Here is a 72,089-nt window from a genome sequence, read left to right as displayed (position 1 = left end):
AGCATCTATTGAAGACAAATTGATTAAAGCATAGACAAGAATACAGCTAGACTTCAATGCAAAGTAAACAGGAAAAACCCTTATTGAATGAGTGAAATGCATGGCAAATCAAACCACATATGAGCTTATATAGAATTGAAACAAGCTGCCGAGTTGTAAGCCGAGATGCTGTGTAGAATTAGCAAGTGTCATTACAGCGGGGAGTAATATTTTCTCCAAGTTCAAACATGTAGTGCCCATCTTTGTCATCTTCACGCCAAGGAGGGGATTGAGCACGGGCAGATCCATTCACATAGGCATTCAGAGGAGCAGGGCCAGACCCTGCTCGAGCAGCAGCACCCCCCCTGTCATGCCTTTCATGCTCCATGTTATGATGCCCATTGTAGGCAATAGGCTGGGCCTACACAAAGCCATCCGGCATCCATGTTCCACCATCATAAACATACTCTTTTTTACGTTGTAATGAAACCCTAGCCCCCATTTCCCCCCCACTCAAACAGCCTACGGCCATGGCGGTGACAGACCCAGTATGGCCAAAAAACCTTGCTTTGTGTGGTGCATTTTTTTAACTTGAAACGATACTTCTGTGCGCAAGGGTTTCCTTTGCCATACCTTAAAACTGACCCTGACTTAATTTTAACATAGACCCTACCACTAACCCTAACCCTGACCCTGACCCTGACCCTAGACTTAACGGAATTTAAAAAAAAAAGTAGTAAAAGATCTGTGTTTTGAATCTGTAATGAAGAGAAAAAGAAGTTTATCAGCAACCAACCTCATCTCTTCTCAAAACCGCTTCATCATAAGTGAGCCTGCCACGCTTCTCAGGCCGCCGATCGAAATCCAGGAGGGCAGCCATGGATCCGGAGCTCATTGCAGATGGCTATGGCATGCGCCAACGCCGTAGAGGACGAGCAAGAGAAGCCAAGCTTTCGCAGAGAAATTGGCAACGGCTAAGGCTATGGCAACGATGAGACAGATCAGGCAAGTTCTGCGTTTCTGTACCTACACGGTCCCTTAATTCCAAGGCAAGCGTATATTGAACCTGTGACTCGTGAGTGGTGTCAGCGTATATATCATGAAGGATCCATCCATACATGCATACCATACCATTTCATTCAGGTTGATAATCTTGACCCATTTTATGGAGTGAGGGGGAAGGGGAATCAAACCCACTTCGTGTGGACTCTGGAGAAATGTGTCATTTCATTAAGGTTGATAATCTTGACCCATTTTATGCAGTGAGCGGGAAGGGGAATCAAACGCACTTCATGTGGACTCTGGAGAAATGTCGCCACCTTAACCACTCCTACTGTAACCCCACCCCCTAAGGTTGATAAAACTTAATATAATCTTGAAGGCTAGCTCAATTTCTCCAAACAGATAACCATCTTTTAAACATAATTTGGTAAACTGAATCATTCCAAGGGTGAGGATGCGACATCAACATCCAAATGAGTCTTGATATACTTGTGTCAATTTTTAGGGTTGGTCGGTTGCCCTTGGAGTGGGGGCGATGTAATGAACGATAAGCACAAGAGGTCTTTTGGATCATCCAAATGTGCCCATCCAAGTAGTTAGGCTTACTAAAGGAATTATGAGATAGTAGACTGGCTTCAACATGTATGTATCAAGGACAAGAAAGAGGTTTGTGTCAGAATACGCAGCGGAGATGATGACTAGATCTGGGAACACAAGAGCAAAAACGCATGCAGAAAAAATAGCACGAGAGAGAGAGAGAGAAGTAGGCGTGTAACTCTGCTCTGATATACACAAGAAGATCTCGAATATGATACAAGTGTGGTATGGGGGCTGGGGGCCTATTTATATGCCCCCAGATAGGCAGTCGGCCTACTGAAAAGACCTCCACGACTGTAGCATCAAGTCGGCCAGCACTGAATGAAGCCCACGACTGTATATGCCCAGTCGGCCAGCAGCACAGGGGTCCACGACTGCTGTTGGGTCAATCGGCCAGCTACTCAGTGCTCCTGCCAACTCAAAACTGCCTCCCAAGCCACAGAAAAAATAGGAAAAAATAGGGGGGAAATGCGGGGAGTGAGGAAAAATGATAAAACACCTCATACGGGTGGGCACACCCACAACAAAGGCCCTGGTGTATAAATCTAGACAGGAGATGACTTTTAACACCCCCTCTCAGCTCCTGGCTGTGTAACCAACCACTGGGAGCTAGGGTGCCGCTTGAGCAAATCCTGAGATAGCGACTTCGTGAAGAGGTCCACCGTATTGTCCTCCGCCGTCGAACAGAACTCCAGCAAGATGTCATCAGCAACAACGATCTGTCCATGAACAAAGTGCCTCTGGATGACCATGGGTTCCTCAAGTGGAAGCCCAAACCTGCCATGCAACCTCTACATCTTCACCACCTCACAAACAACATCACAAACAGCCCGGTACTCTGCCTCTGTTCTCGACAAGGAAAAAGATGACTGTCTCCAACTGCTCCGTAAAACTGCTCCTGGGCCTGAAGTAGATCCCCTCGTGTCCGGATCTCCTCCCCAAACTGAGTCACTCCAACCGTGGAGTCAGACTCCATCCAACAATCCCCCTCCTGTGTACAAGAGTCCATGATCCTTCGCATGCCGCAGAAACCACAGAAAATGCAATCCTGCCTCCCAAAGAGACATCTACAACCATGAGCTCAACTGCCTCATCAGGAAGCTCCCGTCTAATCTGGTGTCCATCAACCAGATCAATGAACCATACAGCTTCTGAGTCACAGAGACATCACACTGCTCACAAGGATCAACACCTGTTTTACGGTGCACAAACAAGTCCTGGAAACCTGATGAAACCTGTCAACCACCCCCTCTGAATCCGCCGGAACCACAAAGCCTGGAGAAACCACCTCCTTCTGCAAGTAAGCACCTGCCACCTGCTTGGCTTTCGGAAAGGTCCCCGTGGAAAGAACTTCCTCAACTATTGGAGGTTCTTTGTCCTGAACACTACGAGACATCAGAGCATAAGTGACTTGTTCAGCTTCCTCTGACTGACGAACACAAGAACTACCAACATCAGTACTGGAAAGTTCCTGCCAACTACTGCCATCTACTGGCAAGCTATCCACCACTTGGTCTTGGAAAGCTCGCACCTACAGCGTATCCACACTTAAGTGGCCATTACCAGACTACCACTCATCACAAACCTGAGGACCTGGGAGAGAGTGCTGAAAGCCTGTAAACTCCATTCTCCACTCCGCTTTGCCAAACCACGTGGCTTGTTGCTTTGTCCCGGAGAGCAACAAAATGCTCATCAAACTCCACCCGTACGCCAGTCTTGCAAACCTGATGCACTGACAACAGATGAAAACCAAGTGCTGGAACATACAACACCTGGGAGGAATGCTTCCCCCCTCTGCCATCGGGAACTATCTCCATCCTGCCCTCACTATGAACTGGGATAGTGGACGTATCCCCAGTAAGAATATGACCAGAAAGCCTGTAGAGATCCTGTAAACCGGAACGGGAAGGAGTCATGTGCTTGGAAGCACCACTATCAAGAATCCACTCCCGAGTATTCGTTGTTGCGGAGAGTCCTCCAATCTCCTCCCTACCTGAAGAAAATGAAACATCGATGTCCACCACCTCTAGGTGCACAAAAGCCGGAGTCTTCATGATTGCTGCTGAGGAATCTTCACCCTTCTCGGTCTTCCGCTTGAGACACTGCCTCCAATAGTGGCCTTTCTCGCCACAATCATTACAGGTCCTCTCTGCCTTCAATTTCTCGCGGTCAGCGTCGGACTTCTTCTCAGAAGACTTCTCCGATGAAGCCTTCCCTTTGCCCAAGTTACGGCCTTTCGACCATTGGCCAGTAAAGGCCTCCGAACCTCCACCCTGAGGAGGGTTCGTGAATCATTCCTCTTGGTCCAGGACCATGGGCACAAGCTCCTCCCACGTGATGGTGCTGAGCCTGCCCACTAGTAAAATCAACGACGAGTAAAATGCTGAGTACGAAGAGGGCAAATGTGACAGCAGCGTGATGGCCATGTCCTCTAACGATATCTTCTTCCCAGCCTGAAGAACTTCCTGCTGAAGAGCCTGTAGCTTGTTAATATGCTCCCGCATCGTCGACGACTTTGCAAGGCTCATAACCCGCATCTGTACTTCCAAGGAAATCCTCTTCATGGGCGATACCCTGTTGTAAAGTGAGGCCAAATGCTGCCATATACCTCTGGCCAGTGTCATGTGCTTTACATGATTGATTACCTATGGTGTGCAGTTGAGAAAGATAAACAAACGGACCCTGGTGTTGACACGATCCCACATCTGTGTCTGGGCCTCCCGGTCCTTTCGGGTTGATGGTAACTCCCCTTCCTCTACTTCCGACTGTGGAACACCAACAACGACGAAATCAGCGAGGTCGTAAGACTCCAGAACAGATTCCATCATAACCTTCCATATGCCGTAGTTGCTCCCGTCCAACTGACGGTCCACCGGGAACGTGGGGAGTGTCGGGATCTTCACATGTCTCTCGGCCATCTCAAACAGATCTGCCATTACTGGGATGTACTCTGAATAGAGTGGGTGGGTGGGAACAAAGAAGAAATAAAACCTGCAAGTGGCTGTCCAGCAAATCAGCCCGCCTTCCTCTTGCTTCTCCTCTTCTCGAACAGTCCAAAACAGTCCACCAATCAGCCACAAAACAGTCCCCCTCTTGCTCACACAAATCCCAAGACCTATCTAGAGCCTAGGGCTCTGATACCATGTCAGAATACGCAGCGGAGATGATGAACAGATCTGGGAACACAAGAGCAAAAACGCATGCAGAAAAAATAGCACAAGAGAGAGAGAGAAGTAGGCGTGTAACTCTGCTCTGATATACACAAGAAGATCCCGAATATGATACAAGTGTGGTATGGGGGCTGGGGGCCTATTTATATGCCCCCAGATAGGTAGTCGGCCTGCTGAAAAGACCTCCACGACTGTAGCATCAGTCGGCCAGCACTGAATGAAGCCCACGACTGTATATGCCCAGTCAGCCCAGTAGCACAGGGGTCCACGACTGCTGTTGGGTCAATCAGCCAGCTACTCCGTGCTCCTGCCAACTCAGAACTGCCTCCCAAGCCACAGAAAAAATAGGAAAAAATAGGGGAAAAATGCGGGGAGTGAGGAAAAATGATAAAACACCTCATACGGGCGGGCACACCCACAACAAAGGCCCTGGTGTATAAATCTAGATAGGAGATGACTTCTAACAGTTTGTATGTGTAAGTGTGTGCTTGTGCATGCAAAAAAGTGTGTATTTTTGTTTTTGTGTGTGTGCACATGCGCGTGCGTGTGTGTCTTAGAACTTGACAACCTCTTAAGTTGAAAACATCACTTTTAGGATGGCTTTCAATAGCACTTAGGACATTTTAACATAGTGAAAGTAGGTATAGTAGCTTAATTTGAAAGAGACAATTAGCCTTAAGAAGAACCCATATAAATGGCATTGTGATTGATATTAGAATACATGCACAGATTACAAACTAGATAGACAATTAGTTAGCCTTGATTGAATAGGTTCCAAAATGTAGCTTGAAAGGTCGAGTTTAACCTTTATTGCATGATCTATTGAAGAGGTTAGTTACTAATTTTGATTATTACAAAGAGTTAATTGCATTTGATTACAAAGAGTTAATTGCATTTGATTAAAAGAACTAAGAGAAGGTTTAAGGGTTTTGTAAAGACACCACTTTAAATCTTATGCGTAATGAAAAGAGCCAACATGGAATCTAATGCAAGATGAGCTTATTATCCTCCATTAGCTCTTATATATACGAGCTTGGTGGCACTTACAAGGATTACGTGAAAACATTTTGTTGATGGTAAGTTTCATCTTGATGAAGATCTCACATATATTGCTAATAATGTAAATGCCCAACTCAATGAAAAACACGATGAATTTTTATTGTTGATTTTTTTGTCTTTGTAAAAGCCTTTATAGATGATGTTGGTGAAGCTGGCCATGTGAACAGCCTCTTAAGGTAGGATTCGTTTACACCACTCCTTAGTGAATTTAAATTTTTATTTTTTTCAAAAATCTTATCTGCCTATACTGATGTAGGTCGATGGTCATTTTGCCACCACATCTTCTTCCTCTTGCTACCGCCCTCGCCATCCAAAGGCTTGACCTTGCGCTTAAGCAACTTCTCCCATAGGCTATACATGTGGCTATGGCACCGGCTCCGTAGACAGGGTAGGAAGACCCCTTGCTTCCTTGTAGTGGATTGGAAAAATGATGCCGTTTAACACCCAAAAAATGGCTTGCTTTCTATCACACATAGTCATCGCTAGGTAGAAGGCTCCCTTCTCCCTTTTTAGCTTGCACTCGGCAAGTTGCCGATGACTTTCTTTCTTTGCACTAGGCAAATGACAGTGGCCAAAGCCTCTCCCTTTATTCAATGGTGGCCCTCTCTGCTCTCTACTATGCTGGCGCAGATTTCTCTTTATAGATTTTGATCTTTTGCGCTGCTAGCGCCACGCAGGGACAACTTCTCCTCTATACGCTGTGAGGTGAAAAAAAAGAAAAAAAGACCATTGCCTCTATAGCCCTTCACCTCCCAAACTTGGAAAATACAAACACGAACGGGGGCACCACCAGCCACCGGTTGGAACACTGCTCTCAGTTCACCACACCACCCACACCAGAAAGACAGCACAAAACAGGGGCACCATAGACAAAGCAAACACCCAGCAATATATTTCCAAATCAACACTTCATACAAGCTTCTCCCGACACAGAAGCCTTACTCACACAACCATAAAAAAACTCACTCAGGCCTGGATTTACTGCCAAGGGAATTCCACCATGGCCACACCACCTCAGGAATTGCAACCTTGCGTCTGACGACCAAGCCTTTGCAACCACGCGACCTCAACACTCTGACCTGTCACTGCCGAGGATACACCACATCCTCAATCACCGCGAACCTCTCGCCTGCATGCTCTGCCAACCACACCAGAAAGAACCCGGCCACTCACTCTTCAGAAGGCGCCCCACCAGCTAACCCTCAACTCTCTCTGCAGCCCATCACTTCTGCATGTGTCGCCACCACTCACTCTTCAGAAGGCGCCCCACCAGCTAACCCTCAACTCTCTCTGCAGCCCATCACTTCTGCATGTGTCACCACCAGCAGCTACCCAAACATCTCTCTCTGTCTCTGTGCTGATCCTCTGCCAGCCTCACAACAAACCCACTTCCTCTGCCACTTCTCTGCAGTGCTACCGGCCCCACCAGCCAAGCAGCAACACCTGTCTCTGTACAGCTTCCAAGTCAAGCTCCTCTCACATCCATCCCCTACTCTTTGCTTGTCCATAGCCCTGTCTCCTAGACCCAACTCTTCACGACAGCTTCCTAGCAGTCACTGTTCCTTTGTCTTGCATCCAGCTGCTGCGGCCTACACCAACTGTTCGTAGGCCACTCTCTCTAGCCCATCGCCCCACCAGCTGTGGCCTCACCTTGCACCAGTCAGCTGCGCACCCAACTTCTCCTTACCAGCCCGTCTCGCGCCAGCCTGTGTCACCTTTGTTGAAGCCGCCAGTAGCTGCTACCCCTTACTTGCGCACTCACCAGCTGACTTCAACACCTACAGCTCACAAGGGAAGCCCTCGGCTCTAGGCGACGGCCACACCACCTCGTCAGCTCTGTCTGCTCCTCGGCTACTCCTAGCCACACAAAACCAAAGGCCCTTCCAAGGGCTGCACCTCTCTGCTCTTCGCCTACAGCCGCTCGAGAGCTATCCCCCGCCGGCTCTCCCCCGGTCTCTGCACGATGGGCCCTCCTTGTTGCTATCAGCACCAACTTCACGTAGGCGGCTCCCCAGCAGCTCTGCACCAGCCTTTCCTGCGTGCCTTGAGGCCGTCACAAACCGCCTCCCTCTGGTCTCTCACTACGCCTCTGCAAGGCGGCCAAAACCCTTCATCAGGCGTCTCTCTCTTTCTACCTGACTCGCCCTTTGCCAACTTTCCAGAGCAACCTGCTGGCAGCAGCGCTAAGCTCCACGTGGTTATTCTCATTAGTGGCCACATTAATCATTATTTTTTATTTAAAAAGCCTAAGAGATGGCCACCCATATTCCTTTTCACACCAATGATTTTGTGCCATTACTATCCACATGTAGCCGCTCTCTCTCTTTTCCATTTCACCAATTTAAAGGCAACATTGGCCCCTTAATCTTTTAACTGCTCCCATGCTTCCCACACACTTGAATACAGCTTCGAGTGCCCATTGTACTTGGGACGCGCACACACTTCAAGAGCCATCGAATGGCTGATACCATCTCCAGCGAACCACGTTCCGGACAGGCCTGTAACAAACCCAAAACAAATCCGTCCACCCTGTACACCCGGCAACGCATTCAAAGCCAAACTCTTCACACCTGCCATGCACACGTATGTACACAAGCCCAGAACACATTTCAGAAAAACGCCTGACATACTTTGCCAACCCCCCATCTGCTAGAGCATTCATGCTCAGCAGCAAAAGATAAAGTCCAATAGCTATCCACCAAGATCAAAAGGAAACATCTGTAACTCACCATCCCATTTCCCAGCATCTTTGAAACACCATGGCTGCATCACTGCATACTAAACATCAATCATATCCACAAAATCATTTACGTCCACTTCACCCACAACAAACCTCCTCGTCTTCAAAATCTGTGGCATTGCAACATTTAGCATCCAATTCATCAATACCAGTGAAGGCCAGGTTCCAATATTTTGATCTTTATGCACACAAAAATCCAGATCCTTTCTAACAGCAGTGTCCACAAACACTTCCAGCTCTTGTAAAATAGGCATCTCTTCACAACCATACAACTCAGCTGGTTCAAAACCCTTGTCATCCATGGACTTTGCCTTTAGCATTTCAGCAACACGCAAAGAAGCCTTTGTTACACTCTCAACCATGTCTACATCCATGTCCATCTCTGGCTCCTGTTCATCAAGGCTAGCAACTTTCCACACATCATCCTCAAGCACAATACTCACATCACAACACTCTTCATCAGCCAAATCTACATGCATACCTTCCTGAGTGTTGCCAACCCCCCTGGTATCATCGTCCAAAGACTCCTCAGCACCTAATGCATCAAATGGAAAAACATCCATACCATTCATTGCAGGTACCATACCACCATCAAGCTGTCCAAGAAAATCCATGATAATAGGATCTTCCTCCATGCTCTCCACATTCGCATTACAAACCATCTTCACTTCATCACAAGTCTCTACCCCATCCTCCTCCCTTGTAGAATCTGGCAAAGAATCTTCCTCAAAGCATCCGGTATCTAGCTCCTCTTCCTTCTTATCATCAGCCAATCCCAAGACATCATCCTCTTTACTTCCCTGTGCATGCATATCATCCAGATTCAAATGCAAATGATCTTCAATAGAACCCTCCAAATCACTGTCATGTACAGTCATGATATCTAAATCCAAAGAAGAATCCACTGGCAACTCCTCATCCTGCTTTTCATCCACCTTCACATGCTTTAAAGACTTTGGAAAAAAATCAGAAGGCACATAAAACATCCCCCTTTGCACCTGTATAGGTCTTTGAGGTTCCTGTCTAATCAAACTTTGCATAGGACTCTTATCCACCTCAACCAAATTTACATGCATATCCCTTGCAAACACAATACCCTCATACGGATAAATACCCATCTCCATCTGCTTCAAAATCTTGCCTTCCTTTTCTCTAGCAACCCTAACTGCATCATCAAATGACTTGGGATTCTTCAACTCAACCCTGACCTTTAAATGGGGTAGCAAACCATCAATAAACAAACTCTTCTTCAGAAACAAAGGAGGAACTTCCTGCTTTAATGTCATACACCACTTACCCCACAAACATGTAAATACCTTCACAAAATCGTCCAGTGATTGCCCATGGACCTGCCTCAAGATGCTAAGCACACTAGAATCCTCCGCTTACTGAAAACGCTCCAAAAGACCTTTCAACCTGTCTAAGGTCAAAACACCATGTAGCTCACATGCCACATCCTATGCTTCAAAATCCTTAAGCCAGCTTCGGGCATCTCCCTTCAAGAAAATCTTTATCAGCCTAAAAACCTGCTCTTCATCTGTAACATGATTGCTAATGCATGCCAACTCCATTTGCTCCAAAAAGTCACACACATCCTCACCCTTCCTACCACCACGAAATTCTGGATAAGACCACATCATGAAAACCTGTAACAATCCGAGAGCTCTCCTCCATGGGACATACGCCCTTCTAGGCAAAGAACAACACCAGAGTTATCCTCAGTGGGGGCACCAGAAGAATGTGAGGTGAAAAAAAGACCACTGCCTCTATAGCCCTTCACCTCCCAAACTTGGAAAATACAAACACGAACGGGGGCACCACCAGCAAGCCGGCGGCTGGAACACTTCTCTCAGTTCACCACACCACCCACACTAGAAAGATAGCACAAAACAGGGGCACCATAGACAAAGCAAACACCCAGCAATATATTTCCAAATCAACACTTCATACAAGCTTCTCCCGACACAGAAGCCTTACTCACACAACCATAAAAAAACTCACTCAAGCCTGGATTTACTACCAAGGGAATTCCACCACGGCCACACCACCTCAGGAATTGCAACCTTGCGTCTGATGACCAAGCCTTTGCAACCACACGACCTCAACACTTTGACCTGTCACTGCCAAGGATACACCACATCCTCAATCACCGCGAACCTCTCGCCTGCATGCTGTGCCAACCACACCAGAAAGAACCCGGCCACTCACTCTTCAGAAGGCGCCCCACCAGCTAACCCTCAACTCTCTCTACAGCCCATCGCTTCTGCATGTGTCGCCACCAGTAGCTACCCAAACATCTCTCTCTGTCTCTGTGCTGATCCTCTGCCAGCCTCACAACAAACCCACTTCCTCTGCCACTTCTCTGCAGTGCTACCGACCCCACCAGCCAAGCAGCAACACCTGTCTCTGTACAGCTTCCAAGTCAAGCTCCTCTCACATCCAGCCCCTACTCTTTGCTTGTCCACAGCCCTGTCTCCTAGACCCAACTCTTCACGGCAGCCAGCAGTCACTGTTCCTTTGTCTTGCATCCAGGTGCGGCCTACACCAACTGTTCGTAGGCCACTCTCTCTAGCCCATCGCCCCACCAGCTGTGGCCTCACCTTGCGCCAGTCAGCTGCGCACCCAGCTTCTCCTTACCAGCCCGTCGCCCTTCGACGCCAGCCTGTCACCTTTGTTGAAGCCGCCAGCCAGCAGAGGTGCTACCCCTTACATGCGCACTCACTAGCTGACTTCAACACCTGCAGCTCACAAGGGAAGCCCCCGCCGCCGGCTCTAGGCGACGGCGGTAGGGCGACGGCCACACCACCTCGTCAGCTCTGTCCGCTCCAGGGCGCTTCTGGCTGCGTCTAGCCACACAAAACCAAAGGCCCTTCCAAGGGCTACGCCTCTCTGCTCTTCGCCTCTGCAGCCGCTCGAGAGCTATCCCCCGGTCTCTGCACGATGGGCCTTCCTTGCTATCAGCACCAGCTTCACGTAGGCGGCTCCCCAGCAGCTCTGCACCAGCCTTTTCTGCGTGCCCTGAGGCCGTCACAAACCGCCTCCCTCTGGTCTCTCACTACGCCTCTGCAAGGCGGCCAAAACCCTTCATCAGGCGTCTCTCTCTTTCTACTCGACTCGCCCTTCGCCAACTTTCCAGAGCAACCTGCTGGCAGCAGCGCTAAGCTCCACGTGGTTATTCTCATTAGTGACCACGTTAATCATTATTTTTTATTTAAAAAGCCTAAGAGATGGCCACCCATATTTCTTTTCACACCAATGATTTTGTGCCATTACTATCCACATGTAGCCGCTCTCTCTCTTTTCCATTTCACCAATTTAAAGGCAACATTGGCCCCTTAATCTTTTAACTGCTCCCATGCTTCCCACACACTTGAATACAGCTTCGAGTGCCCATTGTACTTGGGACGCGCACACACTTCAAGAGCCATCGAACGGCTGATACCATCTCCAGTAAACCACGTTCCGGACAGGCCTGTAACAAACCCAAAACAAATCCTCCACCCTGTACACCTGGCAACGTATTCAAAGCCAAACTCTTCACACCTGCCATGCACACGTATGTACACAAGCCCAGAACACCTTTCAGAAAAACGCCTGACAACGCTACTGAGATGTGCATCACTTCTTCTATTGGCCCTTTATTATGCTTCCCTTCGATGCCTTGCTGCATTGGTGTGTGTTGTAAAGAGAATGTGGGGGAGAGAGAGAGCTTTAGTTCCTTGTAAGCAAGCATGCACACACACAAGAGAGTGCAAGACACAAAGGAGAGATGGATGGCTGAATTTTATTCTATCTTCTTCTCTTCTCTACAACCATATATCTAAAAGATAGAGTACATACATAAAGGAAAAGTACTCTCCTACAACATACAAAGTGGTCGGTCTATAGTGTGAACCCAACTGTATGAGTTGGCTCTATAACTATGCCATAACTCTAGTACTCCAAAGTGGTTGTCACATAGCCTGTCATCCACTCTAGTGACATATCAGCCATAATCGTACCCCATGCCAGTGACATAACTGCGGAAGCTATCACCCTAGCGGGTCATCAATGCCTGCCCCGTAGCACTAGTTAAGCTCGATAACTCAACACTCCCCCTCGAGAGTAACTCCACACATTGCACTTCAAGTAAGCTTCTAAACTTGTGGAGCTTCTCTGTGCCCAATGCCTTTGTGAAGATGTCAGCCACCTGATCCTCTGTGCTGACATATACCAGATCTACATCACCTGCTAGAACCTTTGTTAAATTTGCAGCAATGTGATGAGCATGGTGGATCAAATGCTAGAATCAACATCATTAGAAAAGAGATTAGACGATAAGATATGATTAGTGATTAGTGAGCAATTAACTGATAGCTTAATGTAGGCATGGATAATAAAAAACCAGCAAATTCTCATTAACTGATAGCTTAATGTAGGCATGGATAATCAAAAACCAGCAAATTCTCATTAGGCCAATGCCTCAATTTATAGACTTTACATCCAAGCATCTAATCCCATTGATTTCTCCTTGATTCACTCCACCTCTTTTGCTTGATTCTCTCCACCTCTTCCCAGAATATCTCCACACCTCCTAAGTCTCCTCATGCTACCCTTTATTCTCTCCCAGTAGTAGATACTTTGACTCTTTGACTCTGGTCTCTTGCTCTAGTAGAGCTCCTTCCATCCCAAAAGGACAACATTAGCAATCAAGTATAAAGATCTACAAGAAAGAACGAAGACTTGATTGAAGATGAAAGAAGGCTTCATATCATCAAGGCTACTATGAATCACAAGGTGGCACTACACACTATAGCTAGTGTTCCCAAATTTGAAAAAATAACATTTTCCTCATAAAAAGCCATCATATTTGCAACTTACTCATTATACAAAATACTTGGAAATTCATCATCATATATGCAACTTACTCATTGTACTAAATAATTGGTAATTTATCAATAAAATACCATTTCTTATCTTGCAAGTGTGTACAATCACTCTCTTATGTAAATCATTATGAACAAGATTATAAAGGGAATGAAAAGGGCATTTTCTGAAAGATGTGACACAACATTTATTAAAAATAATAACCAAAAATTAAAGCTTTAGCTTATTTAAAGCTTTCTTATATATATATATATATATATATATATATATATATATATATATATATCTTTTCATCTCTCTCAAAATTCTCAAGCAACCGACCACTTGATGATAGAGGAAAGGAAATGTAAAATTTTCATGGGATGCCTACTAGGACATTACTCTTACATATATTTATAACTTTTTTGAAAAAATAACTAAACTTAATTAAATTTTCTTAAGGCTTTTATTAAGCTTTATAAGCCTTTGTATTAAGATTTTAACACTATTTTGGTAATAGGATAGAAAAGTATCTGTTGGACATATTTATGTCCTCATTATTAACTAACTTTATGGAATTATTTAGATGGATAATGAGAATCAAAGGTTTCCTTTTTTCATATCATCAAGTACATAGTGAAAAAAATTTGAGATTTTTGGGATCACGTTGGTTACTTCGAGGGTTTTCAATGTCTTAAGAATTCATATGCTAAATTACAGTCATAATGCAAAGCTGTTTGGACTATATTTGGATGAAAGGCTTTAATTAGCTAATTTTGCATTGCTTTCCAATGTTTTTAGATGTGCATTGCTTCATAAACATATACATGGTGTAATACAATCCATATTAGGCTCAAAAATATATTTTAACTCCAAAATTTAGGTCTTAATGAAATTGTAAGGTATTTCATTGTCTCTAAAAAAATTAACTTTGAGAAGTTTTATAGCTATTCAAACAACTATAGACTAGGATCAAATCTTACACACATGTTCTGTACAATGTTATGCTTTGCTAATGCATTTTGTGAGAGCCAATCACATATACACATATTCTTTTAGACACCTTGTTTTAGACACCTTGTTTTAGATGAAAGTTTACTAGTTTTGAACCATATTCATCACTATAGAATAAGAGACTAATTCACACATTTTTAAACATATGATAAGGCTTGAATTGGAATATATAGTCATTTAATATAATAATAAACAATATTTTCGTAAGTTTGTCACTAGATGATCCAAATATATGCACGGGTTCATATATGTTGTTTCATCATCAATGGTGTTTTAAAAGTTGAGACCATCACCTTGTTTTCTAACTAAATTTAAATGTTTAGATGTGTATTCTTGACATATTACTTTGACCCTGAGATAGCGATGGGTGATACCGGTGAAGGAATGGAGGATTGTTCAATGAATGGTAAGTCTGCCATAGAGAGGCAGGTGCTCCCTAGTGTGCTAGAAGGGTCACAAGTGTCTGAGTTGCAAGAAGAGTTGTTAGAAGATGCCTATGTTGAGTCTATAGATTTATTTAGAGGAGAGGTGGAGTATGAGGAAGAGAGCTTGTCAGAGTTGCCGTTCTATGTTGATGCATGAGATAATGGTACTAGCATGGTTCTCAGCAGGTGAGTATACTTCACAATATGGATGGTGGCGTGCATAATGCTGTGGATGCTATCTTAGATGACACCTTGGAAGACGTCTGTGCATTGTTTGAAGAATATCTAGGTCTAGATGGCGATGAGCAAGTGGATGCGGATGTGAGTGTATGTGATGATGAGGTTTTGGAAGTTGTGAGTAAGCTATGAGATGAGGGGATTATATGGATACTGACAAGAAAATACAACTGGTTTTTGTTAGAATTTCGTGCTGCTCATGCTAGATCAAATATGTGGAGGAGAGAGACTCACAAAATACAAGAAAAGATCTTGCTTATTAAGTTGCTCAAAATACAACTAATCTTCTTGCTCTTAAAATGCCTTCTAGCTCTACCTTTAAATAGGTGAGTTAGTGGACCATAAGTCCATTGACACACACACCCTTCTCCTCCCCTTTTACATAACCTTACTCTCTTAATACCCCCCCTCAATACCAACTATGAAAAAAATTTGAATAGGTGGTATTGGCCATAGGATGCCTTTATAACATTAGGTGTACAAGGTTAGGAATATAGGTGTGGTTACATTGAGATTTAAAACAATTTCTCAGTGGAGTTAGAGGCTGATATAAAGTTAGCCTCTCACTCTTTGTTAGGACATTTAGAAGTGATATGTCTCGTTTGTTTACACTTGTTACATTTAATTTTGTTAGGATATTTGATCCAACAATTATTTACCAAATGACCCACCTTTTTGCAATATGGACACATCTTACTTTGATCACTTGATGTGACAAAGCTTGTTCGATATTCGATGAAGTTGTTGCATTTGAAGATTCAGATCCTCCCTTTGTCCTATTTTCTTCATCAAGACAAGATTGAATGACTCCTTCAAGGGTGGGATTAGGTATGTTCTTCAAGGTGGGGTACACCTTGACTGCTTTTAGCAAAACAGCCATTGCATCATCTTCATCCATTCTCGCATTCACTGATGCAAGTTGAGCCATAAGGCCCTTCAAGTGAGAGATGAAGGCTCCAATGCCGTCTCCCTCTTTGAGCTCCAAGCTGAAAAATTCAATTTTAAGTGAGATCTTGGAATTCTTACCATGAGCTCCGTAGAGCTTGTCAAGCTCATCCCATTTCTCCTTTGCAGTCCGAAGCTGGTCCACATGGTGAATGAGAGCCTCATCAAGATGAAGCATGATGATGGCTTGTGCCCTCTCATCATCTTCAATATCTTCAGCCTTAGTTCGATCAACAACCTTAGTGCCGGAGATGAATGGCCAAAAACCTTTGGACATCATCTTGTACACTTGACAAGGACTTGCCAAGTGTGGAAGCCCTCTCCTGAGAACTTCTTAATTTGGGTGTTGTCCTTTGACATTGGGTATTGAAGGAGATTACTAGAGAGTAATGGGCTGATTTATGAAGAAGAAAAAACCAAAAATTTGTGATGTTTTGGCTTAAGTAAAAAAAGAAAGGATTATGAGAGTGCAACAACCCTTAATCAAGCCAAGGATGTTGCATAAAAAAGGAGATTAAGATGGTGAAGCTTATGGTTTAGCACTTAGGGTTTGTGCCCAACCACTAATTTTGATGGAGATTAGCTTTATTAGTGTCAAAGAACACTTTGTTTGATGATTAGATTCACCATTAGTGTTTAAGAACACTATTAGTGCTTAAGAACACTATTAGTGCTTAAGAGCACTTTTCTAGCGTCTAATGACACTTGCATTGGTGATTAGATTCACCATTAGTGTTTAAGAACACTCTTAGTGTTTAGAAACACTTTGGAATGGCTCCCCTTTGTTGGATTAGTAGCATCATTAGTGTTAATCAACACTATTAGTGTTTATGAATACTATTAACAAGCTTGAGCAAGCTTTCATGGAGAAAAGAAACAGTAGGCGCCTGGTTTTTTCACTCCCACGGTTGATTCAGCTCACCATTAGGGCTAAGATTTGAGCTATAGGACCTTGCGACCATGGGCTTCAAAATCCCTAAGCTCTCTAGGCCTGCAATTGCCTACACACGGCGAATGGCTATATGAAATACTGTGCTATAGAAAACGTACGCTGACCTGCTCAGTGAGCAATGCTGCAGCTGAGAAAGGAGTACTCGTCTAATGAGCTGTACAAATCTGAGCGCCCAGACCTCCTCTACATTTTCTTAGATGAAAGCACGCCGAGTTCTTGCCCCCACAAGCTGCTGGAGGGCCTCCACTACCTGGGGTAGATGAGATGCACTCTAAAAACCACTTTTTTGACCTATTCTACACCTTGCAAGTTCGCTAGCTCTAGATACCATGTTAGAATCTCGTGGTGCTCATGCTAGATCAAATATGTGGAGGAGAGAGACTCACAAAATACAAGAAAAGATCTTGCTTATTAAGTTGCTCAAAATACAACTAAGCTTCTTGCTCTTAAAATGCCTTCTAGCTCCACCTTTGAATAGGTGAGTTAGTGGACCATAAGTCCATTCACACACACACACCCTTCTCCTCCCCTTTTACATAACCTTAGTCTCTTAATAGTTTTTGATGTGGGTTGTTTGGAAGATAATGTTCAGATTGTTGCTGGGACTTTTTGTTAGGATTGTGAGTACCCTTTTGAGGGATGGTTTTGAGGGATGGAATGAAAGTGTGATGAAGGAGGAGAGAATCTTAAAAAGAGTTTTGAGGCATGTGAGCTTAAAACTGACAAGAATAAAGAGGTAGGAAGGAGGTTTGACAATAGGTGTGCATGGATGGTGTGGTCAATTTTGAGAGGGGCAAGACACTGAGGTGGTTTGAAGATGGTGTGTGTTTTTTGATCTAGGCAGTTGGATCGAGCCAGTTAGATGGCTCTGGAGAATGACGATATACCCTTTTGATCCAGGGGGATTTTAAGATGCTGGATCATATCTTTGTAACTATATATAAAGTTGTATAAAGTGATGTGTGGAGCAAAAGATTTTGGAGTAGGATGGAAAGAATGAAACACATGAATGTGTTTCAACCAGGGGGTGGGCTATATGTGTGGAAATCCAAACCCACCCAAAACATGATGTGTAGAGGGATAGTATTTATAAATGGTGATGCATGGTGAATCCAGGGTGATGTTGAGAAATGTGTCGCAATAGAATGGATAAAGCCCAAGTGCGCTAAATCAAAATAGTAAGCATATGGAAGATTGTGGAGGTCAAGCAGCGTAAGTTTTTGGAAAGAAGCAGAAGCAACGATGAGATCATTTTGGGGAACTCTCCTAGAAGAGAGGTTTCGTGATACTACATGAAAGAGTGGAGAGCGCTGGCAACAATAGAGTGTTCTCCTGCTGATCTATTTTCATCATGGAATATGCAAGAAGGGTTCTTACAAACTTTTTTAGTTTGCAGTAAGGGCAACACAGAGTGAGGGAAGTTGATTTAATCAGAGAAGAGAGGGAGGCAAAAGATCAGAGAATTTGCCAAGGTGTGCCCTGGGCTCTCTGAGAAGACCTCTATTAGAGACATGATCCAAATTAGAATCTACTTGACTGTAGCTGTTTATTAGTAGGAAGCTTTTTGGTAGAAGATCAAGATGATGCTATGAAGTTGTTGTTTTGCCAAGGCCTATTAGTCGAGGGCCCCTTGAGTTTTCTTGAGCTTCTTCTATTTTTTCTGTGAGCCCCAAGCCTCAGGGATGTTGAGGCACTATATTCTTGTATATCTGAACTAGACTTAGTGTTTGGGAACATTATATTTTGTTTTGGAGTTTTAGATGGTGTTGTTTTGTTTGAGCTTTTGAGGATGAAGCCCTTGAGCATGTGAGTCTGACTGGGGACCTCATTCTCTGAGAGTCAGAATCATCATCAGTAGTGTACAGAGTCTGTTGTTATGTGTTAAACAGCTGAGCATCAGGATAGTTAGCAGATGGTGTTGGGATCTTGTTTTGTGTTTGAGTTGAGGGGCGGTGTCTCTGAGTCACAACTCACTATTTGAGATCTGTCAGAGCAGTCTCTCTTAGGTATCATAAGGCATGTGATCTAATGGGTTTATGTGGGTAGCTATGAGCTAGCCTTTGTTAGTTGAGTATCCATTGTGATGGGATCTTGTGTGGTTTGAGCATTTGGAAGTGCTAGCTGACCTAGAAAAAAGAGATTCTACTTTAGCTAAGTGAGAGTTAGTCATCCTCAAGAGGACATAATAGTTCGCAGACAGCTGTCAGCTGGGTGTGATGAAATCTTGTGTGGTTTGAGCATCTGGAAGTGCCACCTCACCCAGAAAAGAGAGATTCTACTTCAGCTAAGTCAGAGTTAGTCATCCTCAATGTGAGGTCCCCGCCCACCCGCTTCGGGGCTCCTGCCCGGTGCGATGGAAGCAGTGTCGGCCTCCCGCACAGGATGGGGGTCCTGCACACTCCGAGCCTCGCCCATGGATGTCCGGGACGAGAGGCTAGCCCGGGGGGCGGTCCCTCCGAGACCAGGCTCGGACGACTCCCCTCACCCAGAAAACACGGGAGATTCCGCCAGGAAGGTGAAAAATCTTTTAACTAGGAGATTACTCTAAGGAGCCAATTAAACTGATCTGACCAAGCCTTAAGTCACATGGTCAGATCAAGAAGAGACTTGCCTTTGGTATATGGAATCATTGCTTTTTTCCTCATTTTTGAGGCACAGCCGATGATCCCTTCCCACAGAACAAGGTCTTCTCAGGATTTAAACTGATTAATGTAACTAATCGTATCTAGTTGTTTCTCAGGAATCCTTCGATCCACCCTAACCCCATCTAGCCCATGGGTTAGCCAACCACCTGACACTGAATTGGTGGGATTCCTTTATAAAGTTTTGATTAGGTTTTTTCCTGGGTACCGAGAAAAAGAGTTCCCAGGTCCCCTAGGCAACGATTCATACAAAAATCAAATAGGCACACCACATACACACCCAATATGAAATTGCCATTTATAACAGATTCGACTGGCTTTAAGACAATCCTTGAATAAAATCATAATATTTTCGATCATCATTTTCCAAAATTCCGAGTCCATTGTATTACAAAAATGCATCATCTGAACTCTCCATTTGTTGAAGACCAGTTGGCCAACCAACGAGATCCAGTATCAAATTTTTGTTCCAAAAACCTTTCCTTTTTGTCCATCAGATATCTTCCTCGACATATGCCTGGGTGTCCTAGCAACTGCGAGCCCGTGCATCGCCTGGTCAGAACCCTCTAGGATCCTCCTTAGGTGTCCTAGCACTTCACTCAGGGACCGCTTCGTCGGCCCTCGCCCATCGTACCAAAAGCACACCATTTTAACCGTACCGAGGCTAATCAAGACCTCGGCAGGCTTTGCCACGGGGGACGTCCCTTGATGACTCTCCACCAGCGGTTCCAACGAACCTCCTTTAGAAAAACATAAGCCAAATGCTTCCTCCACCAGCATTCTAGCGTAAAATAGTCCTTTGAATGAAAAACAGAGTTTCCAATGCAAGTGAGATTCCAGTTTGAGATTGGTTCCAAAGACCCTTTTTCCAATAATTCCCAGTTTCATAATGAGGATCCTTGATCTCTCATGAGGGTAATCTACCCGTCATTTTATCCATTTATCCAACTAGATTCTTGGTGAGATTGGGCAGGGAAAAACTAGATTAGTTCCGGTAGTCTATTCTTTGGATTTAGTAACTGGAATTGGTCACAAGGTTTCTTTCTGATTTAGTTCGAGAGAAGGACAATTAGGTTTACTGTTCGACCTCACGTAGTCTAACTAAATTCATTCAGTTTAGTTCTACCAGGATTACTTTCAACTAAACATCTAGTTTTTGGATAAATATCCATTTAGTGATTTTACCAATTCAATTATCCAAGATTTTCTTTTTCCCACATAAATTCTCAACCTTAATTCATTAGGTAGAATTATGATGGAAATTCATCTTTTGACATTAGAATTTAATTCAAATCCATCTTTTCTCAATTATCATGGAAACTCATCTTTTAACTAAACCTATTTTTTTGAATAAACTTGAAATCCTTCTTTTTCTCATTTTAATGAGTGCAATCCAATTATCATGGGAATTCCTCTTTTCCCTAAATTAAATCTATTAAAATTCTTCTTAAAAATTACATAAAAATAACCATTAATTCCTTTAAGCTAAAAATTCCACTTTTCTCATCTAAACATTTGAATTCCAATATAGTAGGAATTCCTCTTTTATCGTTTAAACTTATCTATGCAAAAAGATAAATTTAATTAAATTTTTCTCTTAAAATTTAAATAAAATCTTTCATTAACTACTTTGCACTAGGAATTACACTTTCTTCATTTAATTAATTGGATTCCAATATGGTGGGAATTCCTCTTTCATCATAAAAATTTATCTATACAAAAAGATAAATTTAACTATATTTTCTCTTAAAAATTAAATAAAAAATCTTCATTAATTCCTTTGCACTAGGAATTATACTTTTCTTATTTAAATATTTGAATTTCAATATGGTCGAAATTCCTCTTTCATCATAAAAATTTATCTATACAAAAAGATAAATTTAACTAAAATCTTTCATAAATTATACATTATTTTAGCATTCCAATTTTATTCTCTAAATCATTGGAATGTTGAGAAAACGTGGTGCTCATGCTAGATCAAGTGTGTGGAGGAAAAGATCTCACAAAATACAAGAACAATCTCTTGCTTATTAAGTTGTTTATGCATACAACTAGGCCTTGCTCAATACAAAATGCCTCATAGCTCCACCTTTAAATAGGTGAGCTAGTGGACCTTAAGTCCATTCACACTCACACCCTTCTCTTCCCCTTCTACATAACCTTAGTATCTTAATATCCCCCCTCAATACCAACTATGAAAGAATGGAATAGGTGGTATTGGACATAGGATGCCTTTATAACATTAGGGGTACAAGGTTTGGAATATAGGTGTGGTTATCTAGGATTTACAAGTATGTTCCTAGAGCCTTAGAGGCTAATACAATGATGCGATCTAAGTCTTTATTTGTTGTTGATGAAGATGTACACCTCAATGATGGTGCACCCCACTCTTTGTGTTTGCTTGACTTCTTGTAAATGACATGCTTTAGACATACATGCCATTACTTCCACCACATGCTTTTACTTTAGACATACATGCCATTACTTCCACCACATGCCATTACTTCCACCACATGCTTTCCACCTTGACCATTCTCACACAATGATCAAAACAAGGCTGCCACCCTTGCTTAAGTGGTTTGCTTATAGATGTTCCTTCAACATGCTTGATGCTTCCTTGAATACCATACCTCCTCCATGGGCAATGAGGTAGATTTAAATGGGAAAGGGAAAGGGAGGGTCTTACCACACTTGCCTTATGAATTGGTCAAGGGCAATGTCTACTCCACAATTACAACAACTTTTGTGCATGTTGGTTACATAATACCCATTAGGGTTTGAAGATGCAAGCTTAATGAGAGTGAGTAAACAACTCATCTTAGACGATGAAAAAGTTGAATATGCATCGGAATAACATGCCTTGGGCTTGAAAAATGAGAGCATATGGCTTATGACATGCCTATGCCTCTTACAAAGAAGAGCCTCAAGGGTAATACACATAAACATTGAAGACGAACACTTAGTGTACATGTGTTCAGCTTTAAACCACTCAAATATTGAGTTTGTTTTGATGAAAAAACCAGAAATCTTCAACCTCTTTGGCTTATGAGATAAAGACAACTGGTTCATGGTTGCACCATTTCTCCTTGGAAGAAACGGGTTGACGAATGAAGACTTGTAATGTGGCACTTATGGTGTGTGCCCGGCCTCCAATGTTGATGAAGAAGAGCCTCCTTAGTGTAAAAGACCTCCTCCTTTGATGGTTAAGACCACCTTAGTGTTAAGCAACACTTTGGTTGGTGATTAAGATCACCATTAGTGTGTAGAAAACATAATTAGTACTTAAAAGTACATTTTTAGTGTCAAATGACACTTATTTTGGTGATTAACTCACCATTAGTGTTTAATAACACTATTAGTGTTTAAGAACACTTTTCCTTTGTTGGATTATCGGATTAATTAGTATTAAATAACATAATTAGTGCTTAAAAGCACACTTTTCCTTTGCTGGATTATCAGATTAATTAGTGTTAAATAATTAGTGCTTAAAAGCACACTTTGAAAGCTTGAAAGTTGATGTTGATGTTGAAGCTTGTTGAGCATGAGGCTTATGGATACCTCATGTGAATGGAAACTCTCACAAAATACAAGAACAATCTCTTGCTTATTAAGTTGTTTATGCATACAACTAGGCCTTGCTCAATACAAAATGCCTCATAGCTCCACCTTTAAATAGGTGAGCTAGTGGACCTTAAGTCCATTCACACTCACACCCTTCTCTTCCCCTTCTACATAACCTTAGTCTCTTAATACCCCCCCCTATTCCAACTATGAAAGAATGGAATAGGTGGTATTAGACATAAGATGCCTTTATAACATTAGGCGTACAAGGTTTGGAATATAGGTGTGATTATCTAGGATTTACAAGTATGTTCCTAGAGCCTTAGAGGCTAATACAATGATGCCATCTAAGTCTTTATTTGTTGTCGATTAAGATGTACACCTCAATGATGGTGCACCCCACTTTTTGTGTTTTCTTGACTTCTTGTAAATGACTTGCTCAATACAAAATGCCTCATAGCTCCACCTTTAAATAGGTGAGCTAGTGGAAGAGAAGGGTGTGATTGTGAATGGACTTAAGGTCCACTAGCTCACCTATTTAAAGGTGGAGCTATGAGGCATTTTGTATTAAGCAAGGCCTAGTTGTATGCATAAACAACTTAATAAGCAAGAGATTGTTCTTGTATTTTGTGAGCTCTTTTCCTCCACATAACCTTAGTCTCTTAATATGGAATACATGGATTTCCAATGTCTTGGGGATTACTCTTTTAACATAAAAATAAATTACCAAAAACTCCTCTTTTTTCTAATTTACTAATTATGTATAATCATAAAAATAAATTTCTTCATGATGATTACAATGAGAATCATTCAATTAATCTAGGATGATAATTCCTAGAATATGGTAGGAAGTCCTCTTTTCATATTATGAATGAAAATGTTTTATGTGTTTATTTTATAAAAATTTTACCATAGCTTCACTGCTATTACTGATAATTCTTAATTTAATTGAGAGAATGAAGTTTAATATTATTAATATAATTAGAATGACCACTAATTGGATCATTATCCAATTATGGATTGATTCATAATTTCTCTATGAAATAAATATCATAAAAAGCATTATGAAATAAATATCATAAAAGCATTAAAAAGCCATTATTTTGGCCTCTAATTAGACAAGCATAAAAATTACTTTAGGATTAGAGAAATGCTTCATGAGAAGCTTCATTTGGATTGAGAATAGGTCATAGGAATGACCTTTCTTTGGGGGGAGAGAGAGAAATGCTTAAAAACCATTAAAATTAAGCATAAATAAAAATTTATGTGTTTCTTTATTACAATACATTAAAGCATTTCAATAATATTCAAAAGCTATTCAAATTAAAGCTTCTCAAGCTTGAGAGGGGTTGAGAAGAAAGAAACATTTAGAAATTATAGAAAAAAGACCATAATCCACTCTTTACCTCCTAAAATGCTTGATTCTTTAGTCACTGTAGAGGCCCCCAACCAATCAATTGGTTTGGTATGTCGTAGGAGTCACCAACGAAGATTGAAGAGAGAGAGAGAAGCTCCAATCTCTTCAATTTTATAGAGATTTTTAGAGGATAATAAAAATTAAGCTTAGTTTAGAGGAGTACCGACATAGTTTAGTTCACAGATAATAATACAAAGGAATGAGGGTATATTTATAGGAGAGGGAGGTCACTAACTGAGTCCAACTGAGTTCTAGAAATTTTCAGCTTCAGTTTGGCTAAATTTGGATAAGTTTTGGACCAGTTTGGCTCCCTTTTTGATTTGGTTAGATTTAGGAGAGAGGAGAGATAAAAATATCCTATTATTTTTGAGTTTTAAACTCATCCAAGCATGTGAAATAGGCGCCTCCTTGAAGGTCTCCCTCTTCCTTACACATGTGTCAAAAATGCATGATTACTCCAAAATATCTCATTTTTTTATTAATACACCATAATTTTTAACTAATAAACCTAGTACTTGTTCAACTCTTCATCTTATGTGGGCATTTACTCATTTTTGGGTATTTTCTTTTGTTCTTTGGATTTATCTTGTCCCAACACTTGAATTAACCTTATTGGTCCATAGGAACCTTAATTGGACTATAATCAAAAAAATTTCAAAAATCTGGACCCTTAGGCTAAGGTCTTCTGAATCAATTTTAATTAATTCCAATTGTACCTTGGAAAATACATTTTGATTTTCTGTTTCACGGAAATATTTTTTTGATATTTGAAGAATTTATTTATCCAAAAATATCCCAATAACACGCATCAAACACATCAAATGTAACCATTCTAACTAGCCTAATGGGTGGCATACACATACCAGCCCTCTGCCTGTTAAGACTCACCCCCCTAACCCTCCTTGAAACACATCCAAAAGAGATTAGCTGGTGAACCACAACTGTCTTTGTGAGGATCTTTCCAATGGCCAAACTTGTAACCCTTGACGCCTCCAATCTCTACAATTCCTTGAGAAGCAAATTCCACCGCACCTCCCGTGAGCTTTGTCACATAATTGCATTGCATATGGGTCCTCGTCTCTCCTCTCACCTCACTTCACTCACACACACTCACTAGCTTGCATTAGGGAGAGAGATTAGCAAGAGCAAGACTCGATTGCACAATGGGAGAGTATGTTGTATTATGAGAGGCCTAATGCTATTACAATGACTACTCTCATAATATATCCATGAAGTAGATCACTTAGGACTTCATCCTTACTTGCTACCACACACACTTGAAGCGGGAATCGTCATAAATACTCCGTCACACCATTACTACTATGGGAATCCATCCAAGTTGTAGCTTTGGATACTATTGCTTCATATCTTGAATGTATGACCCTTTGGTGTATCTATCGTGACTCCTTGATGTAAGATAATGACGATAGATCTTGTTAACCCCAGAATTGGGTTAACATTCCCCCTTCCTGATGGCGATCATGTCCTCGTGATCGCGTTGAAGACCTTTGTGTGCGGAGAATGGAGAAGCTTTGTGGCTTTGAAGTTTATTGACACTCAATGGTCTTTGTTCCTCCAGAAGGAATAAGAAAGCTAGTTCGTGAATGTAAAGGTTAGTGGCTTATTGGAAATTCCTAACGGGGTGGGAAGTGGTGTTTTTTGCAAATGAGTGCATATTTGTGTGAGCATGTTTTTTTTTCTCACTTTGTTTTTTGCAATCATAAGCAATGTTACATGTGATTTGTGTTAGTAGAAATGCTAAGAGATGTTAATAATGGGAGAGAAGAGAGGGAAGGATCCGGAGGAACATAGACTTATTCATCAAAACGAGACGGTGATTCTCAGTTCCTCATTGGAAGAAATTGGCCTTCGATAATGTCCCTTTGTGTGGCAAGATTCTTGTCAAATGTTATTGAGTAGGACCTGTTCCTTGCTTTCTTCAGCCCATGTGCTTTTTATGTTTTTATGTATATTTAAGTGCTCTTATGAAGCAGATATACATGAAGTATAAAAATTGAGTCATATAGACTCTTATTGAACTGCTCTATGTTGAAGTAGCCACTTGTTGGTGAGGATTGAAAGAATTACATTGACTTGCAAGGCTACTATAGGTATCTTCACTAGGGATTAAAGATCATTGATTTGTGAAGATGGTGGCATCGTTTGGAGAGGTTTGTAATTTGAAGGAAAATGCCAAGCGATGGGTTGTACCATTGACCAGGCTTTCTCGCCCAGCCCCCCTATCCAGAGATGTACCTAAAAGTTGTCAATGATGAGGCTTTGGTGCAAATGTTCTCCTATGCATGAGTATGGATATGTACTCATGGAGCATCTGCTACATTAATTTAGCCATAAGAATAGAGCAATAAGCTTAACAAATATATAATGGCTATTGAAGATCGTTGGGAAAGTGTTAGTGCATGAGATGGCTTAATCCGTGATGTGGATTAAATTGTGAAAGTGCAAGTTCTTATGCTATGAGATTGTAATTCGTGAGAAACCTGAACTCGTGAGATTGTAGGTTTTTTGGCCGTGAAGGGATATTCCGTGAAATGCTCTAATCCCGTGAGATTATAGGTTTTTGGCCATGAAGGGATATTCTGTGAAATGGCCTAAACCCGTGAAAGTTAATCCCATAAAATGGTGTTTCGGTAAAAGTGCAGGCCGTGAACTGGAATTCCATGAGAGGTAATTCCATGAGAAGGAATTCCGTGAGAGGTAATTCCGTGAGAAGGAATTTCATGAGAGGTAATTCCATGAAAAGGAATTCTGTGAGATGGAATTCCGTGAGTGAAAAGAAATTCCGTGAGATGGAATTCCATGAAATTATAGGTTTTGACCGTTGAAGAAGGAGTAGATGCTCTAACGAAATCGGTTGTTGAAGTAGATGGTAGGTGTTAAATCGTCGTAACACCACTACGGGTGCTACCACAGGAGGGGACGGCCTCCGGCTCACCACCCAGCCATAGAGGAAGAATGAGGATTTCCCCTCATCCCCTAGGCTATATAGTGTGTGGCCTACCGTCCACACTAGCCTGGCCGCCCATGACTCCGCATGGGCATCCTCTCCCACTGAACTCCGGATGGCCACGTCCTCGGCGCTCCGGCCGAGGCGTTGACGCTAAAGCCCCATCTAGCCATCCGGTCTGCCGTCATCGGTCACAGGCGTTATAGCCTACGTGACATTACCCCCCCCTTAAGAAGAGTTTTTGTCCTCAAAAAAATTGGGGAAACCTTTTGGAAATTTCACTACGGCATTCCCAAGTAGCTGCCTCCTCATCCATGTCTATCCATTTAATAAGTACCTCTTGGTACACTTTATGTCGGGTTTGTCTGCCGCCACGATACTCTAGAATCTTTTCAGGTTCATGTGGTATCTTTGGTGGCTCTATCAAGTCCACAAAAATCTTTGGAGAAACTACGTTCTCTAACCCGTGAACTGATTTCTTCAGTTTACTGACATGGAAGACAGGATGGACTTGAGAACTCTCCGGTAACTCAAGTTTATATGCTACATCCCCACTCTTCTTAATGATTTTAAAAGGACCACAATATCTCGGAGAAAGTTTATCACACTTTCCCGTTTTCATGGTTTCTGACTGCGCAGGAACCTTGAGGAATACAAAGTCACCTTCTGCAAAGGTCACCTTTCTACGTCCTTTATCCGCATAAGTTTTAGCGCGATCCTGAGCGCTACGAATGCTCTCACGTGCGACTCTAAGCATATCATTCATATCTTCAAGGAAATCCTTTGACAGATTGAATCTTTTCCTTTTCTAGGCCTATAGCCATCGGAGATCTTGGCTGGAATCCATACATTAACATGAATGGTGTAAATCCAGTCGCTGAGTGTTTGGAGCTGTTATAGGCAAACTCCAATAAGGGCAAGTACTCTTCCCAATTAGATTGCTTCTTACTAACATAAGAACGCAACATATCCTCGAGAATTTGGTTAACTCTTTCAGTTTGACCATCAGACTCCGAATGATCACCATGTAGTGACTCCAAGAAATCATTCTTGAAGATTGTGAAACTAAGTTCATTAATCTGTGGCATGCGACTAAGTGCATCTGCCACCACGTTATACTTACCTTTCTGGGTAATGTATCTAAAGGTCAAACTCCTGTAGAATCTCTGCCCACCGAGCTTTTCTACCCTTTAGTTCACTTTGACTTGAAAGCCATTTTAGACTTTCATGGTCCGTCCGGACCTCAAAAGAAGCACCATATAAATAGTGTCTCCACTTTTTCAGTGCATGAACTATCGCTAGTAACTCTCGCTCGTAAGCCGAGTAGTTATGCTACACACGATCTAACTTTTTACTCTCAAATGCAATTGGGCATCCCCTTTGCATAAGTACGGCCCCAATGGCCTCATTACTAGCATCTGTTTCCAAGACAAACAGCTCATTTGGATCGACAATAGTCAAAACAGGTGCAGCTGCTATGGTCACCTTGAGCTTATCAAAGCTGTTCTGTTGGGCTTCCCCCCAACTAATGTTTTTAGTTTTTAATCATAACTGGTCAGTCAACGGGACTGCGATCTTCGCGTAGTCCTTCACATACTGTCGGTAGAACCCCGACATGCCAAGAAAAATTTACAGTTCCTCGAGATTCTTTGACGCTGGCCATTTAAGAATAGCCTCTACTTTTCTGGCTCCATCCGTGTACCATCGGCGGATATAATATGGCCAAGGTAGTAAATTTTTATTTCAAAAAAATCACATTTGCTCTTCTTTGCAAATAGTTTGTGCTCTCGCAACAACTCAAACACTAGACGCAAATGCTCTATGTGTTCTTTCTGTGTCTTACTGTATACAAGAATATCAAAACTACTACGAATTTTCCCAGATATGGACGTAAAATGCTGTCCATCAGCATCATAAACGTCGCTAGAGCATTGGTTAGCCCAAATGGCATAACCAAAAACTCAAAATGCCCGAAACGGTTCCTAAATGCTGTCTTCGCAACATCTTCTGCTTTAATTCTAACCTCATGATACCCTGATCCTCAAGTCTACTTTTGTAAAGTATCTCGATCCATAGAGTTGATCAAACAACTCATCCATGCGTGGCATCGGATACTTGTTCTTAATCGTTATCTGATTAAGAGCCCTATAGTCTATGCACATCCGCATAGATCCGTCTTTAGAAGGAGAAAGGCGGTTTGCAAAAAAACTAGAACACAGCCTGGACAACATAGCTCCAGCCCCAAAAAAACTAGAACACATCCACGCTTGTGCTTTAAAAAAAGGCAGATTGCCTTGATACAAAAATCAATTAATATCGCCTACAAAAACATTTTGGGTGCATAAAAACCTTCACAATGACCATTACCAACAAGAATCACGATTTAATTAATTATTGAAAGCAAAATAAAGATTTTGGGTGCATATTCAGTTCCATTGTTCTCCTTTGCACATAACCCATTCATTTCCAATTTTCCCTACTTCAAGATGTCCTCACAAAGCGTGCAGAGATAATATTAGGGAAAATTTAGACTCCAAATGGGTCCTTCTCAAGCCCATTAAAAAAATATAAGGCCAGTCATCAATGAGAGCACTTGGATTCTAGATTCATGTAACATGGATCTTTTTTGTCAGAGTGGGCCCCACAATTTCGAGCTCAAAAAAGAATAAAGTATATTAGCACAAAAACTCAAAAAATTAGAAGAATGTCAAGCCTTGATACCACCTATCAAACCTTAAAAACAACATATGTCAGACGGAATCTCAAGAAAAGAGGCCAGACTAGTCTAGAGACCAGAAGAAACTTGAGTTTTACTTTCTCCACAATTTGAACTTTGTTCTCTTCGTTTTTTGCCTCTCTTGTGCGTCACCAATTTCGGACATATCTACTTTATCTCTCAACCTCTTCTTTCTTCCATCTTAATAGTATGGTAAACTTCTTTAAGCAAATGAGGGGCCCAAATACCTCAAAGCTTCAACATTAGCATTATGTAATTCTAGATAGGTAGCTTCATTCCTTACTCTTTCAGTACTGTTACTCTCCCTATTTTTGTCTTGGTTATTAGTCCTCTGTGTGTTGAGTCGTGTGTCACGCGAATAATTGACCTTTGTATCTTCAGTGACAATAACCCTTTCCCTTAAGGGAGGGATTTCCAGGATACCTTTCATCTTTATATTAGTGAGTTGAATTGGCTCTAGCGTCTTCTTGTCATACTTGAACCTAGGGGAGTACATGTCCTTTGGCATCACTGTCACTCTGTGCGCATGGGTAGCTAGAACGTAGCTATCCTCAAGATACGCAATAAGCTAATCCTCGGCTGCTCCTTCAAGCAAACCACAGTGCCAAACCCTGCCAATGCATACCAATGTGGTTCCTTTCGCAAATGGATTTGACAAGGCACTAGAATGGGAGCTTTGGAATTGTGCTCTACACCTTTTGCAATTCATGTAGAATGGACCTATGTTGCTTGTACCTCCAATTCCTCATTGATCGAAGGCTGGATATTGTTTTGCACGATGTAGCTTTTGAACCTATTTAGGATCTTTGGATGAGGAGGCCCTCGTGGTCCACTTTGTCCGCAGCACCATCTATAATAAAATCGGACGGATGGCTCAAATGACTTACAAGGAAAAACATTTGAATAAAAATACTACAACGAGATAGAAAGATATCCCGCACATTCAATCCCCCACATCACATTGTATTGAAATCACAATCAAGGAAACTCACACATGCAAAAATTAGCTTAAAAATCTAACAAGGAAAACTTTTTGGAAAAAAAACCACTATAATGCATCTAACACATTCAATACTCCACATCACATTGCATTGAATTCATAATCATGAAAACTCCAACACGCAAAACCGGCTCAAATGATTAACAAGAGAAAAATTTTGGATAAAAATCACTACAACACGATAAGAAGACATCTAACACATTCAATCCCTCACATCACGTTGTACTGAATTCACAATCAAGGAAACTCCAACACGAAAAATCAGCTCAAATGACTAACAAGAAAAAAAATTTATATAAAAATCACTACAACGCAACAGGAAGACATCTGGGAAGCCATTAGACCATAAAAAGAGTGCAAGAACTAGATATGGTCGTGGGGCTTTGCCTAACCGTACTCGAGAGCATAAAACAAATCAAACCGAGAAGCTAATCTTCCATACCCTAGCTCACAATTGCATAAGCAAGGTGTGTCACTCACCTCGTGAATTCTTGTGCGTGGATTCGAGGTGGATTCTCATAGGAGACAATGTTGCAATGTAACCACACTCCAAGCTCCACTCCACTGCCACACCCCAATGGAACTCACACATACATAGTGAGCATATAGTAGCTCTAATTGAATTAGGCAAGCAAAGCGAAACCGACAAGAGAGCAAGAGAGTAGAGAAGAAGAAAACTCTATTAGTTGCATAAGAGAATGAATGGTGAGAATACAAAATAATCCTTCTCTTGGCCCCTAGCCTCCACACCTTAGGCCATACTTTAAAAATAGGTCCATGGCTATCTAGGGCTTCCTAGGCTTGTGCAAACACTTGATCTAAGAATTAAATCTCCATAATTAATCCCATTGCACGCCTTTCATAGACAAGCAACAATCACACACATAAAATATACAATGTTAGCATTTTTAATGCCAACTGCCAAATGAAGTGACGGTTGCCAATGGATGGCGTCGATGCTAGAGAGGTGTCTAATGAGGGTTAACATGCCCCCTTCCTAATGCAAATTCCATCCTTTGAATATGTCAATGAAGATTCATCGAGACTATTGCTGGATGCATGAAATGTCAGAGGTCTTGGAAGGTTTGCAAGGCAACATGGTACCACGAGTGAGGTGATCTTATGGTAGAAAATAATTGAATTCAATAATAATGCAAAGCCCAATCATACACTGATGAAATATTTTTACGACTGGTCAAATTTTCTAGTTAACGATAAGGGTAATATTGAGGTACATCAGAGGATGACGATGAGAAAAAAAACTCTGCAAAAGACTCAAAAACTGAGGAAATTAGCTCAAAAGATGATGGGAAAGAGGTCCAATTGTTAGAGCCAGATGCAGACCTTTTGTTTGCATGCGTGTGCAGCTATGTGTAGAGGAAGAAAAGAGGCTAAAATCAGAAACTAAAGTGCAGTCAAGTAGGGAAGAGGTTTTGTAAAAGATGTTGGCTAAGGACCTAACTGAGTCGGATGGGCATCCTACAGAAATTTCTAGATTTGTTTATCTCTTCTTACACACAGGTTGTTAGAGGAATATCTACAATACAACATCAAATCCAATTGAAGCCAGGAGCCAAGATAGCAGTCAAGAGGCTGAGGAGGTTGGGAATCATACAGGTAGACAAGCTATTAAAGGCAGGGTTTATTTACCCTGTGGATAACTCTAAGTGCACTTTCCCCAGTGGTCATTACTCCAAAAAAGAATGGCAAATGGAGGGTGTGTGTGGATTTCAATCCTTTGAATGTTGTGACTAAAAAAAATCACTATCAATTACCTTTCCAAGATGAGATTTTGGACAGTGTTGATAGACATGAGAGATACAGTGTGTGTGATGGGTATTCGGGGTATTTTTAGATTTCTATTGTGCCAGAGGACCAAAGAAAAACTACTTTCATCACCCCATGGGGATGTTTTGCTTTCAGAGTCATACCCTTTGGGTTGACAAATGCTCCAACAACTTTTCAGAGGTTCATGAACCTAGTTTTTGAGCCTTATCTAGGATCTTTCATTAGGGTTTTTATTGATGACTTTTGTATCTACAGTGGGGCAGGTGGATATATTGTGAGAAACTGGAACTAGCTCTAAGGAGAGTTGATAATTTTAGAGGTCAAATGAATCCAGACAAGTGTCATTTGGCCCAAGCCAAGGTTTCTCTTCTTGTCCATGTAGTATATGAGAAGGGGATCGAGGCTGATCCAGAAAAGGTTAAAGCTTCTACTATTAGAGGCTCCCTAGGATGTGAAGCAGCTGCTATTTGAGGCTCTCCAAGATGTGAAGCAGCTAACCAAGTGAGGTATCTTGCTAGGATGTGAAGCTACTAACTAGGTAAGGTATCTTGCTAGGTTTATTTTCCTTTTGTCCCAAGCTTTGTATTCTTTGCAGAGCAAGCATCCCAAAAGAATCCTTTTAGTTGGCAGAAAAAGGAAGAAGAGGCTTTCATGCAAGTGAAATAAAAATTGAGTACCCTACTAGTGATTATGCCTCTTGAGATGACTGGGATAGAGAGTTTTTTGTGAACCCAAGTGTGGGTGAAGATGCTATGGGTGCAGTGTTGTTGCAAAATAGGGGAAAGAGCATTCATATATGAGGCTTGTGTACTTTACCAAACAGGACTAAAACACAAGGGGAGAGGACATACTCAGAAGCAGAGCACATCATGGTGGCTATTATTTTTACTCTTAGAAGATTTAGGCCCTATCTACTCCCTAAGCCATTCACCATCTTGGCCCATAGGAGTTCTAGTTTACCTCTATGGTGGAGGATAACACCAGAGCTACATTGGCTGACATTTTGACACATAGGTAGAACCCTATGGTATTAAAGGAGGAGACAATAGCAGAGAAGAAAGTGACCAAATGGAAGGACCCAGAAATAGGGCTACTAAATGCTTACACTTTGTTCTTTGATGGGGCTTTCAAGAGGAACTCAAGAATGGCAAGTGGAGGCATTGTTCTATTGGATCCAAAGGGCAAAGAAGTGTTTAAAGAGGGGATTAAGCTGCAAGTATAGACCAACAATGAAGTTGAGTATGCAACCTTGGAATATGGACTTCAATAATGCATAAAGAAGGGGATTAGTAGGCTCATCATCAAAGGTGACAACCTACTGGTTATTAAGCAGCTTCAAGCAGTTTGTGGAAGGCCAAAAAAATCCAAATTAAAGGATTGGAATTTCGAGATAAAAAGGATGCTGCATAGATTTTGGGAATTGCAAATTCAGCATGTTAAGAGAGAGTTGAATCAGGTTGCAGATGCATTGGAAAATTGGGAGTTGGGCAAGGACTTGGATGTACATGCCATTATTGTTTCCCATCCTAGTTATGCTGGAAGAGAAAATTTGCAGGAGATATAAGATTTTTTTACATACAAGCTATGCACCTTCAGGTTTATCCAAGATACATAAGTATGGATTCATAAGGAAAGCTTTGCAATACATAAGGAAAGCTTTGCAATACATCATTATGAATTATCAACTGTACATGAAGGGAAAAGACTTGATTTTGAAGAGAGTTCCTAGAAGGGAGGATATTTTTGCCATTTTGGCCTCTTGCCAACCATGAAGGTGTGTGTGGGGGACACTTTTCCTTGAAGGTAACACTCATGAAAACCTTAACAGCTGGATATGTTGGGGCTAGATTAAGGAGGGATGTATATTATTGGTGCAGGAGTTGTGAGCCCTATCAGAAGCAAGGCAAAAGAAATTTGCAGTATGAGTTAAGGAACAACATTGTGTCCTATGGAGCTTTTGAAAAGTGGGGACTAGATGCCATTGGTCCTTTGCCCACTACTAATAGGTGGAAGACTTACATACTGACTAGAGTGGATTGTCTCACAAGATGGGCTAAAGCCAAGCGTGTGAGAAACGTAACTACTAAAGAGGTAGCCAAGTTTGTGTTTGAGGACATATGTTCCAGGTTTGGCATGCCTTTGGAGTTGTTGACGGATCAGGGACCAGGATTCGAGGGAGACGTAGTATAAGAGCTGATATGCAAAGATTACATATTACACACATGTATTCCACTCCGTATTACCATCAATACAATGGAATAATGGAGAGCTATGCACTATGTTGACCAAATGTTTGGAGGAGCATCCCAAGCAGTGGGATCTACATGTATCTTCAGCTTTGTGGGCTTATAGGACAGAAGTTAATTCAGCCACTAATTTCTCACCTTACCATCTTGTATTTGGGAAAGAATCCATGATACCTACTGAGGTAGAGATACCTAGTTTGCGGTTCCTTTTGAAGCATCAAGAAAATGGCCAGGATGAGTATGTAGAGAAGCTATTGGATCTGGACAAGAATTGCAGTTGGGTAGAAAGGAAGCCCTAGATCATTACATTTAGCTAAGCAATCAAAGGGCTGAACATTTCAATCAAATTATCAAAGACAAAGACATTAAGGAGGGAGATCTAGTTCTTAGGTACAACAATAGGCTAGATAATACCTTCCAGAGGCTAAGTTTTAGATCGAATGGGAGGGCCCCTTCAAGGTAGGGCATTCATATGAGAATGGTACCTATCAGAATTTGGATGATCAATGGTATTCCAAGAGAGTAAATGGCTACATGCTCAAGCCATACTGGTTAGTGCATTCATATGAGAATGGTACCTATCAGTTGGCTGATTTGCATGATCAGTGGCATTCCAAGAGAGTAAATGGCTACATGCTCAAGCCATAATAGTGCAGGATCATGACTATCTAAAAGGATTCAGCGGCGCTGATGGATACCTGCATATTGATGCAGATGTTACAATTAATTCTGAAGATACTTATTGGGACTTGGATCTATTCTTCCTTGAGGACCATCGTGGTGAGCCAGCAAGATGTAGTTAAGCATAAATGCTCTAACAACCAAGGGGAGTTGGGAAAATAATGATAGGTTTTTTTGTGTCCAGACTTTAGTGCCCAAGACATGTGCTTTTGCATGCATAGGGGAATTGAGAGTAGTCGACAAGGACAGCCGAGCGAGACCATATGAGTCGGAGAAGTCAAGACAGAGACGGGGATTGTAAAGAAGCTCTATGGAAGCTTGTGAATACAGTTTTTGTTTGGGAAGAAGACATAGGAATAGAGTGAGGAATCTCGGTTCTGTCCAAAGCAGAGGGTGCAAAGGAAACAGAGGATCTTGTAGGAGGTTGAGATGTCCTAGGATATCTGAGAGTGCAGCTTTGTTAGAACTTGGATAAATCCAATGTTGAGTTGTTTCTAGGATATTCTTGTGGAGGATCCCTCTGTTTCTTGGTGCTTTCCCTTTTTTGTTTGAACCCCATGTCTTAGGGTTGTTGAGGCTGGATTGATTTCAACTATATGCAAAAGGCTTCCTATGAGTTAGGATTGATGAGTTTTTATGCTCTAGTATGTGTTGTTTTGTTTAAGATTGCTAAGATACATGTGTGTGCACACTTGCATTTAATTTAGGTCAAAGGAGAAAATGGTAAAATTAATTGGAAAATAAAAAAAAAGTAATAAAATTTGACAAATACGATTTCTTTGAGAGCTAGTGCAAGTTCAACTAAAGAGTTCTATAGAGAGAGAATTAGAAGGATACATACCACATGATAGTTTTTAAGCTGAAAATATTAGAAAAGGTAAATCAAATTGTGTGCCATGGTCAAGTTAGGTGTGTTGAAAAACCTATTGAACATCGAGAATGCTTTACTACCTTAAAACTTATGGGAAATGATAAAACCTTTGGGTGGGATGGGATGTCAGTAAAATTCTTCATTAAGTTTTGGGAGAAACTCAAGAACCAAGTTACCAAGATTGTCTCTAAGGATTTTAGGGAAGCGAAGCTTGAAAAAGGAATCAAAGATGGAATTATTAAATCGATCCCTAATAAACTTGCTTGTGATTCCTTTGGGCATTGGAGACCCTATTGGAGTGGAGATAAAGGAAGCAACCCACACCTACATACAGTAAGCAAGGATAGATAAAGAGAAGCACAACGCTCAAAGTAGATTGATGAGAATGAGTGAAGTACAAATGAAGGGACATGATAAGGTCACACACACACACTCATAATAGTGTGTATGCTCAGGGAAATAGATCTCAAGTCTAAGACAGATAGCATCTGAAAATCTATAAGTGTCACGTAGGGTCAATTAAGTATCAGAAGTAGTCAGTTCAGGGTGTAGAAGGGTAGATATGATTTTTTTAGGTTGAAGGGAAGTGGTTTAGGGTTTGGTCTGATTGTTAGAGGTCAATCATCAAACAGTCAGTTTGGCAGAGTAGAAGAGGAAGGTACTCCAAGGTCAACAAACAGTCAGTTTTGCTATCAATTTTGAGTTTGTGGAGTTGAATCTTGGTGAGATATGAGGTATTTGAGGGGGTGGAAGTGTTCGAGGACATTAGAGTGGTGAGATCTGATTTAAAACTGAGTCAAGGTAAGGTAGATAGGTCAGATTTTAGTAAGCACAGGAAGTCAACACAAGGGGGTGCTGACAGGTTCTATGAGGTTCAGACGCAAGGGTTTTGAAGGTAGCTGAGGCTAAAGGATTTTTTAGGAGCCTGGAGGACAAATATTTGACTGGGGTTAGCAACATGTATCTAATTCGGAAACTGATTAGGTAGGTATCAAACTGAGAACTTTTTTGGTCACAGCAGGGTGTTAGTGGAGGTCAGCTAAGAAGTTGGGAATGAAGATCAGAGTTGTGGGAGGTCAAGTAATACCTGGGAGGATAGCTAGAGGAGTCAGCTAAATTTTGAGGGGGTTTTGAGGTGTTTGATTGTGTTTTGAGGTGTCTAATTGTGTCAACTGAAGGACAAAGGCTGAGTAGATTGGTACTCTGAATTTGTGTTTGGCTGGTGTTGTGGTGCTAGTTGATAGTGTTCCTCCTACGGTGGTGTGTTCGGACAAGCTATAGAGGAAAAATCCCCCGATGCATCAACGTTGTATAATGCAATTCAGTACAACACAATATAAGACTTCACTTACCAATATCCACCCTAAATTGCTTTGTAAAGACTTGAAATATACAAGGTCAATATGGAATCCTGCGGGCGGCTGGTGGCCCATAGTCACGGCCCATAGTCACATTGTAATGAAAAACTATAGTATCACAAACTTTTTAAGCCGGTTGTTAGTGGTTGTTGCATATTTGTGCAACATAGACCTTGTATATTGCAATTCAAACCTTGTGTATTTCAATTCAATACAATGCGATATCAAGCTTCACTTGCCAATATCCATTGTAAATCATGTCATACAAACTTTTATATTGTAATTGCAAATCGCCACCACTATTATTTCATTCCTATGTAGTTAAAAATTGTTTTGACATATTTTTTTGCTTGTAGATGCATCCTATTGAGATCAAGGTCGAACCCGATACAGGGATTCAAGAAACTCCTGAGGAGAAAGTACTGGACTCCCTTCACAAAGTCGTCCTACACCACGCCAACATTGAGATAACACATATGTTTGCTTGCAACATCTTCGTCGAGGATATGGTCATATCTGTACACTCCTATCTCCAAGAGAAAGAGCAACAATACTAGGAGATCACTTAAAAATGATGGAGTCATTGTGGACAATGTTCAACACATGCATGTGGATGATCTTGTTTCTTCGATATCCTCAAGACATAAGGTAAATAGGGATATTTCAAAGGTGTTGGAGGATAAGAATAAGACACACAATAAGTGACCAGTACATAAGTACATAAGGATATCGAAGAAACAAGATCATCCACATGCATGTGTTGAACATTGTCCACAATGACTCCATCATTTGAAGTGATCTCCTAGTATTGTTTCTCTTTCTCTTGGAGATAGGAGTGTACAGATATGACCATATCCTCGACGAAGATGTTGCAAGCAAACATATGTGTTATCTCAACATTGGCATGGTGTAGGACGACTTTGTGAAGGGAGTCCAGTACTTTCTCCTCGGGAGTTTCTTGAATCCCTGTATCGGGTTCGAACTTGATCTCAATAGGATGCATCTACAAGCAAAAAAATATGTCAAAACAATTGTTAACTACATAGGAATGAAATAATAGTGGTGGCGATTTGCAATTACAATATGAAAGTTTGTATGACATGATTTACAATGGATATTGGCAAGTGAAGCTTGATATTGCATTGTATTGAATTGAAATACACAAGGTTTGAATTGCAATATACAAGGTCTATGTTGCACAAATATGCAACAACCACTAACAACTGGCTTAAAAAGCTTGTGATACTATAGTTTTTCATTACAATTTTTCATTACAATGTGACTATGGGCCAGCCGTTAGGATTCCATATTGACCTTGTATATTTCAAGTCTGTACAAAGCAATTTAGGGTGGATATTGGTAAGTGAAGTCTTATATTGTGTTGTATTGAATTGCATTATACAATGTTGATGCATCGAGGGATTTTTCCTCTATAGCTTGTGCGAACACACCACCGTAGGAGGAACACTATCAACTAGCACCACAACACCAGCAAAAGACAAATTCAGAGTACCAATCTACTCAGCCTTTGTCCTTCAGCTGACACAATTAGACACCTCAAAACACAATCAAACACCTCAAAACCCCTCAAACAAATTTGGCTAACTCCTCTAGCTATCCTCCCAGGTATTACTTGACCTCCCACAACTCTGATCTTCATTCCCAACTTCTTAACTGACCTCCACTGACACCCAGCTGACCAAAAAAGTTCTCAGTTTGACACCCACATAATCAGTTTGACTGTAACCCGAATCAGATACATGTTGCTGACCCTAGTCAAATATTTGTCCTCCAGGCTCCTAAAAAATCCTTGAGCCTTAGCTACCTTCAAAACCCTTGTGTCTGAACCTCATAGAACCTGTCAGCACCCCCTTGTGTTGACTTCCTGTGCTAACTAAAATCTGACCTATCTACCTTACCCTGACTCAGTTTTAAATCAGATCTCACCACTCTAATGTCCTCTAACACTTCCAGGCCCTCAAATACCTCATATCTCACCAAGATTCAACTCCACAAACTCAAAACTGACAGCAACTGACTGTTTGTTGACCTTGGAGTACCTTCCCCTTCTACTCTGCCAAACTGACTGTTTGATGATTTACCTCTAACAATCAGACCAAACCCTAAACCACTTCCCTTCAACCTAAAAAAATCATATCTACCCTTCTACACCCTCAACTGACTACTTTTGATACTTAATCGACCCTACGTGACACTTATAGATTTTCAGATGCTATCTGTCTCAGACTTGAGATCTTTACTCATATGTGTTTTCTCTTAGCAATCTTCAACAAAACAACACATACTAGAGCATAAAAACTCATCAATCCTAACTCATAGGAAGCCTTTTGCATATAGTTGAAATCAATCCAATCTTAACAACCCTAAGACATGGGGTTCAAACAAAAAAGGGAAAGCACCAAAAGAAGCAGAGGGATCCTCCACAACAAAGCTGCACTCTCAGATATCCTAGGGCATCTCAACCTCCTACAAGATCCTCTGTTTCCTTTGCACCCTTTGCTTTGGACAGAACCGAGATTCCTCACTCTATTCCTATGTCTTCTTCCCAAACAAAAATTGTATTCACAAGCTTCCATAGAGCTTCTTCACAATCCTCGTCTCTCTCTTGACTTCTCCGACTCATATGCTCTCCCTCGGCTGTCCTTGTCGACTACTCTCAATTCCCCTATGCATGCAAAAGCACATGTCTTGGGCACTAAAGTCTGGACACAAAAAAACCTATCATGATTTTCCCAACTCCCCTTGGTTGTTAGAGCATTTATGCTTAACTACATCCTGCTGGCTCACCAAGATGGTCCTCAAGGAAGAATAGATCCAGGTCCCAATAAGTATCTTGAGAATTAATTGTAACATCTACATCAATATGCAGGTTGGTATCCATCACCGCCACTGAATCCTTTTAGATAGTCATGATCCTCCACCAGTATGGCTTGAGCATGTAGCCATTTACTCTCTTGGAATGCCACTGATCATCCAAATCAGCCAACTGATAGGTACCATTCTCATATGAATGCACTAACCAGTATGGCTTGAGCATGTAGCCATTTACTCTCTTGGAATACCATTGATCATCCGAATTCTGATAGGTGCCATTCTCATATGAATGCACTACCTTGAAGGGGACCTCCCATTCGATCTAAAACTTAGTCTCTGGAAGCTATTATCTAGCCTATTGTTGTACCTAAGAACTAGATCTACCTCCTTAATGTCTTTGTCTTTGATAATTTGATTGAAATGTTCAGCCCTTTGATTGCTTAGCTAAATGTAATGATCTAGGGCTTCCTTTCTACCCAACTGCAATTCTTGTCCAGATCCAACATCTTCTCTACATACTCATCATGGCCATTTTCTTGATGCTTCAAAAGGAACCGCAAACTAGGTATCTCTACCTCAGTAGGTATCATGGATTCTTTCCCAAATACAAGTTGGTAAGGTGAGAAATTAGTGGCTGAACTAACTTCTGTCCTATAAGCCCACAAAGCTGAAGATACATGTAGATCCCACTGCTTGGGATGCTCCTCCAAACATATGGTCAACATAGTGCATAGCTCTCCATTAATCCATTGTACTGATGGTAATACGGAGTGGAATACATGTGTGTAATATGTAATCTTTGCATATCAGCTCTTATACTACGTCTCCCTCGAATCCTCATCCCTGATCAATCCAATACTCCAAAGGCATGCCAAACGTGGAACATATGTCAAACACAAACTTGGCTACCTCTTTAGTAGTTACGTTTCTCACACACCTGGCTTTAGCCCATCTTCTGAGAAAATTCACTCTAGTCAGTATGTAAGTCTTCCACATATTAGTAGTGGGCAAAGGACCAATGGCATCCAGTCCCCACTTTTCAAAAGCTCCATAGGACACAATGTTGTTCCTTAACTCATACTGCAAATTTTTTTTACCTTGCTTTTGACAAGGCTCACAACTCCTGCACCAATAATATACATCCCGCCTTCATCTAGCCCCAACATATCCAGCTGTTAAGATTTTCATGAGTGTTAGCTTCAAGGAAAAATGTCCCCCACACACACCTTCATGGTTGGCAAGAGGCCAAAACGGTAAAAATATCCTCCCTTCTAGGAACTCTCTTCAAAATCAAGTCTTTTACCTTCATGTACAGTTGATAATTCATAATGATGTATTGCAAAGCTTTCCTTATGAATCCATACTTATGTATCTTGGATAAACCTGAAGGTGCATAGCTTGTATGTAAAAAAATCTTATATCTCCTGCAAATTTTCTCTTCCAGCATAACTAGGATGGGCAACAATAATGGCATGTACATCCAAGTCCTTGCCCAACTCCCAATTTTCTAGTGCATCTGCAGCCTGATTCAACTCCCTCTTAACATGCTGAATTTGCAATTCCCAAAATCTATGCAGCATCTTTTTTATATCTGGAAATTCCAATCCTTTAATTTGGGTTTTTTTGGCCTTCCACAAACAGCTTGAAGTTGCTTGCTTAATAACCAGCAGGTTGTCACCTTTGATGATGAGCCTACTAATCCCCTTCTTTATGCATTATTGAAGTTCATATTCCAAGGTTGCATACTCAGCTTCATTGCTGGTCTATACTTGCAGCTTAATCCCCTCTTTAAACACTTCTTTACCCTTTGGATCCAATAGAACAATGCCTCCACTTGCCATTCTTGAGTTCCTCTTGAAAGCCCCATCAAAGAACAAAGTGTAAGCATTTGGTAGCCCTATTTCTGGGTCCTTCCATTTGGTCACTTTCTTCTCTGCTATTGTCTCCTCCTTTAATACCATAGGGTTCTACCTATATGTCAAAATGTCAGCCAGTGTTATCCTCCACCATAGAGGTAAACTAGAACTCCTGGGCCAGGATGGTGAATGGCTTAGGGAGTAGATAGAACCTAAATCTTCTAAGAGTAAAAATAACAGCCACCATGACCTGCTCTTCCTCTGAGTATGTCCTCTCCCCTTGTGTTTTAGTCCTGTTGGTAAAGTACATAAGCCTCATATATGAATGCTCTTTCCCCTATTTTGCAACAACACTACACCCATAGCATCTTCACCCACACTTGGGTTCACAAAAAACTCTCTATCCCAGTCAAGAGGCATAATCACTGGTAGGGTACTCAGAATTTATTTCACTTGCATGAAAGCCTCTTCCTCCTTTTTCTTCCAACTAAAAGGATTTTTTTTGGGATGCTTGCTCTGCAAAGAATACAAAGCTTGGGACAAAAGGAAAATAAACCTAGCAAGATACCTTACCTAGTTAGCAGCTTCACATCCTAGCAAGATACCTCACTTGGTTAGCTGCTTCACATCTTGGGGAGCCTCAAATAGCAGCTGCTTCACATCCTAGGGAGCCTCTAATAGTAGAATCTTTAACCTTTTCTGGATCAACTTCAATCCCCTTCTCATATACTACATGGAGGAGGACAAGAAGAGAAACATTGGCTTGGGCCAAATGACACTTGTCTGGATTCAATTGACCTCTGAAATTATCAACTCTCCTCAGAGCTAGTTCCAGTTTCTCACAAATATATCTACCTGCCCCACTGTAGATACAAAAGTCATCAATAAAAACCCTGATGAAAGATCCTAGATAAGGCTCAAAAACTAGGTTCATGAACCTCTGAAAAGTTGTTGGAGCATTTGTCAACCCAAAGGGCATGACTCTGTAAGCAAAACATCCCCATGGGGTGATGAAAGTAGTTTTTCTTTGGTCCTCTGGAGCAATAGAAATCTGAAAATACCCCGAATACCCATCACACATTGTATCTCTCATGTCTATCAACCTCTGATTTTATATTCACGTGATCACAAATTTTTTTTTGTTAATAACATGTGTGAACATGTTATTAACATGTTCACAAAAAAGCCGGTGGCAAGCGACCTGGTAACCGGGAAAAATCCCGTCGGGCTTTTGCTATACCCCGGCGGGCCCGCCGGGCTTTTGCTTTGCCCGGCGGGTCCCGGAGGGGTCGTCACATATCCCGGCGGGCTACATTTTTCTATATATATGGGCTCGGGGGGCCCTTTGGGATTTCATTGCTGACAGCATACACAGGTAATGAAAACTTGTGTGTGTGTGTGTGTGTGTGTGTGTGTATGTGGGTGTTTTCGTGCGGGCAGCCGCCCATTGTCGCAATGCGCGGCAGGATGTGGGTGGTCCGCCACACGAGGGATGTGTGTGTGGGTGAGTTCGTGCAGGCAGCCGCCCATTGTCGCAATGCGCGGCAGGATTTGGGTGGCCCGCCACACGACTGGTGTGTGTGTGTAAGGCCATTCTTCGGAATGGTGCTTACCCTGGGGCACTTAGTCGGTAACGCGGCTAGTCTGTGTCCTATGATAAGTATGGCATGCCGTAGCGGTACTAGTCGGTAACGCGGCAAGCATAGTATCGTTATGGCGATGTCACCTTCCCTTCCCTTCCCTTTGTCAAATGCGGACATATGGTCGGTAACGCGGCCAGTGTATGTTCGTATCCTATTGGTATTCCCATAGAATCGGGCGGCATTTTGTCGTTAACACGGCAAGTTGGTGTCGTCCGCTAGTGCATAAAATGTTTTTTGCATATTGCGGCATTTGATCGTTAACGCGGTCAAAAAAGTGTCGTAAATTTACTTGCGTATTTCGGCATATGATCGTTAACGCGGTCGAATAAATATCGTAAATTTGTTTGATTTGACTTGTATTGTTTTTATTGTGTTTGATCCATGCGATACTTGGTTGCTAACGTGGCATTAGTATTTCATGGATCAAAGTTTACATCATATTGTCTAAACGTTTTATTTTATAATATCGTGATTCGTAACTCGAAAAATATGAATCTCTCTCTTCTTACCCCCCTCTCTCTTTCATGATACACTTCACAACTCTTTCTCTATCTCTCTCATGATTCACTTCACAACACGATAGATGTGTAGATAATGATTTTTTTTTATTTCTCTTAAAATATACATAATTTTTAATAATTTCTTTTTTCTCCCTCTATTTACTTAAAAATTAAAACAATACATTATTTTTCTCTTTAGGAACTCACAAAAACATTAAAAATGTCATTTAATGTTTCTTCTCTCTATCTGTCACAACTCTCTCTTCCTCTCCTCTCTCTCTCTCTCTCATGATACACTTCACAATTCTCTCTCTCTCTCTCTCTCGCAATGATACACTTCACAACTCTTTCTCTCTCTCTCTCTCATGATACACTTCACATCTCTCTCTATCACGATAGGTATGTAGATGAGGAGTGCTTTAGGATTACAAAACATTATTTTTCTCTCTTTAGGAACTCACAAAACTATAAAAAATGTCATTTAATTTTTCCTCTCTCTATCTGTCACACCTCTCTCTCTTCCTCCCCCTCTCTCTCTCTCATTCGATAATGTATACACTTCGTAAGTAATAATGTGCTTGTTGCGGTTGTCTCACGTTCGATAATGTATTGCATGATGTTGAGTTCAAGAATGTTGTCTGATACATTCTGTTTTTGTTTGATCATTGATAAGTAATGATACACTTATTGCTGTTTTCTCACGTTTGATGATGTATTGGATGATGTTGAGTTCATTAAAATTATTTGATATTCCGTTTTTGTATGAACATTGACGATATTGATATACTTGTTGCTGTTCTCTCACGTTTGCTTGATGTTTATTTCAGTAATGTTTGATATTCTGTTTTTTTGTGTTTAGTGAGATTTGCTAGATTTACGAAGACGATCAACATGCTTTCTCCTGAAGAGCGCAAAATTATTCTGCGAGCAATTCGCGTTGAAGCGGTCATCACGGTATCACAATGTACTGATGATGTCGTCAAAAAGATCAACGAGTCTGAGATACTCATGCGAGATCTCATAGACCAAATATGGGAAAATGCACAGCGTCGGCTTCGAAGCGGAGGCAACGCTGAGCTGCTAGATAGACAGAAGATAGCAGATTTCAACCATCAGCACATAACACGAACCATTTTGGGGAGCATGCGAGTAGCATGCAGTGATCTTAGAGATGCTGCCCCGCCTGAAGCCAACATGCAATGTCTACAGTTATGGGACGTTGTATGGAGCGAGCAAAGAGCCAAGAGCAAGCGCATGAAGGCGTTGGATGCAGAGTCCCTCCCCAAAAGAGTGCGAATTGCCCAGGATGTCGCAGCAACGTCCAGTCAGGCAGATGCAAGTGGTACAGGTGTCATTAATCGTACCATCTACAATTCTATGTGCACACATCTTATTGGCATCCCGCACGAAGCTCTTCACGAAGGACGAACAATAGGCTCCGGTGTGTTTGGAACAGTAAAAGAGTATGCAATTAAAGGTATATCATTTTTACCGGAGCACATCACTTTTTGCGGAAAGCATTACAAAGGAGAAGGCAGCGCGAAGTTCGAGAGCTTCCAGGCAGAGCAGGGTATACAAGTGCTACATCCATCGATTGTCCGATGCATTGCCTTTACAAAAGAGGCTCCTTGGATCACAATTTTCCCGTACTATAATGGCGGCGCTCTTGGTGATACTCTTCTGAAGGTTCCCTTCAGATTCAGTGAGTTCACTAGAGCCATTTTTCGTTTGGATCGAGGATGGAGACAACCCCCGCCTGATAATATCCCTTTAGGTCATCTAGAACTTTCAAAAATAAAAGAGGTAGTAATAAACATGCCACATATTATGCATGCCCTGGTGGAAGGTGTAGCGGCAGCGCATATGGCAGGTATTGTACATACCGACCTACATCCTTTTAATGTAGTGTTGGATTATACAAAAGAGCTAAAGCCACGCATAGGCATTATCGATTGGGGGTTGCTGCTGAGAGCGCCCAAAAAATGGGTGTCTCTCAATTTTGTTTTTGAAGCAGACAAGAACCCGGAGAAGGTGGCACAGGCAGTCTCCTACGCAGACAGAGAGCGAAATAAACGGCCGTGGATAGCCCGAGAGCTTTATGATCCATTTTTGGCAGATGCATACACTCCTGCATCTGATGTTTTTGCCTTGGGATATTTATTACAAACTTTATATGACTTTTGGAAGAAAGTGCAAGAGTTGTGGATGGATAATAGTTCCCATGACAAAGTTACCATGGATACTATTATTCATAGAGTCAAAAATTGGATGTTTCTGCCTAATCGCGATGAGCGAAAATCAATTTTGCAAGTAGTTGAATTTTTTAGATCACTAAATACTGACCCTACGAGGGCACAACGTCCTCTTGTAGAGCTATCGGTGGCATTCACCCCAACTTTGTAATGATACAGTATCAAGAGATGAAGTTTCAGGAATTTGAAAATTTGATGTGTCCAATGTTTCAAAATTTTGTTTCTCTCTTCAAAATTTGATGTGTCCAATGTTTCAAAATTTTGTTTCTCTCTTCATTGAGTCTTTGCAATATCTCTCTCCTCTTGTGGTGTTTAAGTTTATGTTTTCTCTTCAAAATTTGATGTGCGAGCATTGTTTGAAGTGTTTTTGGAGTCAAGTGGATATTTCTCATCGAGTCTTTGCAATACATATCTCCTCTCATTGTGTTTGACTTCAAGATTTTGAGAGTAATGGTCAATTTATCTTACGTTGATCTTTACAGTTCATTAAAATCCTAAAGTCGTTTACGTTCATGCAGATATGGAGCAGGCGCAAGCGAACGAGCATCAGAAGTTAGCCAAGAAGGCATACGAGCGAATGAAGGCCCTTGCACATGGCCTGACAGCTCGCGAAGCTACAAGAACAGCGTGCAGGTTATCGAAATGGACAAATCCAACTTATGCCCAATGGAAAGACATAAACAAACGCGTAACCACAGAGATGATAAAGGAAATATGGCCATGTCCAGATGGCGAGATTAAGAAGGGAAGATGGAAGATTTCTCGTTGCACTCACAATGATATCAAAACTAATGCCGAGCGCATTTTCTTGGAGGTGTACGGTCGTCCTCTCCACAACGCCAACGCTCCACTCTATTTTGCTAAAATGCTATATGCTCACTTTATCCTGGAAACTCCAGTGGACTTCGCCTCCAGAGAGGCCACTGTCAACACCCACGACATACGTGAAGAGACAGTGACATTCACAAGAGAAGAACTTGCTCTCATGGTGGAGGGCGCCGGACTGGAGTTAAACCAGGTCAAAGAAAACTTAGGGGCACAGCTAACAGAGAAGGAGAAAGAAGCTGACTGATTAACTCAAGCGTCAACTCCTCCCCCGACCAATAGAGGGATTCAAGAGCAGCTAACAAAGATCAGCCAAGATGTGCAGAGCATCTCTTCACGTATTGCTCCTGTGCGCCAAGGAAACCACATCTCTCATTTTTTGATACATCCTGATCTTGTGGGAGTTTCTGCTGAGGCTACAAGTTCCTCCACCCCCCAATGTCCTGTATGTTACAAAGTATTCGATGGGTGGAGCGGCCAGTATATACTACCATGTGGACACTACTACCACTTAATATGTTTAGTGAGACAAATGCAAAATACTTCCACATGTGCATTGTGCAATGTCCCAATAAATCAAGGTATTTATACAGTGTTCGGCATGGCTAGCGAATATAAACCACCAGGACCTTTAGATGCAACTCCTAGTGCAATTCGCAATTTATTTCAAGATGAGAGCTAAGAAAAACAAATTCTACTTTTGTATTGATAATTTCTCCAAATATGATCATTTGTACAAGTACTTTTTATTAAATTAATGAAGTGACTTCTTCCTCTATGTCAGTATCTTGCTCCAAAATTCTTTCACCGTTTACTCTCTCGTCTGCTAAATTAAGCTCATCTAAGTCAATGTCTAAATTGTCTTCTATCTCAAGGGTGGTGCACAACGTACGTCCAACATCAAAGTTCTCGTCTACTACATCTTCACAATTGTACATCCATCTGGGCATATCTTCTTCATACTCTTCGCTTTCGATGTCTCGCAATATCTTTTCATTGCAGTACATGTAAACAAGTTTATCTGCTCGATCTGCAAGAAGTCGATTGCGAATAGTACTATGAATATATTTATACATGCTCCAGTTTCTTTCTGAGCCTGAGTTTGAAGAGCACTGACTTAGAACCTTCATCGCAAGGTTGCGCAATAAAGCATAATGCTCACCACCATTCATCATCCACCACTTCCATGCAGGTTGCTCTTTAGCCATTTGTTGAACAAGGGAGTTGGAAAATAAACCCTCTTTCAACCGAAATGAGGTCATCTCCTTTATGCACTGTACACGATCATCATCATTATTATAGAAAGTGTTTACCACTTTATAAAAATCTTGCACCACCTCAACGTTGGACATCAAATCCATATTCCAATATTCAGGATCTAACATGTAAGCAGCACTGTGCAGTGGTGAATGCGCTCCAATCCATCTAGCATGAAAGTACTTCAACAGAACTTTTCTTTGTCTACTGGAGAATGGTACACGCCATTGCTTTTCCACCACTGAATGCTCTAATTTCTCAGGACACTCCAAACTCCGCTGGACAGTCCACCATTGCATCCATGCTTTTTCGAGATTAGGCGCTCTTTGATCAAGGCTTCGTACAGCATACATAACAGGCATCATTACATGGTATGCATCCATCACACTGTTCCACCAACTTCTTCTCGTAAGCGCTCCCTTCAAGACTTTGATTTTCTCTTTCACTTTTTCAAGTTGAGTGTTCTCCCAGTCATGAAATGCCATGCATGTAAATGTTTCACAAACTGCATCTTTATTTCTAAGAAGAGACTCAAAAGTGTAAAAGTGAGTGCAAAACCTAGTCTCCGCTGGAAGCTTTAACATAACTGACATGCGAGGTCGAAACATATCCAAAACTCTCTGTCTCTTGAGCATGAATTTCACAAGCTGGCGAGCAGTGTCGACAATTGAGGCAAACCATTTGGTATCATCAGATTTATACCAATCTTTTAATACAAGATTCAAACTATGAGTATTACAGCCTACCGGAAAAATATGTGGATATTGTCGCTGTAGGATTCTGGATGCATTTTTACAATTTTTTGCATTGTCCATGACGACTTGGACTACATTTTTGGCACCCACTTCCTCTATCACAGAGCTAATGACTTGAGCAATGTAAGCCCCAGTTTTGATTGAACCAGCTGAATCCACGGCACGGATGAAAGTCTCACCTCTAGGTGAAATAACCATTACATTAATTAATGGTTTTCTTTGCACATTAGACCATCCATCACTTACTATACTACATCCAGAAAGCTCTATATTGCTAAGAATTATTCTTTGTACACGTTCTTTTACCTGCGCATAACATTTCTCTAATAGATCATTTCGCATAGCATGGTACGTAGGCGGTGAAAACCCTGGTCCAAACTCACCAATTTTCTTCCATGCTCTCTTCCAATGCTCACTGTCCACCATCATCATAGCACTCCCAGAAAAGTAAATCGCTTCAGCAAGGACGAGTTGTGCATCATTGAGTCGACCTTGACGTAGGCTTTCTTGCAATGAAGTTTGACGCATGGGTATATTTCCTACGTCAAAGTTTTGCTTGCAAGAAGATGCACTGGGTAGATTACTTTCTGGCTGCATATTGCCGTTCGGGGTACAAGTAGGCGATGTAGCGGGAGTTTGATGATTAGAACAACAGTGTTCTTGCTGCCTTGATACATTAATGGTAGGAGTGTCATGTTTTCTTGAATCTTTCTTTTGAATTTCTTCTCTTATGCGTTTGGCCACTATAGGTGCAGAGGGGTGGGTACATGACTTTTTCTTCGGTCCGCCTAAAAAGTGTTCTCTTAGTCGAGGCGCCCCACCTGATTTTACTGCATGGCATAGCTTACACTCCCAATCTATGAATCGATCACCAACGTTAATTGCATATTGCCACTCTATCCCAGGTGCCTTTTTTTTCCTGCTATTTGAAATTTGGACTCTATTGGAGGTATCACTGGATCCAACATTGTCCTCCATCTCAACAAATAACCTATTCAACCAAGCATATAACAATGAATACACAAATGAAAAAACAACAAATCACTCACGTATAACAAAACATACATCTGCAGACAAAGTACTTCGAAACTATCTTGACAAATACAAAAGATCATCACATAACACAAAACTATTTCAAACTATCTTGCAAGGTCTTACTACAAAACTACTTCGAAACTATCATGCACATTGCACCCCCAATGAAGGATGCCTTTTGTACCCAATTAAGGATACTTTACACAATCAAAGATCTATGCTTGCCCAATACTCTAGTATAGGACAATAGACCTTCTCTAACATTCACAAAAAAAATCAAAGATCTATGCATGCCCAATACTCTAGTATAGGACAATAGACCCTTGTCTACTCTAAACTATATCAAGTATCAAGAACCAATACAAGCCCCTAAGCAAGACTCTTGGCTCCATCAAACCATTCATAAAGCAGAATGAGGTAGATTACGTACGTGGCTCAAATGCAAAGCTGAATGACTCCAAATTTGTCCCTAAATCTCCGCAAGTATTAGCTACGAACCACACCCTGCCCCCAGTTCAAAGAACTAAGGACGAGTGGCCCAATAGCCTTAGGAGTGCCTACAAGGAAAGACGACAGCCCCTAAAATAAGGACGTTCTTCCCAAGAGGACACTTCTAGCAACTCGAGAGCTCTACAAGTACTTTGAGGAGAGATATCACGCCCCCAAAACAAGGACTATCTTCCCAAAAGTTGTACGATGGGTGTCGGGTAGTGTTTATATACAGAATAATACCCCGCCGGTGTTTTTTGTTTTCCCCGGCGGGCCTGCCGGGCTTCTATCATTCCCGGCGGGCCCGCCGGGAAAACTCTGTATCCCGGCGGGCCCGCCGGGAATGATAGAAGCCCGGAGGTGTTACTGGAATAGTGGGTTCCGACAGGTCATTTCTCAAGTCATGTGAATATACAATGTGATCACAAGTTTTAATATGTTAACAATAGGTTTTGTTAACGTGATCACGAAATTGTGAAGACGTTAATGAAATCCCTGCTATCAACACACACTATATCTCGCATGTCTATCAACACCATCCAAAATCTCATCTTGGAAAGGTAATTGATAGTGATTTTTTTTAGTCACAACATTCAGAGGATTGAAATCCACACACACCCTCCATTTGCCATTCTTTTTTGGAGTAATGATGTTGAGATATCGAGCTCGTCTAGTGAGGCGGTGGCCACCGTCTCGATGACCCGCCTGGGGGATAGGCCCCACACTTACACCACTGGCATGGTTGGTGAGATCTTGGGTGATATGCGGCCAGTGGGATGACAGGCTGTGTGACAGCCATTCTAGAGACTGGCATAGTTATAGCGCCAGCTCATTTAGTCGGGTTCACACTATAGAGAACCCGTGTATGTATTGGTTGAGTACCTTTCATATTATTGTGTACTCTTATTCTTGTATATGGTGTGTTGAGTGTTGAGTAGAGAAGAAGAAGATTCATTAGGACCTCAATGGAAGGCTTCTTGGGCCCTTTTATTTGGCAGTTTAAGGAGTCAAACCTTTTCTCTTAAGAAGAAACGTTTTCTAATTAGAAGCTTCAAAACGGCTACTTTATTCGAATTTGAATTTTGGAGGAAAAATGGAATTTAAAATCTAGCGGACAAAACCATATCATGTAACATATCTATGGAAAGCTCTTGATGCGTAGATCACGGATCTATAATCTCCGCTCAAATCGGAGCTTGTATGTAGAAGTTATGGAGGTCCGAAAATTGTAAAATTGCCTCCCCCCTTTTTTGGGGAAAAAAGTGCACCCTTTGACCACTCTTACACCTCTCTTACAAACCCAACATTTCAGTCCACATGGCAACCCCCCATTTGGCTATTCCTTAATCACCTTGATTAGGCTTGGGCAAATTAAAGGGCCCAAGAAGACCCCATTCACTTCCTAATGTTCAGTCTCTCACCTTGTGTGTTCTCTATTAGGGTTTTGTGAGTGTGTGTGTGTGCTCACTGCTTGCAAGAGCTCAAGCTCTCTTCCCCCCTGCATCTTTTCATGGTATCAGAGCATGGTTCATGCTAAGGGCTGAGCTGCAAGCAAGAGAACCACAGGAAGCGGTACGAGGGTAAGAGCTTCAACTACTCTTCCCTATTGTGTTGGTGACTACACCCTTGTCGGGAGCTCTACGGGAGGCGCCGGCAAACGGTCTCTGATTGAGGAGCTTTCTTCGCGGGAGTAAAGCTATTGGACTGAATTTTTCGGGTTGAAAACGCGTTTCGGGCGCGTCTGGACCTCCGTTTTTCAGAAAGCAGGTGATTTTGAGCACTGCGGGTAAGTCATCGATTCTCTGCAGAACTCTGTTTTAAGAACTACAGGAAGACAGATTGACTGTGCAGACACTGTGGGTGCTGCAAAGAGGTCTACAGTTGCCATTGGGGGTGTATGTATGCACATTGAAGTCACTGGTTGTGACATTTGAAAGTACTACAGTACCGATGTGCAGAAAATACAACAGTTTGTGCAAAAAAACCAGAGTGCAGTTTTTGGTAAAATTGTGTGTTTGGCAAGATGTCAAATGATGGGATAACTCAGATTGTGGCTGAGAAGCTGGATAAGAATAACTTCCATGCTTGGAGGTTCAGGTTGACGAATTTCCTGATGGGAAAAGGCTATTGGGACTACATAGAAGGTGAGCTACCGGATATAAATCCGACTACTGCAGATGTGAAAGAGTTTAAAGACTGGAACCAAGGAGCCAGGAAGGTTATGTATTGGCTATCCATTAGTATACATGACACTATGATTGGGCACATTCAGGATGCCAAGTCCCCCAAGGAGGCGTGGGACACCTTGGTAAAGCTTTATGAAACAAATACCAAGGCACGCAAGATACAGTTGAAGAATGAACTTCATACTGTGGAGAAAAAGAGCATGTCTGTGAATGACTATGCGCTGAAGATAAAGGGTATTGTGGAATCCCTTGCATCTATTGGTGTGTCAGTAGTTAGATGACGATGACAAGGTGGAAGTCTGTCTACGTGGTCTCGGGCCACAATACAAGGCGTTCAAGACGTCCATTCAGACTCGGGAAAACATTTCCAACTTTACAGATTTGGTGTCTATGCTGATTATCGAAGAGAAGAGCTTGGGTGAAGACCAACAGTCTTCACAAAGCAAAAACAGTTCAGAGCAATAGGCCTTCTACACGAGTTCAGGAAGAGGACGAGGTAGAGGAGGCCGTGGACGCGGTCAAGGAGGTGGCCGAACAGGTAATCAGAATTATGGTCAACAGCAACAGCAACAACAACTGTCCCAGAATCAACAACAACAACAACAACACGCATGTGGAAGAGGCAAATTCAGAGGCAGGGGGAGTCAAAGAGGCCGTGGAAATTGGCAAAGGCAATATAATGATGCATGTGAATGCTATTATTGTGGTAAGCCTGGACATGTGCAGGTAGAATGCTATAAGAAGCAGGCTGACATGCAAATTGGGAAAGTGCAGCAAAACAACTATGCATCCTCAAGCAGAAATAATGAGGATAATGAAAGGTTGTTTGTTATGCAGCATGTCGTGAATGCCATGTCTGAAAATGTTGATGCAGCACAAAAAGATAATGTATGGTATGTGGATTCAGGCGCTTCGAACCACATGACGAGTCATGGGGAGTGGTTCAAGGAGATGAAAAACCCGGAAAGACCAGGTTTTGTGGAAACAGGGGATGACACTGCTTATCCAATTGCCCATGTTGGAGATGTGCCATTGTCTATGCAGGATGGCAAAGTAAAGTACCTTGCAGATGTACTTCATGTACCGAACATAACAAAGAATCTGGTTTCAGTTGGCCAGATGATTGAGCAGGGTTTGCAGGTTCGGTTTAACCCTGATGGGTGTTCTGTTGAAGATTTCAAAGACAAGTGCAGGTTGGTTGCAAAAGGCAACAGAGTGGGCATAATGTTTACGTTGAATGTAGACATGCCTGAAATGAGTGCTGCGATGTTTGCAAATGGTTCAGGAATTGTTGCAGACACAGACATTTGGCATAAAAGGATTGGACATGTAAATGTGCAGAGATTGAAGTCTATGCAGACAAAAGGAATTGTGATAGGGCTACCAAAATTTAAAGTGGAAGGTATGCAGAAAATATGTGAAGCATGCCAATTTGGGAAGCAAACAAAGCATGTGTTTCCACAAATGCACTAGATGTTGTGCATTCAGATGTATGGGGTCCTACGAAGACCATATGTATGGGAGGCTGCAGGTATTATGTGACTTTCATTGATGACCACACAAGGAAAGTGTGGGTATATTTCATGAAGGAGAAGAGTGAGGTGTTCACTCACTTTCAGAATTTCAGAGTTTTGGTTGAAAAGCAAACAGGGAAATATGTAAAGTGCCTAAGGTCAGATGGAGGGGGAGAGTACTTCTCCAATGAGTTCTCTGAATTTTTGAAGAAGAATGGTATTCGGAGACAATTCACATGCAGATACACTCCGTAGCAAAATGGAGTTGATGAGCGGAAAAACAGGCACATTGCTCAGATTGCGCGAGCATTGATGGAAGAGAAAAATATGCCGCATAGCTATTGGGCTGAGGCTGTTTCTACAGCAGTATACATCATGAACAGGACTCCAACTATAGCCATACATGATGTAACTCCAGAGGAGAGGTTTACTGGCAGAAAACCAGATTTGTCTCATCCTGAAAGTCTTTGGATGCATTGCATATGTGCATGTGCTAGATGAGCTGAGAACTAAGCTGGATCCAAAAGCTGAAAAATGTGTGTTTATTGGATATTCCCTTGAGCAAAAGGGATACAGGTGTTATAACCCTGCTACACGGGGGTAAGCAGGGATGTTGTCTTTGATGAGATGAGCAGCTGGTATACTGCTGAAAAAGAAGCTGTTGGGACTGATGTGAGTGGTAGTGTGGTTGCACAGAATGCAGGTCAGCAATCACAGTCTTTGAGTGGACCAGGAGAGTCCTCATCTAGTGGGTCTGTCGATAGACCATGGAGTGGCAGGCTGCGTCATAATACCAGTCCTGCAAATGTGATTACTACATCACGTAAAGGAAAAGAGAAAGTGGTTGAGTCCCTTGGTATGCCTGACATTTCTGCAGGGCATTCTCATGTTGATGGAGAGTCTAGTGGCTCAGATATGAGCCTTGATGAGGAGCTTGGGATCCCAGCTATGAGAACACCTCTGGTGTAAAGAAGGCTATGGAAGCCATGAATGAAAAGCTGCGAAGATCAGGGAGAGTGAAAAATCCTGTGCTGCAGAGATTTACATATGATGGTTATGTGGCACATCACAATGCGTATATGGCAAAGGTTGTGCAGGTTGTTGAGCCCACATGCGTTGATGAGGCTGTTGGAAATGTGTGTTGGGAGAAAGCTATGGATGAGGAGATGGATGCACTATATGGAAATGAAACTTGGGATTTAGTGCAATTGCCTGAAGGCAAGAAAGCCATTGGATGCAAGTGGGTGTACAAAGTTAAACATAACAGTGATGGAAGCATAAACAGGTACAAGGCTAGATTGGTAGCCAAAGGATATGCGCAGACATATGGGATTGATTATGAGGAAACTTTCAGCCCAGTTGCCAAGATGGCAACGGTGAGAGTTGTGATAGCAGTGGCTGCGTCAAAGCAATGGTCTTTACATCAGATGGATGTAAAGAATGCATTCTTGCATGGGGATTTGCAAGAAGAGGTGTATATGTTGCAGCCACCTAGTTATGAGGATGTGGGTCACCCCGAACATGTTTGCAGGTTGAAGAAAGCCTTGTATGGCTTAAAGCAAGCACCAAGAGCATGGTCTGACAAGATTTTTGAATATCTTGTCACTATTGGCTTTCATGTAGCCAATGCAGATTTCTCATTGTATGTGAGACATGGTGATAGAGGAGTTGTGCTTGTTGTCATCTATGTAGATGACTTGATCATTACGGGGGATCATGATGCAGAGATCTTTGATGTAAAGATCTTGCTAAGACAGAAGTTTGAGATGAAGGATCTGGGGGAGCTCAGATATTTCTTGGGCATTGAGGTGATTAGGTCACCACATGGTATTGGATTACTGCAGAGACAGTATGGCTTGGACATGTTGTCCAAGTATGGTATGACACGCTGTAAGCCTATTTCTGTGCCATTGGATCAGAATGGCAAGTTGAGTGCAGATTCAGGAGAGATCTTGGAGGATCCTACTATGTACAGGAGCATAGTAGGAAGTTTGATCTACATGATGATCACCAGACCAGATTTGAGCTATGCTGTTGGGTTGGTGAGTCAGTTTATGCAAGTTCCACGAAAATCGCATTTGGATGCAATGAGACGCATACTGAGGTATGTGAAGTCTACTTTGCATTGTGGACTATTCTATGAGACTGGGACAGAGATATGTGTACATGGGTACACAGATGCTGATTGGGCTGGTACTATCTCAGATAGAAGATCTACCAGTGGATTCATGTTTTCTTTGGGGAGTGCTGCTGTGACTTGGAGCAGTAAGAAGCAGCCTACGGTTGCTCTATCGAGTACAGAGGCCGAGTACAGAGGAGCTGCTATGGCAGCATGTGAGGTAGCTTGGTTGAGAAAGCTACTTGCAGATTTGGGTCTATCAGTGGATAGACAAGTTGTCATTTTCTATGACAACATTAGCAGTATATAGTTGGCCAGGAACCCAGTCTTTCATGCTCGTACAAAGCACATAGAGGTCCACTACCACTTCGTCAGAGAGAAGGTCTTGGCAGGAGACCTTGACCTTGTTTATGTCAGCACAGAGGATCAGGCTCGGATCAGGTAGCTGACATCTTCACCAAAGCATTGGGTACAGAGAAGCTCCGTAGATTCAGGGCTTCGCCGCTTGGTGTACATGGAGATGGAGTTGAGCTCGAGGGGGAGTGTTGAGATATCGAGCTCGTCTAGTGAGGCGGTGGCCACTGATGACCCGCCTGGGGCATAGGCCCCACACTCACACCACTGGCATGGTTGGTGAGATCTTGGGTGATATGCGGCCAGTGGGATGACAGGCCGTGTGACAGCCATTCTAGAGACTGGCATAGTTATAGCGCCAGCTCATTTAGTCGGGTTCACACTATAGAGAACCCGTGTATGTATTGGTTGAGTACCTTTCATATTATTGTGTACTCTTATTCTTGTATATGGTGTGTTGAGTGTTGAGTAGAGAAGAAGAAGATTTTCAGTCTCTCACCTTGTGTGTTCTCTATTAGGGTTTTGTGAGTGTGTGTGTGTGTGCTTGCAAGAGCTCAAGCTCTCTTGCCCCCGCATCTTTTCAAATGACCATTGGGGAAGTGCACTCAGAGTTATCCACAGGGAAAATAAACCTTTAATAGCTTGTCTACCTCTTCCCTTTAACAGTTGTTGCTGCTGTATGATTCCCAACCTCCTCAGTCTCTTGACTACTGTCTTAGTTCCTGGATTCAATTGGATTTGATATTGTACTGCAGATACTACTCTAACCTATGTGTAAGAAGAGATACTCCTCTAACCTATGTGTACTGTAGATACTCCTCTAACCTGTGTGTAAGAAGAGATAAACAAATCTAGAAATTTCTGTAGCATGCCCATCCGACTCAGTTAGGTCCTTAGCCAACATCTTTTACAAAACCTCTTCCCTACTTGGCTACACTTTAGTTTCTGATTTTAGCCTCTTTCCTTCCTCTACACATAGCTGCACATGCATGCACAAAAGGTCTGCATTTGGCTCTAACAATTAGACCTCTTCCCCATCATCTTTTGAGCTAATTTCCTCAGTTTTTGAGTCTTTTGCAGAGTTTTTTTTCTCATCCTCATCCTCTGATGTACCTTAATATTACCCTTATCGCGTTAACTAGAAAATTTGACCAGTTGTAAAAATATTTCATCAGTGTATGATTGGGCTTTGCATTATTATTGAATTCAATTATTTTCTACCATACGATCACCTCACTCGTGGTACCATGTTGCCTTGTAGACCTTCCAAGACCTCTGACATTTCATGCATCCAGCAATAGTCTCGATGAATCTTCATTGACATATTCCGAGGATGGAATTTGCATTAGGAAGGGGGGCATGTTAACCCTCATTAGACAACTCTCTAGTGTCGATGCCATCCATTGGCAACCGTCACTTCATTTGGCAGTTGGCATTAAAAATGCTAACATTGTATATTTTATGTGTGTGATTGTTGCTTGTCTATGAAAGGCATGCCATGGGATTAATTATGGAGATTTAGTTCTTAGATTAAGTGTTTGCACAAGCCTAGGCAGCCCTAGATAGCCATGGACCTATTTTTAAAGTATGGCCACCTAAGGTGTGAATGCTACATTAGGACCTGAATGGGGTCTTCTTGGGCCCTTTAATTTGCCCAAGCCTAATCAAGGTGATTAAGGAATAGCCAAATGGGGGGTTGCCATGTGGACTGAAATGTTGGGTTTTTAAGAGAGTGTAAGAGTGGTCAAAGGGTGCACTTTTTTCCCAAAAAGGGGGGGAGGGGGGGGCAATTTTACAATTTTCGGACCTCCATAACTTCTACATACAAGCTCCGATTTGAGCGGAGATTACAGATCCGTGATCTACGCATCAAGAGCTTTCCATAGATATGTTACATGATATGGTTTTATCCGCTAGATTTTAAATTCTATTTTTCCCCCAAAATTCAAATTCGAATAAAGTAGCCGTTTTGAAGCTTCTAATTAGAAAACGTTTCTTCTTAAGAGAAAAGGTTTGACTCCCTTAAACTGCCAAATAAAAGGGCCCAAGAAGCCTTCCATTGAGGTCCTAATGGGGGCCAAGAGAAGGATTATTTGTATTCTCACCATTCATTCTCTTATGCAACTAATAGAGTTTTCTTCTTCTCTACTCTCTTGCTCTCTTGTTAGTTTCGCTTTGCTTGCCTAATTCAATTAGAGCTACTATATGCTCACTATGTATGTGTGAGTGCATGTGAGAGAGGGAGATTGAGTGAGAGGAGGGTCGAGCTTCCATTGGGGTGTGGCGGCGGCGGTGTTGAAGTGGAGCTTGGAGTGTGGTTGCATTGTAACATCGTCTCCTATCAGAATCCACGCACAAGAATTCACGAGGTGAGTGACACACCTTGCTTATGCAATTGTGAGCTAGGGTATGGAAGATTAGCTTCTCGGTTTGAGTTGTTTTATGCTCTCGAGTACGGTTAGGCAAAGCCCCACGACCTTATCTAGTTCTTGCACTCTTTTTATGGTCCAAGGGCTTCCCAGATGTCTTCCTGTTGCGTTGTAGTGATTTTAATATTTTTTTTTCTTGTTAGTCATTTAAGCTGATTTTTCGTGTTGGAGTTTTCTTGATTGTGAATTCAGTACAACGTGATATGAGGGATTGAATGTGTTAGATGTTTGCTTATCGTGTTGTAGTGATTTTTATCCAAAACTTTTCTCTTGTTAGTCATTTGAGCCGATTTTGCGTGTTGGAGTTTTCATGATTGTGAATTCAATGCAATGTGATGTGGAGTATTGTTGAATGTGTTAGATGCATTATAGTGGTTTTTTTTCCAAAAAGTTTTCCTTGTTAGATTTTTGAGCTAATTTTTGCATGTTGGAGTTTCTTTGATTGTGATTTCAATATAATGTGATGTGGGGGATTGAATGTGTTGGATATCTTTCTATCTCGTTGTAGTGATTTTTATTCAAATTTTTTTCCTTGTAAGTCATTTGAGCCATCCGTCCGATTTTTTTATAGATGGTGCGGACAATGTGGACCACGAGGGCCTCCTCATCCAAAGATCCCAAAATAGGTCCGAAAGCTACACCGAGCAAAACAATATCCAGCCTTCGATCAATGAGGAATTGGAGGTACAAGCAACATAGGTCCAATTGCAAAAGGTGTAGAGGCACATGTAGAGCACAATTCCAAAGCTCCCATTCTAGTGCCTTGTCAAATCCATTTGCGAAAGGAACCACATTGGTATGCATTGGCAGGATTTGGCACTGTGGTTTGCTTGAAGGAGCAGCCGAGGATTAGCTTATTGCGTATCTTGAGGATAGCTACGTGAGCTACCCATGCGCACAAAGTGACAGTGATGCCGAAGGACATGTACTCCCCTAGGTTCAAGTATGACAAGAAGACGCTAGAGCCAATTCAACTCACTAATATAAAGATGAAAGATATCCTAGAAATCCCTCCCCTAAGGGAAAGGGTTATTGTCACTGAAGATACAAAGGTCAATTATTCGCGTGACACCACACGACTCAACACATAGAGGACTAATAACCAAGACAAAAATAGGGAGAGTAACAGTATTGAAAGAGTAAGGAATGAAGCTACTTGTCTAGAATTACATAATGCTAATGTTGAAGCTTTGAGGTATTTGGGCCCCTCATTTGTTGTGAAGCTTCTAGTGTGAAACACTCCTCAATCCTTCCCTTTTGACATGGAGGAGATTGATATCTTATCCAGAATGCACAAGGAGGTCAATAACAGAGTTTTACATGCTATTTTAAACTTTGTTGTGTCCATGTGATTAACTTTAATTTAAAGTGTCATGTTTTTTTAAAGTAATATGATGTGAATTATCTATGCTACCTAGTTTTATTAAATCACCTAGTGTAGAGTATATGTTTTAAATTCTCTTATATCTATATTTTTGGTTTCAGAGGAGACTTCCTATGTGGATGTATGTCCATGGTTCAGGTATGTAATTTTGGACCAAGACCATATCTTTGTAATGTCCTACCATGAAAAGTAAGTGTCATGTGACCTAAATTGTACCTTCGATATTCTGACATAGATACTAGATATTACATGTGATACTATTTATTAACTTTTGTAGTTCAAAATGTAGTTTGATTGCTATAGATACTCTCGCGGGGTTCACTATAAGTAAACCCTCTGTATAACGTGTGTTCAAGGCCTATTTTAAAAATCCTTTATTTGTGAATTTGTCATGAATAAAACATACCCTTTTTCTATTCAATCCTATGAATACCCCCTTTAAATGGTACCCTTCTATATGTAAAAAATGTGTAATAAATGGGATTTTTAAAATCCATTATGTTGAACCCACGTGCTACGATTACATATTTATGAGTGCCCCCCCCCCAAAGTAGATACTGAGTCGAAGCGATCTTTTCTTGCCAATTCATCTGTAGGATTTCGTGGCAATGTGAGGCAGTAAGTCCACATGATCATTTTTTATATAACTGAGAGAGAGAGAGAGAGAGAGAGAGAGAGAGAGAGAGAGAGAGAGAGAGAGAGAGAGAGAGAGAGAGAGAGAGAGAGAGAGAGAGAGAGAGAGAGAGAGAGAGAGAGAGAGAAAGAAAGAAAGATTTTATTAACATCTTCCAAAAGACCGAACTCGGCCTATGAGACAAATTGGTGTACCTGTATGGGGTATCCTCTGTCATCCCAACAAAATGAAAAAGTACTGAACTAAAAAGCTGAATCTGGGTGTGCAATAAGTACAATGAGTGGTGGAGGGGATGGAGCTCTACTACTAGGAGAATGTAAAGCTATATGCATGGAGTATACAATCATGATATGCAACCTAGCTAGCTCCATCCTGTACCATACTGGGGGTATAAAATGGTATACATCAATGAAGGGGGTGTCCACAGCTCCCTGAAGAACATGCCTAGGTGTGCTCTGAAGCGAGCCAGTCGCTCCGCACCCTCTCTGTGAAACTAAGCTCTGATCTCTATCATCTCTCTTTGGTATAGGCGTGGTGTCCGAACTCTTAGTATTGACAATTGAAAAATGGTGTGTAGATCTATTAAAAAGTTAATATCTAATATTAAGGCCCTTACCCAAGAGGTCCTTGAGATTTTAGAGGCAACATAGATCATTAGATGCAGAGTCTCGTAGCAATAGGATGACACATGCTATGGTTGGATTAAGAGCATGCTACAATTCCATGTTACTACTGCACTCAATGTTGGGACTACCCTTAGAAAATGTAAGCATGCACTTCTTCTTTTAATGATATCTCAATTCCCTTGTATATTCATTGATAGCACATATGTATTTTTTCGTATGTATAGAATCTACGATTAGCAAAATATACAGATTTGTATATGTGACTTTTGAGGACCACAATGATTAAAAATCTAACTAACAATATTGGGAAACAAGAGCGTGATGTGTCATATGCATTTGTGCCCTCTCCACAATGGCCAAGACCAATGCCACTACCATGGCAACAGTATTCACAAATGCCAATCGAAAAGGTGTGGATCCGCCTTAGATATTTGCCATCCCTTGGGCGGGAATAAGCACAAGAGAATCCTCATGACTCTCTCCAACAGCAAGAGTAAGCTTCCTCCCCCCCACAACAAGAGCAAGCTTTCCCTCCCCAACAATATTCTACATCAGCCTAGTTAACTAGAATTCACATGTTTAGAACAAATCCTTAATGCAATTGAAGAGCGGTTCTCTCTACCGTGCAATATAGAGCTCATAGAGTACTACCGATCAACAAATGTGTTGAGAAACACAATGTCAATCCGAGGACTCGGCCCGATTAGTGCATGAAGGCTTATCCCTTGCGGGAGAGCTCACAGACATGAACCACCACTTGACGATTCAACCATTCAACACCTCAATCAATCTCTCAATCCCTTAAACCCACTACACTAATCAAGAGAACAAGCAATGCATGGCAATCTCTTAATCCCATTCAAACATTGATTAAGTCTTAGCTTTTCCTAATGCCAGCAAACCCATAAGCGTGCATCTACTAACCCACAAGCTTAAGCAAGCATAGAATGTAACATTCACAAACCCACAAGCTCATAGAGAGATTCTATCCATCAATAGCTCATTGCCAATGAAGTGGGCGAGAGCTTGCATCAATGGAGACTACACACACACACACACTACAAGCATGCATAAACAAGAGAAAGAAAGAAGCATTCAACTAATCATAGATTAATCTACTTCAATGATGCTAAAACAGATTAAGAGAAAGAAGTGGAGCTATACTCATTGGAGCTTGATGCTCATTAGAGTATAATAGAGAGAGAATTAGAGAGTTGCCATAGCTTGAGAGCTCAAGAGCTTCACTCAATAGCTTATGAGAATGGCCAAAAAACGTCCTCTTTCTTTAACTAACATCTCTTTTATAGAGATGTCACTAACCCTAACCCTAGGCCTCTTTCACACATGGATGGACAACCCCATAAGTGAGCCTTGCTTAATACACTTAGAACTCTCCTTTAGAACCCACATTGGCCTAAAACGATTTACATTGCACTTCGGCACAAAAATATGGAAAAATTATGTGCGTCTTTATGTTCCCATGGCTACAATCCCGCTCTCTCGCATTAATTGCTTCCGGCCTCCTTCCATAATCCGTGTTCCCGTGAGTGTTCCCGTGGAACATCCCCCCTTCCTAAATCGTGCACGTCCTCAAGCGCGGTAGAAACAAAAGCTGCAAAAAACAATGGAAGACAAGTAAAGCTTTTTATTGAAAAAAAACCAGTAATGACAATTGCCGAGGTGAAAAAAAGAAGAAAGAACCTGCCTCTATAGCTCTTCCACCTCGCAAGTTGGAATATACACACACCAACGGGGGGCACCACCAGCTTCTCTAGCTGGAAAGAAAATCACTCTCTCACTCTACGCCTATGGGAATGGCCAGGTCATCGAGGCCGGAGCTCGTCGGCTCAACGTATCCTCTCCTGCAGCCGAAACCATAGACAATGGGGCACCACAATCCCCAACACAACACAGTTAAATCTTCACACTTCACCCTTCCCAAACCACCCGTACAAAAACACTCTTTCAATCACATCAAATATACGGACAAGTCTTTATTCGTGGCTTTCCAGAGCTTAAAGACATCACAAACACATCATAGAGAAATTCCCTCTTTTTTCACCATCAAAACACTCTAGCATGCACCCCCCAGGCAGCTCTCTCAGAAGTCAATACCACACTCCTTCATCGCCTAAAATTTACCAGTTTTCCATACTGAACTCACAATGGGAAAAAGGTTCTGGGACCAAAATTTTGACGATGGTTGTTTTCTAACTCCTCTCAAAAAGTTAGAAAACCTCCCAATTTTTTGCGACAGAAAATGAAAAATTTTCCTCTTTTTTTTGCACCCCTTTATCCAGTGCGGTGGTGGTCTTTATGGTGCGGTGTGTGGGTCTCTCTGCGCGGTGCGCTATTCACGCATAGCCGCCTTCTTTTATTATTATTATTTTTTTCTTTTTTGAAGTGCGTGTGCAATGAACTCAATGCGTGTGTAGCTGTGAGATTTGCAGCGAATTCAATGCGTGTGTAGGGAAAATGCGTGCGTAGCTATGAGATTTGCAGCAAATTCGAAATGTTTAATCTTCATGTGTGTGTATAGATTTCAGTTTCTCTACAGGTGCAGGTTTAACAGAGAACTAAAATGCACAAAATTAAAGATGCAGAAAACTAAACTAAGCTAAGAACAGAAAATAAAACGAACATGCAGAAAATTGAAACTGTAAAAATTAACCTCAGATAGTAAAAATTATCCTCAAACAGAATGACAGAAATACAAATCAGGCCTCTCTCTTTCGCACACAAATTGAAATTTATAGGTTTAGCGCCTACCTCCAATCCTTCCCGTGTGTTGAATCCTTGTTCTGACCTTAAGGGAGAGGCGTAGCTACCCAATCGCCCTCAAATTGCAAGACAATAAAGAGAATTTAATAACAGATTAGTCTTAAATAAGTACCAAAATTAGTCCCTAATCTTGCTCTCCTATCCAACGATTTTACAACCGATTGGAGCTTAACAAGGAGTGGTAGTGCGTGTATGGTGCTCAACTAATGTCAGCACTCGCTCCCCAGCAGTGGCGCCATTGAAGAGCGGTTCTCTCTACTGTGCAATATAGTGCTCATAGAGTACTACCGATCAACAAATGTGTTGAGAAACACAATGTCAATCCGAGGACTCGACCCGATTAGTGCATGAAGGCTTATCCCTTGCGGGAGAGCTCACATACACGAACCACCACTTGATGATTCAACCATTCAACACCTCAATCAATCTCTCAATCCCTTAAACCCACTACACTAATCAAGAGAACAAGTAATGCATGGCAATCTCTTAATCCCATTCAAACATTGATTAAATCTTAGCTTTTCCTAATGCCAGCAAACCCATAAGCGTGCATCTACTAACCCACAAGCTTAAGCAAGCATAGAATGTAACATTTACAAACCCACAAGCTCATAGAGAGAGTCTATCCATGAATAGCTCATTGCCAATGAAGTGGGCAAGAGCTTGCATCAATGGAGACTACACACACACACACACACACTACAAGCATGCATAAATAAGAGAAAGAAAGAAGCATTCAACTAATCATAGATTAATCTACTTCAATGATGCTAAAATAGATTAAGAGAAAGAAGTGGAGCTATACTCATTGGAGCTTGATGCTCATTAGAGTACAATAGAGAGAGAATTAGAGAGTTGCCATAGCTTGAGAGCTCAAGAGCTTCACTCAATAGCTTATGAGAATGGCCAAAAAACGTCCTCTTTCTTTAACTAACATCTCTTTTATAGAGATGTCACTAACCCTAACCCTAGGCCTCTTTCACACATGGGCGGACAACCCCATAAGTGAGCCTTGCTTAATACACTTAGAACTCTCATTTAGAACCCACATTGGCCTAAAACGATTTACATTGCACTTCGACACAAAAATATGGAAAAATTATGTGCGTCTTTATGTTCCCATGGCTACAATCCCGCTCTCTCGCATTAATTGCTTCCGGCCTCCTTCCATAATCCGTGTTCCCATGAGTGTTCCCGTGGAATAGCAATGTGTAAATTCAGTATATTCAACAATGTAAGAAGGCATTGATCTTATTATTAACGGCTCTCGACATGTACAAAATTTGGTCATGCTGGATGTTAACAAGGCATTTTTGTATCTTCATGTTGTAATGATGATTTCTATGAAATCGGTAACACCAATAAAATTTGCTTTTTGGTGATATCTTTACATGAAATGGTCCTTTCATTCTACATGATACCTATACGCAAAATTCAAAGTAATGTATGTAAGTATTAGCCTATTACAACAACTTAATGTTGAAATCTAGACATTTTTAAGGTAGAGGAGCAGGGATGCCTAGGACAAGATCAGCAAGATCAACCAACAGATCCATATAAAAGAGCCATGGACTCATTCGTTGAGGACCAGCAAGTTCAATCAACCAGATCCATGTCCGATTTTAGAAAACAACTCTTACTCCTTGTTCCAATATCTTCCACGACACACTTGTGGGTATCTTCGGGGACCTAGAGCCCGAGCACCGTATGGTCAGCACCCTCTAGGATCCTATGGTCAGCACCCTCTAGGATCCTTCGCAGCACAACAGGTGACCTAGCGCTTCACTCATAGGCTGTTTCCTTGGTCCCTCATCCACCATACTGAAAGCTCACCAATTTAAATCGAACCGAGGTTGGTCAAGACCTCGGCCGGGACCTTGCTACGCGAGACGTTCTCCATTGACTCTCCATCAACTGTTGCAACTTTATCAGTTAGATCTCCATGACCTCATTCACAAGACGGTAAAAAATGCTTCCCCAGTATTTTTTTAATAAAACAGTTATTTAAAAACAGGTCATAAGTACACTTCGTATAATGAACTCTCCTCTTTCACATTGTTCCACATCTGCACATCCGTCCACATTACTTAATCCATATTTGATTCATATGTATACCCATTCTCATCCAATAACATTATTTTCCATCTCATCACATCCTTCCTCATTTATTCTCATCACATCTCATCCATTCGCATCAACCCATATTCACATCCCATCACACCTCATTCATTTCACATCTATCTCAATTTACATCACATCTCATTCATTCACATCCCGATTCACATCACATTACATCTCATCCATTTACTCACATCGACATCACATCCTCTCACATGCACATCCACATCCATTCTTCCACATGCACATCCACATCCACATCCATACATCCACATACACATCGACATCCATTCTTCCACATACACATCCACATTCATTCTTCCACATATACATCCACATTCATATATCCACATACACATCCACATCCATATATCCACATCCATTCTTCCACATTCATTCTTCCCCATACACATCCATATCCATACATCCACATCCATTCTTTGACATACACATCCACATCTATTCTTCCACATCCACATCCACATCCATACATCCACATACAAATCCACATCCATTTTTCCACATACACATCCACATCCATACATCCACATCCATTCTTCCACATACACATCCACATCCATTCTTCCACATGCATATCCACATCCATTCTTTCACATACACATCCACATCCATTCTTTCACATACACATCCACTTCCATACATCCACATACACATCCACATCCATACATCCACATCCATTCTTCCACATACATTCTTCCACATACACATCCACTTCCACATCCATGCACTTCCCATCTCACCCTTTCATATATCCTCTCATCTCTTTATTCACATCCACATCCATTTCATTACATCACATCCATTCACATCCATTCACATCCCATACACATCTTATCACATCCATTCACATCCTATCATATCCCATACACATCTTATCACATCCATTCTCATCCTATCACATCCTGTTTACATCTTATCACATCCTATCACATCCCATACACGTCTTATTGCATCCTATTTTCACCTTATCTCATCCATTCACATGCTATTCCCATTTAATAGCTTTTATAGTAGGTTGATCCCGATAATGGGACTTTTTCTAAATTTCTACCAATTCCTTGGCCTAATGTAAGGTTCCTCCCTTTAAAAATGGGAGAAACACTTAAGATAGTCCGCTAAGTCTTATCTTGGGAAAAATTTCCTATTCATCGATACCTTGACCCTATAGAGATTCAAGGATACGATTCATAGGTATGACCTAGCTCTATCCCGCAGGGGGAGCATGATTTCCTAAACATCAAATCACCCATAGGGCAATTGATCAAAAATTGGGCAACTACTAGACTTGATGTCTAGAGACAACGCTTTTTTCCTCATCTTATGCAAGGCACAGCCGCTGACCTAGTTTTCTAGAATAGAGTTGCCCAAGAACCTAACTATCTAACGTAGGGCTTTCACTTAATCTATTGGAAAGCTACCCGACTAATCGGGTCCACCCATCCGTAGGATGGTGTCGGGCATTCCATCCTCCCACTTTCCACCCTACTCACGCATCAATTTGTTTTCTAATTAATACTACCACACTGTTTGACATAAATAAGCATATTCCTTAATTAGGACCCTTCTTCACAAGGTTCGTTATAACAGCCTTCTTACACAATACAATCATACCAAAGACAAGATGCAATTATATAAAAAGTTTATACATGAATCCATTTTCATACAAGCCAATCCGGCTCTCTTATTCTTATTCTGCCGATGATCTAGAATTCGGCCTTCCAGCCTCTACATGTTGGGCAAAACCCTACGGGACCATACACCTCATCGTCGGCCACTGGCGAGGACTCAAGCCGGCCTGTCGCCCTCTCAGGCTCCATCGCTCGATCCTCCCGCCCCTCAGAGGGATGTCTGCGCACTAGGGTGGGCTTATTTACCGCACTAGCCTGGGCCCTCAGAACTAGGCAGCCTCATAATCTCTCGCCTCAATCGGCGATCCTTATTCTCCCAAAGGTATGAGGGATACCTTGGGCCATTCCCGGGCTTTGCTAATGACGCCGCCCGGCTACACAAGCACGGAACGGAGTTAGCGTTGAAGCTAAAAGAAATCTTGAATTCCAAAGATAACAACTTCAATGCAATTTTCTAAGTATAGCATTTACAATTTATGAAGATAGCAATTTCAACGCAATTTATCGAAAACAACATCACATAATTTGTAATTTCATATAACTTTTATGTCCTCGTTTTAAAAGAAAAAGACACCATTCATTAATACTAATTTAAGGAAAATTCTCTTCTTTTGAAAATTAACCAAGCTAACCTGGCCACCGTTTCCTTGAGGGACTTGAAAAGGGAGGACTGGAGCCGCATTGGGCGCATCTCCCTCCATCTCGTTGTTATGTGCGCCTCTTGAGGTAATATTTTGCCGTCTCCGGGATGAGGCCATCTTAGGCGTCGCCTTGTAGAGCTCGCTGGTGCGATCGAAACGCTTCAGTCGGATCTGAATTCCGAGCTCATTTGCTCACCGTATAAGCAAAAGAATATGGCGCACGAACCCTCGCTTGAGCCAAAAATCCCTTACTAAAGTCTACGCAAATGGGGGGGGGAGAATTGTGAGATGTCCTTAAGGCCAAAGGCAAAAACGTGGAGAGGGCTGGGAGGGGTTGCTGCAAGCCTCTCTGTAAGTCTATGCACACGGGGGGGAGGAGGGGGGCGGGGAGAGAAGAGTTAAGGACACTGGTCCATGGCAAGAGGAGGATGGAGGAAAATTGGCTTATCTGAAAAGAGCTAAATGAGGGGGTGTGAGAGGGGTGGCTGCAAGGGCGGCTGTACTTGCAGCAAGTACGCTACGGCGGCACGGACGGCGGCACTGGAGAGACGGAAAACTCTCTCACTTGTAGCAAGAGTAGTATGATCCACACTTAGCTCAATCCAATAGGATTTGCATCCCTTTCGGAGCTAGGGATTCAACCCGTACCGGTGCACAAAAGCTTATCCATTTGATGGAGAGAATGCTAAGAAAACTACTACTATTGACATAGACTCAACACACACTCAAGCTCAATCTTGCTATTGCTCACTCAACTCCACATTCCACTCATCCATACATCCAAACAAGAAGAAAGCCTAGCTATTGCTTACACAAGATCAAGCATTCTTCATTCTCAAATACTCATTTCCCTAGCATGCACACAACTCTTGAAGCTATCAATAAGAAACATGCATACTAGAGAATTGACAAGAGAAGAGAGACAAATATCAACTCATTGCATTGAATTAACAAAAGAATAGAACTTACAACAATGTAGATGGGGAGTGAGAAGAGCTTGCACCTCTATGGAAGAAGAGGGAGAGCTAGTCTCAAGAGAGCTCAAACATGAGTTTGCCCAATGTGTCCATGCTCTCAAATGAGCCACCTTTTATACAAAAATTCTAGAACTCCCAAAAGTTCCCATGTGGGATTATTGTCAAGCCCTCTCCCACATTCATCTACAAAGTGGAACTCTTTACAAGAGCCCTAAGTATCTTTTTTGTTGCATCCTTGTATTGATCTTCATTTGTCATGCAACACTCCCCCCTTCCTATTTTACGCACGTCCTCGAGCGCGGTAGTAGCAAGAGCTGCAACAAAAAAAGAATGGGTACAAGTAAAGTCTTTATTGAAAAAAAGAAAAGAAAAGAAAAACCAGCAATGATAATTTCACACGTGAGCATATAAGTACAAGGCTGATTAAAGTTTTAATGAGTCCTAAAATAGGTGAGTAAAGACTAGTCCAAACCGCCGGTTATGACCGCAGTCTCAATGTCCTACAAGTATGTAAGTTATTCCTAAGTGGCAAACCTATTCCTAAATATGAGCAAAGGTGATTGGAACTCTTTTTTTTTTCTCTTTTTTTTTTCTTTTTTTCTTTGATGTGTGTATAGAAGGTGATAAAGATTAAGTTTCCATCCCAAAGAGACCCAAGCAATGGCCAAGAGACCTCCGCCAAGAGAATCTAAAGACCGCTAAGTATCTCAAGGGCGACAGACCCTTTTTCTTTCTTTTATGACCTAAGGAGTACCCCATGAAGATGAGGGCATCGGTCTCAAGGGCCCATAGTGTACCCCAGAGTCCTACCAACATCCATCAAGGCGATAGAATCCTCAAAGGTCTTTTTTCTGAAGCTTTTAGACACCAGTGTTCACCCCATAGAAACCAAGGCATCGGCCCCAGGGTGCTAAGACAACCCCAGGTCCTACCAAGCATTTCTCATGGCTGTAGACACGTCATGTCTCAATTTACTTTGTACATATTTTTTTTATT

At 41.8% G+C, this 72,089-nt stretch overlaps 1 protein-coding gene across 4 annotated transcripts in view; it reads right to left on the bottom strand.

Annotated features, from left to right (window-relative positions):
* LOC147637688 (serine/threonine-protein kinase AFC1-like) overlaps positions 1 to 1,047 on the bottom strand; it is a 3,786-nt gene extending 2,739 nt beyond the window's left edge. For 3 of the 4 annotated variants that reach the window (XM_086799516.1, XM_086799517.1, XM_086799518.1), the window contains exons 1-2: positions 776 to 1,047; positions 196 to 400 (exon numbers count right to left, since the gene is read on the bottom strand). In XM_086799516.1, the coding sequence (XP_086655642.1) occupies positions 196 to 400; positions 776 to 874 (304 nt within the window). In that variant the 5' untranslated portion in view covers positions 875 to 1,047. The remainder of the gene's footprint in view (positions 1 to 195; positions 401 to 775) is intronic. The other variant, XM_086799519.1, reaches the window with a different exon arrangement.
* Between the last annotated feature and the right edge of the window lie 71,042 nt (positions 1,048 to 72,089).

This window comes from Cibotium barometz, chromosome 6 (assembly GCF_041138505.1).
Source record: "Cibotium barometz isolate CiBa-2024 chromosome 6, ASM4113850v1, whole genome shotgun sequence".
NCBI classification, from domain to species: Eukaryota; Viridiplantae; Streptophyta; class Polypodiopsida; order Cyatheales; family Cibotiaceae; genus Cibotium; species Cibotium barometz.
Note: the sequence above shows the minus strand (reverse complement) of the source record. Positions and strands in the feature narration are given on the sequence as shown.